Source organism: Nerophis ophidion, linkage group LG08 (genome assembly GCF_033978795.1).
Source record: "Nerophis ophidion isolate RoL-2023_Sa linkage group LG08, RoL_Noph_v1.0, whole genome shotgun sequence".
Lineage (NCBI taxonomy): Eukaryota > Metazoa > Chordata > Actinopteri > Syngnathiformes > Syngnathidae > Nerophis > Nerophis ophidion.
In genome coordinates, this window is record NC_084618.1 from 924,704 (window position 1) to 996,792 (window position 72,089).

Consider the following 72,089-nt stretch of genomic DNA (forward strand, 5'->3'; position numbering starts at 1 on the left):
ATCAATAATAATAATCACCATAGAGCTCCTGTATGAGACGCTGGCCTCCTTCATGACAGGAACTGACAAGTAACCACAGGGAATGAGAAGAAATGAGAGGAAATTAGAAGATCCATCCATCCATCCATTTTCTACCGTTTATTCCCTTTGGGGTCGCTGGCGCCTATCTCAGCTACAATCGGGCGGAAGGCGGGGTACACCCTGGACAAGTCGCCACCTCATCGCCGGGCCAACACAGATAGACAACATTCACACACTAGGGACCATTTAGTGTTGCCAATCAAGCTATCCCCAGGTGCATGTCTTTGGAGGTGGGAGGGGCCTATCCCCAGGTGCATGTCTTTGGAGGTGGGAGGGGCCTATCCCCAGGTCCATGTCTTTGGAGGTGGGAGGGGCCTATCCCCAGGTGCATGTCTTTGGAGGTGGGAGGGGCCTATCCCCAGGTCCATGTCTTTGGAGGTGGGAGGGGCCTATCCCCAGGTCCATGTCTTTGGAGGTGGGAGGGGCCTATCCCCAGGTGCATGTCTTTGGAGGTGGGAGGGGCCTATCCCCAGGTGCATGTCTTTGGAGGTGGGAGGGGCCTATCCCTAGGTGCATGTCTTTGGAGGTGGGACATGAGACAAAATGAATGGAAGTGAGAAGAAATGAGAGGAAACGAGTGGATATGACACTAAATTAGAAAAAAATAGAATAAATTAAACAGACATGAGAAGAAATGAGAAGAAACTAGAAGAAATGAGAATAACTGAGAAGAAACAGAAGGAATGTGAATACATGAGGAAAAACATGAAAAATAAAAGAGGAAATAAGAATAAATGAAAAAAAGACAACTAAATGAGAAAAACATCTGAAATAAATGAGAGGCAATGAGGAATAAATTAGAATAGATGAGAAAGAAATAACAGGATATTAAGAAGAATGACAAAGAAATTAGAAAATAAATGAGAAGAAATGAGTAGAAATGAGAGTAAATTAAAATATTTCAAAAAGAGAATAAATTATAACAAGGAAGGAAAAAAGAAAGAAATAAGGAAGAAAAAAGATGAGTGTGGTGATGTTGGCACCAACAAAGTGGGTGTGGTGATGTTGACACCAACAAAGTGGGTGTGGTGATCTTGACACCAACAAAGTGGGTGTGGTGATCTTGACACCAACAAAGTGGGTGTGGTGATGTTGACACCAACAAAGTGGGTGTGGTGATGTTGACACCAATAAAGTGGGTGTGGTGATGTTGACACCAACAAAGTGGGTGTGGTGATGTTGACACCAACAAAGTGGGTGTGGTGATGTTGACACCAACAAAGTGGGTGTGGTGATGTTGACACCAACAAAGTGGGTGTGGTGATCTTGACACAAACAAAGTGGGTGTGGTGATGTTGACACCAACAAAGTGGGTGTGGTGATGTTGACACCAACAAAGTGGGTGTGGTGTTGTTGACACCAACAAAGTGGGTGTGGTGATCTTGACACCAACAAAGTGGGTGTGGTGATCTTGACACCAACAAAGTGGGTGTGGTGATGTTGACACCAACAAAGTGGGTGTGGTGATCTTGACACCAATAAAGTGGGTGTGGTGATCTTGACACCAACAAAGTGGGTGTGGTGATGTTGACACCAACAAAGTGGGTGTGGTGATGTTGACACCAACAAAGTGGGTGTGGTGATGTTGACACCAACACAGTGGCTGTGGTGATGTTGACACCAACAAAGTGGGTGTGGTGATGTTGACACCGACAAAGTGGGTGTGGTGATGTTGACACCGACAAAGTGGGTGTGGTGATGTTGACACCAACAAAGTGGGTGTGGTGATGTTGACACCAACAAAGTGGGTGTGGTGATGTTGACACCAACAAAGTGGGTGTGGTGATGTTGACACCAACAAAGTGGGTGTGGTGATGTTGACACCAACACAGTGGGTGTGGTGATGTTGACACCAACAAAGTGGGTGTGGTGATCTTGACACCAACAAAGTGGGTGTGGTGATGTTGACACCAACAAAGTGGGTGTGGTGATGTTGACACCAACAAAGTGGGTGTGGTGATGTTGACACCAACAAAGTGGGTGTGGTGATCTTGACACCAACACAGTGGGTGTGGTGATGTTGACACCAACAAAGTGGGTGTGGTGATGTTGACACCAACAAAGTGGGTGTGGTGATGTTGACACCAACAAAGTGGGTGTGGTGATGTTGAGACCAACAAAGTGGGTGTGGTGATGTTGACACCAACACAGTGGGTGTGGTGATGTTGACACCAACAAAGTGGGTGTGGTGATGTTGACACCGACAAAGTGGGTGTGGTGATGTTGACACCGACAAAGTGGGTGTGGTGATGTTGACACCAACAAAGTGGGTGTGGTGATGTTGACACCAACAAAGTGGGTGTGGTGATGTTGACACCAACACAGTGGGTGTGGTGATGTTGACACCAACAAAGTGGGTGTGGTGATGTTGACACCAACAAAGTGGGTGTGGTGATGTTGACACCAACAAAGTCGGTGTGGTGATGTTGACACCAACAAAGTGGGTGTGGTGATGAGGACACCAACAAAGTGGGTGTGGTGATGTTGACACCAACACAGTGGGTGTGGTGATGTTGAAACCAACAGAGTGGGTGTGGTGATGAGGACACCAACAAAGTGGGTGTGGTGATGTTGACACCAACACAGTGGGTGTGGTGATGTTGACATCAGCAAAGTGGGTGTGGTGATGAGGACACCAACACAGTGGGTGTGGTGATGTTGACACCAACAAAGTGGGTGTGGTGATGTTGACACCAACAAAGTGGGTGTGGTGATGTTGACACCAACAAAGTGAGTGTGGTGATGTTGACGCCAACAAAGTGGGCATTGTGATGTTGACACCAGCAAAGTGGGTGTGGTGATGAGGACACCAACACAGTGGGTGTGGTGATGAGGACAGGAAGAAAGTGGGTGTGGTAATGAGGACACCCACAAAGTGGGTGTGGCGATGAGGACAGAAAGAAAGTTGGTGATGTTGATATCCTCAAAGTGGGTGTGGTGATGAGGACACCAACAAAGTGGGTGTGGCGATGAGGACAGGAAGAAAGTTGGTGATGTTGACATCAACAAAGTAGGTGTGGTGATGGGGACACCAACAAAGTGGGTGTGGTGATGAGGACAGGAAGAAAGTGGGTGTGGTGATGTTGACATCAACAAAGTGGGTGTGGTGACAAGGACAGGAAGAAAGTGGGTGTGGTGATGAGGAAACCAACAAAGTGGGTGTGGCGATGAGGACAGGAAGAAAGTGGGTGTGGTGATGTTGACATCAACAAAGTGGGTGTGGTGACGAGGACAGGAAGAAAGTGGGTGTGGTGATGAGGACAGGAAGAAAGTGGGTGTGGTGATGTTGACATCAACAAAGTGGGTGTGGTGACGAGGACAGGAAGAAAGTGGGTGTGGTGATGAGGACAGGAAGAAAGTGGGTGTGGTGATGAGGACAGGAAGAAAGTGGGTGTGGTGATGTTGACATCAACAAAGTGGGTGTGGTGATGAGGACAGGAAGAAAGTGGGTGTGGTGGTGTTGACATCAACAAAGTGGATGTGGTGATTTTGACATCAACAAAGTAGGTGTGGTGACGAGGACAGGAAGAAAGTGGGTGCGGTGATGAGGACACCAACAAAGTGGGTGTGGCGATGAGGACAGGAAGAAAGTTGGTGTGGTGATGTTGACATCAACAAAGTGGGTGTGGTGACTAGGACAGGAAGAAAGTGGGTGTGGTGATGTTGACATCAACAAAGTGGGTGTGGCGATGAGGACAGGAAGAAAGTGGGTGTGGTGATGTTGACACCAACACAGTGGGTGTGGTGATGTTGACACCAACAAAGTGGGTGTGGTGATGTTGACACCAACAAAGTGGGTGTGGTGATGTTGACACCAACAAAGTCGGTGTGGTGATGTTGACACCAACAAAGTGGGTGTGGTGATGAGGACACCAACAAAGTGGGTGTGGTGATGTTGACACCAACACAGTGGGTGTGGTGATGTTGAAACCAACAGAGTGGGTGTGGTGATGAGGACACCAACAAAGTGGGTGTGGTGATGTTGACACCAACACAGTGGGTGTGGTGATGTTGACATCAGCAAAGTGGGTGTGGTGATGAGGACACCAACACAGTGGGTGTGGTGATGTTGACACCAACAAAGTGGGTGTGGTGATGTTGACACCAACAAAGTGGGTGTGGTGATGTTGACACCAACAAAGTGAGTGTGGTGATGTTGACGCCAACAAAGTGGGCATTGTGATGTTGACACCAGCAAAGTGGGTGTGGTGATGAGGACACCAACACAGTGGGTGTGGCGATGAGGACAGAAAGAAAGTTGGTGATGTTGATATCCTCAGAGTGGGTGTGGTGATGAGGACACCAACAAAGTGGGTGTGGCGATGAGGACAGGAAGAAAGTTGGTGATGTTGACATCAACAAAGTAGGTGTGGTGATGGGGACACCAACAAAGTGGGTGTGGTGATGAGGACAGGAAGAAAGTGGGTGTGGTGATGTTGACATCAACAAAGTGGGTGTGGTGACAAGGACAGGAAGAAAGTGGGTGTGGTGATGAGGAAACCAACAAAGTGGGTGTGGCGATGAGGACAGGAAGAAAGTGGGTGTGGTGATGTTGACATCAACAAAGTGGGTGTGGTGACGAGGACAGGAAGAAAGTGGGTGTGGTGATGAGGACAGGAAGAAAGTGGGTGTGGTGATGTTGACATCAACAAAGTGGGTGTGGTGACGAGGACAGGAAGAAAGTGGGTGTGGTGACGAGGACAGGAAGAAAGTGGGTGTGGTGATGAGGACAGGAAGAAAGTGGGTGTGGTGATGTTGACATCAACAAAGTGGGTGTGGTGATGAGGACAGGAAGAAAGTGGGTGTGGTGGTGTTGACATCAACAAAGTGGGTGTGGTGATTTTGACATCAACAAAGTAGGTGTGGTGACGAGGACAGGAAGAAAGTGGGTGCGGTGATGAGGACACCAACAAAGTGGGTGTGGCGATGAGGACAGGAAGAAAGTTGGTGTGGTGATGTTGACATCAACAAAGTGGGTGTGGTGACTAGGACAGGAAGAAAGTGGGTGTGGTGATGTTGACATCAACAAAGTGGGTGTGGCGATGAGGACAGGAAGAAAGTGGGTGTGGTGATGTTGACACCAACACAGTGGGTGTGGTGATGTTGACACCAACAAAGTGGGTGTGGTGATGTTGACACCAACAAAGTGGGTGTGGTGATGTTGACACCAACAAAGTCGGTGTGGTGATGTTGACACCAACAAAGTGGGTGTGGTGATGAGGACACCAACAAAGTGGGTGTGGTGATGTTGACACCAACACAGTGGGTGTGGTGATGTTGAAACCAACAGAGTGGGTGTGGTGATGAGGACACCAACAAAGTGGGTGTGGTGATGTTGACACCAACACAGTGGGTGTGGTGATGTTGACATCAGCAAAGTGGGTGTGGTGATGAGGACACCAACACAGTGGGTGTGGTGATGTTGACACCAACAAAGTGGGTGTGGTGATGTTGACACCAACAAAGTGGGTGTGGTGATGTTGACACCAACAAAGTGAGTGTGGTGATGTTGACGCCAACAAAGTGGGCATTGTGATGTTGACACCAGCAAAGTGGGTGTGGTGATGAGGACACCAACACAGTGGGTGTGGTGATGAGGACAGGAAGAAAGTGGGTGTGGTAATGAGGACACCCACAAAGTGGGTGTGGCGATGAGGACAGAAAGAAAGTTGGTGATGTTGATATCCTCAAAGTGGGTGAGGTGATGAGGACACCAACAAAGTGGGTGTGGCGATGAGGACAGGAAGAAAGTTGGTGATGTTGACATCAACAAAGTAGGTGTGGTGATGGGGACACCAACAAAGTGGGTGTGGTGATGAGGACAGGAAGAAAGTGGGTGTGGTGATGTTGACATCAACAAAGTGGGTGTGGTGACAAGGACAGGAAGAAAGTGGGTGTGGTGATGAGGAAACCAACAAAGTGGGTGTGGCGATGAGGACAGGAAGAAAGTGGGTGTGGTGATGTTGACATCAACAAAGTGGGTGTGGTGACGAGGACAGGAAGAAAGTGGGTGTGGTGATGAGGACAGGAAGAAAGTGGGTGTGGTGATGTTGACATCAACAAAGTGGGTGTGGTGACGAGGACAGGAAGAAAGTGGGTGTGGTGACGAGGACAGGAAGAAAGTGGGTGTGGTGATGAGGACAGGAAGAAAGTGGGTGTGGTGATGTTGACATCAACAAAGTGGGTGTGGTGATGAGGACAGGAAGAAAGTGGGTGTGGTGGTGTTGACATCAACAAAGTGGGTGTGGTGATTTTGACATCAACAAAGTAGGTGTGGTGACGAGGACAGGAAGAAAGTGGGTGCGGTGATGAGGACACCAACAAAGTGGGTGTGGCGATGAGGACAGGAAGAAAGTTGGTGTGGTGATGTTGACATCAACAAAGTGGGTGTGGTGACTAGGACAGGAAGAAAGTGGGTGTGGTGATGTTGACATCAACAAAGTGAGTGTGGCGATGAGGACAGGAAGAAAGTGGGTGTGGTGATGTTGACACCAACACAGTGGGTGTGGTGATGTTGACACCAACACAGTGGGTGTAGTGATGTTGACACCAACAAAGTGGGTGTGGTGATGTTGACACCAACAAAGTGGGTGTGGTGATGTTGACATCAACAAAGTGGGTGTGGTGATGTTGACACCAACAAAGTGGGTGTGGTGATGTTGACACCAACAAAGTGGGTGTGGTGATGTTGACATCAACAAAGTGGGTGTGGCGATGAGGACAGGAAGAAAGTGGGTGTGGTTATGGATGAGAAGAAGATTTGTGTCACAATCCATTTTGGGTCACATGACGCTCAGCGTGAGGCCACGCCCCCACACGCCCTAAAGTTCGTCCCTGTAGGCGGCCGACATGACCTCTGGCGGGGACACCGCCCCCTTCAGGGTCTTGTGGGAGCCGCGCCAGTCGGTGCGAACGTCGTCGTCGTCCCACAGCGTCGACGTCTCGGTGTCGCTCACCCACTGGGCGTCGCCGGCGTAGTGGGCGGGCTGCACCAGCAGGGGGCGTGTGCTGAAGGCCTGCAGGTTCCTGTTGGGGAAGTGCGCCTTGTAGTCCTCGCTGGGGGCGGGGACGCAAGAAGATGGCCCGTTAGCATTAGCATCTTTAGCACAGAAAAAGTCTGGTTGGCGTTAGCCTCTTAATAGAGATGTTGTGTTTGCATTAGCATTGTTAGCTTCTCCATTAACTAGCATGGATAAACTCGTATTAGCTTTAGCATCTTTAGCTTCTGGACGAACTAACACAAGAAAAGTTGCGTAAGCGTTAGCATCTGCAAAAAAAATCAAGTTATTGTAGGCAACTTTAGCCTCTTGATGATATTAACGCAGAAAAAGTCATAATATTGTTAGCATCTTTAGCTTATTCATCATTTTCACAAGTTTTATTGTGGAAAAATATTCATCGTAATATTGCAACCAAACCACATTTTTTTCAAAGCTTTTCTCAATGAAATTTTTACTTTTCGTAAGAAAAAAAAATCTTCATATAATTCTGATGTATACTTTATTATTATTATTATATTGAATTTTAACAACTTATTGCTGGTCAAATTTCAACCATAATATTGAAAAAACATTTTTTACCATAATATAAAATTTTTCTGACTGAAAAACTTTTGGTAATATGATATAATTATCATATGTGATTTCCTTTTCTTCTAGTAAAAATAATCCTTGTAAAATTGTAACGTTTTTTTATAAAATTGAAAAAAAAAACATCAAATATTTTCCTTGTATCACATTTTTTTCCCCAAAATATTAAAACTTTTCTGAATGAAAAAAAACTACTTTCTGTAAAAAAAAATGTTGTAATATATTTTTTATTTATTCCTTACACAATTAAATCGCAACAAAAATATATAAAAATGTTCTCAATACATAAAATATTGTAAAACAATTAACTGTAAATGTTTTTTAATAATATTGAAAAAACATTTTCCTCACCATCACATTTGTCCTTCTAAAATAAAAATGATTGAAAAAGAGATTTATTTTGAAAATATATTTTTCTCATTCATCATTTTACTCTTCATTCTTTTAAAATAACGACTTTTTCTTGCTGACAAAATACACCTCGTAAAAATAACATTCCACATATCTCAAACACATTTACTGAAAATGTATGACATTTTTTTATACTTAACATATATATATGTATACAAAAATGTGTGTGTGTGTGTGTGTGTGTGTGTGTGTGTGTACCTACTTGGGGTGTTTGTCGTACATGATGGGCAGGAATTCGTCGACAGGCAGCATCTTGGCGAGCGGCTGGGCGTTGATGAGTTTCTGGGCGCCCTGCAGCGAGATGGCGTAGGACAAGGTCCAGTAGGAGTAGTCCACCGTCACCAAGTTCTTCACGTGGTCCAGCGCCTCCTCCTTGGCGGGGTTCACCTGCTTCCTGCCAAAGTATCTGTGGGACAAGTCCATTACTGCCAGCCCTCCTTCTCCTTCCAGCTCTGCTACAGCGCCGTTTGTGCCTGGCAACACCGCTCTCACTCGTGTGACAGCTGCTGCCACCTTCTGGTGGGACTCGACATAACCACAGCAGGGGGTTGCCTACAGCCACTTCTCACTATGCTCACACTGACCGGGAATAAATCACTTTGCTGCTTTTCTGGAGAGGTTGTGTCTGACGTAAAGTCCTTGTTGCTAGGCAGAATAAGTGAGGTGCTGCCGGCTTGCCTTGGCACAGGTAAATGACAACGAGAATAAGAATCAGAATAACAATACTGATAAAATAGTAATAAAAACATTAACAATGACAGCAGTATTACAATAATTAAAAATATAAATAATAGCAATTATCAAAAAAATAATAACAATAATACAATATTAGAAATAATGATAACATTAACAATAATGGTAATACAAATAATAACAACAATATTAATTATAGTGATAGGAATAATAACAATAGTAATGATAGTAATAATAACAATAATAATAATAAAATTATAACAACAATAATAATATACTTATTAATAATCACAATAATCATGAAAATAATAACAATAACAATAATGATATTAAATAATAATGACAAAAATAATACAAATAATAACATAATAATATAAGAAATAATAATAACCATAATAATAATAATATAAATAATATTTACAAAAACATTTATAATAATTTCAGTAATAATATTAACAAAAGGGAATAATATTAATGAAAGCAATAGTAATGATTCATAAAAAATGATGAAACCAAAAATATGATAACAATAACAAATATATGATCATATTAATAGTAATGGTAATATAATGATATGAATATTAATAGTGATATAATAAAAGAATAGAAGTAATAGTAATTGTCCAGTAAAGAGAATAAAGTGTGTCTCACATGAGGTCCCAGTCCAGCTCCACCTGCTCCACCTCCTCCATCAGTCTCAGCACTCGCCGCTTGAAGTTGGCCTGAAAGCGAACGTCGTCCTCAAACACCAACGCTTTGTCCAGCTGCATGTCCACCATCTGTACACACACACACACACACACTATTATACATCATATACACACCATCTCTACACACACTTTTATTATACACACACACCATTATAGACATTATATATACACACACAAACTATTATACATTATATACACACATCATCTGTACACACACACCATATTATACATTATATACACACACAAACACACACACTGTTATACATTATATACACACCATCGCTACACACACTTTTATTAGATACACACACCATAATAGACATCATATATACACACACAAACTATTATACATTATATACACACATCGTCTGTACACACACACCATATTATACACACACCATATTATACATTATATACACACACAAACACACACACTGTTATACATTATATACACACCATCGCTACACACACTTTTATTAGATACACACACCATAATAGACATCATATATACACACACAAACTATTATACATTATATACACACATCGTCTGTACACACACACCATATTATACACACACCATATTATACATTATATACACACACAAACACACACACTGTTATACATTATATACACACCATCGCTACACACACTTTTATTAGATACACACACCATAATAGACATCATATATACACACACATTCTATTATACATTATATACACACATCCTCTGTACACACACACTTTTATTATACACACACCATATTATACATTATATACACACACAAACACACACACACTATTATACATTATATACACACCATTGCTACACACACTTTTATTATACACACACACTATTATACATTATATACACACACACACTATTATACATTATATACACACACACACTATTATACATTATATACACACACACACTATTATACATTATATACACACACCATCTCTACACACACTTTTATTATACGTACACTATTATACACACACACACACACACACACCATCTGTACGTACACTATATACATTGTACACACACACACACACACACACACACACTATTATACATTATACACACACACAATATTATACATTATACACACACACAATATTATACATTATACACACCATCTGTACACACACTATTATACATTATACACACACACACACACACACACACTATTCTACATTACACACACGCACCATCTGTACGTACACAATTACACATTATATACACACACTATTATACACACACACACACACACACACACAACATCTGTACGGACACATTATACATTATACACACACACTATTATACCTTATACACACACACACCATCTGTACGTACACAATTACACATTATATACACACTATTATACACACAAACACACACACACACACCATCTGTACGGACACATTATACACACACACACTATTATACCTTATACACACACACACCATCTGTAAGTACACGATTCTACATTATACACACACACACACACACACACACACACACTATTCTACATTACACACACGCACCATCTGTACGTACACAATTACACATTATATACACACACACACACCATCTGTAAGGACACATTACACATTATACACACACACACTATTATACCTTATACACACACACACACACCATCTGTACATACACGATTGTACATTATACACACACACAATATTATACATTTTACACACCATCTGTACATACACTTTTATACATTATACACACACACTAATATACATTATACACACACACCATCTGTACGTACACATTATACATTATACACACACACACCATCTGTACATACACTATCATACATTATACACACACACAATATTATACATTATACACACACACATACTATTATACATTATACACACACACACAATATTATACATTATACACACCATCTGTACACACACTATTATACATTATACACACACACACACTATTATACATTATACCCACACACACTATTATACATTATACACACCATCAGTACGTAGAGTATAATACACAGACAGACAGACAGACAGAGTTGTTGTTGTTGTTGTTGTTGTTGTTCCTGACCTCCTTCCAGATGTAGAAGTGACTGAGGAAACATCCCACCTCCCCTTTGGTCAGCGTGCGTCCAGAGAAGGGATCGTAGTAACCTGGCAGCAAGTCCACGCCCAGGATCTTGATGGCACTGCTGTTTAATGCACTGTACACACACACACACACACACACACACACACTTGTAATTAGATGACATATTTCATGGGGGCAGGAAGTATTAGTGTAGTAGTGCTGTAGTAGTACTATTAGCAATGTAGCACCAGTGTAGCACTAGTAGTTGTGACTTAGACTTGGTCTCAGTCTTAGACTTAGACAGACTTTATTGATCCACAAGGGAAATAGTTCCACACAGTAGGTGAGTTACAAAGGATGAAAAGGATCAGGCAGGTATAATAAAGTAGATTACAAATGTAGAATAGTAGTAATATACACAAATGTAATATCCATCCATCTATTTTCTACCGCTTATTCCCTTCAGGGGCGCTGGGGCCTATCTCAGCTACAATCAGGCGGAAGGCGGCGTACACCCTGGACAAGTCGCCACCTCATCTCAGATATGTACTATTTACATCTTATATATACAGTATTATAAAATACATCCAATGTAATAATATGCAGGCTTAAATGTCCTCCTCTTCTCCATCTTTGTGCCGGCACACTTTTGACTTCATTCCACGGCTCCCCGGCTGCCTCAAGTACTATTAGTAACAATGTGTAGAAGTAGTGGAGTACTATTAATACTACACTAGTACTAGAGCTGCTACTACTAAGTTAGCAGTCGTACTACTAGTATTACACTACTAATATCACTATGACCAGTAATTGTTACAATACTAGTACTACACTACTAATGGTACTATAACTGGCACAACTAACAATAGTAGTACTACACTAGTACAACTGCTAATACTACTACTAATAGTAGCAGAACCAGTAGGAGTATCGGTAGTAGTACTAGCAGTAGTACTAATAATAGTTTTAGTCGTGGTACTAGTATTACTGTAGCACTAACAGTTGTACCGTTAGTACTACTACTATGTAGTTTGAGTGGTAGTACTAGTACTACTAGCTGTAGCAACAGTACCACTAAGAGTTGTAGTACTATTATTACACTACTAGAAGTAATGTAGTATTAGTAGTAATACTAGCATTAATACTACACTACTGCTAGTACAACTACTGGTATTATGACTGGAAATACCAGTGGTATTGTAGTAATACTAGCAGAAGTACACATAGTATTGTCGTACAACTAGTAGTACAGCTAGTCGTAGAACTAATAGTTCTACAAGTAGGATGACCATTTTAGTACAAGTACAGGTACTACTAGTAGTAGTAATGTAGTACGAGTAGTAGTACTAGTTGTAGTGTATCACTAGTAGTCGTGCCAATAGTACTACTAAACCTAGTAGTAGTAGTATCAGTAGTACTTTGTAATAATAGTAGTTTTAGTATTGTAGTACTCCCAATATTACACTAGTACTAGTACTACACTGGTGGCAGTGGTACTATTAGTACTACACTACTAACAGTAATAATTCAAGTACTACAGTACTATTACTACTAAGACTTGTACTAGTAATATTAGTATAACTATACTACTACTAATAGTACTACAACTGGAAATAGTAATAACACCAGTACTAAGGCTGGTCGTACTAACAGTAGTATCACCAGAAGTACTGTAGTAGTACTAATGTCATTGTAGTAGTACTATTCCTTACTTCCTGTACACAGAAGTACTGTAGTAGTAATACAATTAGTATAGTGGTACCACAAGTAGAAGTATTCCTTACTTCCTGACTACAGAACTACTGTATTAGTACTACTATCAGTGTAGTAGTATTAGTATTCCTTACTACCCGTCTATGGAACTACTGTATTAGTACTACTATCAAGTGTAGTAGTACTAGTATTCCTTACTTGCTGTCTCCAGATGCACTATGGTAGTACTACTATCATTGTAGTAGAGGTAGTATTCCTTACTTGACCATCCACAGAAGTACTGTAGTAGTACTACTATCAGTGTAGTAGTAGTATTCCTTACTTGCTGTCTCCAGACGGACTATGGTAGTACTACTATCATTTTAGTAATCATAGTATTCCTTACTTGCCATCCACAGAAGTACTGTAGTAGTACTATTACCAGTGTAGTAATAGTATTCCTTACCTGCGTCGACAGAAGTACTGTAGTAGTACCACTATCAATATTGTAGTAGTACTAGTAGTAATACTTACTTGCCGTCCACAGCATCTACCACTTTGACGTCCACTTCCAGTTCGTTAAGAGACAACAGCATTAGTAGTACGACTATCAGTGTAGTAGTAGTAGTAGTAGTCCTCCTTACAGTATTGTAATAGTACTAGTAGTAATACTTACTTGCCGTCCACAGCATCTACCACTTTGACGTCCACTTCCAGTTCGTTAAGAGACAACAACATTAGTAGTACGACTATCAGTGTAGTAGTAGTAGTAGTAGTAGTAGTAGTCCTCCTTACAGTATTGTAGTAGTACTAGTAGTTATACTTACTTGCCGTCCACAGCATCTACCACTTTGACGTCCACTTCCAGTTCGTTAAGAGACAACAACATTAGTAGTACTACTATCAGTGTAGTCGTACTACTATCAGTGTAGTAGTAGTACTATTAGTGTAGTAGTAGTCTTCCTTACAGTATTGTAGTAGTACTAGTAGTAATACTTACTTGCCGTCCACAGCATCTACCACTTTGACGTCCACTTCCAGTTCGTTAAGAGACAACAACATTAGTAGTACTACTATCAGTGTAGTAGTAGTAGTAGTAGTCCTCCTTACAGTATTGTAGTAGTACTAGTAGTTATACTTACTTGCCGTCCACAGCATCTACCACTTTGACGTCCACTTCCAGTTCGTTAAGAGACAACAACATTAGTAGTACTACTATCAGTGTAGTCGTACTACTATCAGTGTAGTAAATAAATAAATGATAAATGGGTTGTACTTGTATGGCGCTTTTCTACCTTCAAGGTACTCAAAGCGCTTTGACACTACTTCCACATTCACACACTGATGGAGGGAGCTGCCATGCAAGGCACCAACCAGCACCCATCAGGAGCAAGGGTGAAGTGTCTTGCTCAGGACACAACGGACGTGACGAGGTTGGTTCTAGGTGGGATTTGAACCAGTCACCCTCGGGTTGCGCACGGCCACTATCCCACTGCGCCACGCCGTCCCTACTAGTAGTAGTAGTAGTAGTAGTATTAGTAGTCTTCCTTACAGTATTGAAGTAGTACTAGTAGTAATACTTACTTGCCGTCCACAGCATCTACCACTTTGACGTCCACTTCCAGTTCGTTAAGAGACAACAACAATAGTAGTACGACTATCAGTGTAGTAGTAGTAGTAGTAGTAGTCTTCCTTACAGTATTGTAGTAGTACTAGTAGTAATACTTACTTGCCGTCCACAGCATCTACCACTTTGACGTCCACTTCCAGTTCGTTAAGAGACAACAACATTAGTAGTACGACTATCAGTGTAGTAGTAGTAGTAGTAGTAGTCTTCCTTACAGTATTGAAGTAGTACTAGTAGTAATACTTACTTGCCGTCCACAGCATCTACCACTTTGACGTCCACTTCCAGTTCGTTAAGAGACAACAACAATAGTAGTACGACTATCAGTGTAGTAGTAGTAGTAGTAGTAGTCTTCCTTACAGTATTGTAGTAGTACTAGTAGTAATACTTACTTGCCGTCCACAGCATCTACCACTTTGACGTCCACTTCCAGTTCGTTAAGAGACAACAACATTAGTAGTACGACTATCAGTGTAGTAGTAGTAGTAGTAGTAGTCTTCCTTACAGTATTGTAGTAGTACTAGTAGTAATACTTACTTGCCGTCCACAGCATCTACCACTTTGACGTCCACTTCCAGTTCGTTAAGAGACAACAACATTAGTAGTACGACTATCAGTGTAGTAGTAGTAGTAGTAGTAGTCTTCCTTACAGTATTGAAGTAGTACTAGTAGTAATACTTACTTGCCGTCCACAGCATCTACCACTTTGACGTCCACTTCCAGTTCGTTAAGAGACAACAACATTAGTAGTACTACTATCAGTGTAGTAGTACTATTATCAGTGTAGTAGTAGTACTATTAGTGTAGTAGTAGTACTACTGTCAGTGTGGTAGTAGTAGTAGTCTTCCTTACAGTGTTGTAGTAGTACTAGTAATAGTACTTACTTGCCGTCCACAGCATCTACCACTTTGACGTCCACTTCCAGTTCGTTAAGAGACAACAACATTAGTAGTACGACTATCAGTGTAGTCGTACTACAATCAGTGTAGTCGTACTACTATCAGTGTAGTAGTACTACTATAAGTTTAGTATTAGTAGTATTCCTTCCAGTATTGTAGTAGTAGTACTAGAAGTAGTACTTACTTGCCGTCCACAGCATCTACCACTTTGACGTCCACTTCCAGTTGGTTGAGAGACATCAACATCCTGTTTCTGCGGTCAGGGCGTCGCCGTAAGTTGATCAAGTAAATCTGAAGACACAAAATGATTATTTTAGTAAACAATTTGATGACCATCCATCCATCCATTTTGTACCGCTTATTCCCTTTCGGGGTCGCGGGGGGGCGCTGGCGCCTATCTCAGCTACAATCGGGCGGAAGGCGGGGTACACCCTGGACAAGTCGCCCCCTCATCGCAGGGCCAACACAGATAGACAGACAACATTCACACTCACATTCACACACTAGGGCCAATTTAGTGTTGCCAATCAAACTATCCCCAGGTGCATGTCTTTGGAGGTGGGAGGAAGCCGGAGTACCCGGAGGGAACCCACGCATTCACGGGGAGAACATGCAAACTCCACACAGGAAGATCCCGAACATGGATTTGAACCCAGGACTGCAGGAACTTGGTATTGTGAGGCAGACGCACTAACCCCTCTCCCACCGTGAAGCCCCAATTTGATGACCGTTTCTAAGAAATACTCTTGGTGTCCAGTAGGATATTAAACTCATCTATTATTGTTATTATTATTATTATTAGCAACGCACTATATACATGTAATCCGTTATTATTATTATTATAAACGTGCTATACAAGTCTCATTATTTATTATTATTATTATTATTATTATTAGCCATGCACTATATACATCTAGTCCATTATTATTATTATCATTAGAAGCCTGTTATATAAATATCAGCCATAAATATTATCATAATTATTATTAGTTTTATTATTAGCAATGCACTAAATACATCTAATCCATTATTATTATTATTACTCGGAACATGTGATATAAATCTCATCCATTATTATTATTATAATCATGCTATATATTTATAACCCATTATTATCACTGTCATTATTAGTATTATTAGAATTGTTCAATATCATCAATTTCATTACTATTATTATTATTATTAAAAATATTATTATTTATATTGGGCAGCACGGTGGTAGAGGGGTTAGTGCATCTGCCTCACAAGGTCCGATTAGTCCTGGGTTCAATCCCGGGCTCGGGATATTTCTGTGTGGAGTTTGCATGTTCTCCCGTGACTGCGTGGGTTTTACTCCGGCTTCCTCCCACCTCCAAAGACATGCACCTGGGGATAGGCCCCTCCCACCTCCAAAGACATGCACCTGGGGATAGGTTGATTGGCAACACTAAATGGTCCCTAGTGTGTGAATGTTGTCTGTCTATCTGTGTTGGCCCTGCGATGAGGTGGCGACTTGTCCAGGGTGTACCCCGCCTTCCGCCCGATTGTAGCTGAGATAGGCACCAGCGACTCCAAAGGGAATAAGCGGTTAATAATGGATGGATGGATATTATTTATATTTATATTACTGCACTATAAAAATCTCATCCATTATTAAAAATATTATTGCTATTAGAAATATGTTGTACAATCTAATCCATTATTATTATTATTATTAGAAATATGTAATGTAAATCTAGTCCATTATTATTATTATTAAAGAAAAAGTGTAGAAAAAGTTTAGAAAAAAGTGTAGAAAACTTTAGAAAAATCTAATCCATCATTATTATTATTATTAATATAAACACACTATATAAATATAACCATTATTATTATCATTAATATTAACACACTATAAATATCGAACCAATTTGTATTATTATTATTGTTATTGTTATTATTATTGTTGTTAGAAACGTGCTGACCTCGTCAAAGCCCATCAGGTCTCGGTGCTTGGGGGACAGGTGGACGTAGCGTGAAGGCATCATGGGAGGACCGTCGACTGTTGGACGTACAGTAAGACTATGAAGACATCATGTCACCTACTGTATATCTGGACATTCTTACTCAGGGACTATTATATAGAACTATGAAGACATCATGTCACCTACTGTATATCTGGACATTCTTACTCAGGGACTATTATATAGAACTATGAAGACATCATGTCACCTACTGTATATCTGGACATTCTTACTCAGGGACTATTATATAGAACTATGAAGACATCATGTCACCTACTGTATATCTGGACATTCTTACTCAGGGACTATTATATAGAACTATGAAGACATCATGGCACCTACTGTATATCTGGACATTCTTACTCAGGGACTATTATATAGAACTATGAAGACATCATGTCACCTACTGTATATCTGGACATTCTTACTCAGGGACTATTATATAGAACTATCAAGACATCATGTCACCTACTGTATATCTGGACATTCTTACTCAGGGACTATTATATAGAACTATGAAGACATCATGTCACCTACTGTATATCTGGACATTCTTACTCAGGGACTATTATATAGAACTATCAAGACATCATGTCACCTACTGTATATCTGGACATTCTTACTCAGGGACTATTATATAGAACTATGAAGACATCATGTCACCTACTGTATATCTGGACATTCTTACTCAGGGACTATTATATAGAACTACGAAGACATCATGTCACCTACTGTATATCTGGACATTCTTACTCAGGGACTATTATATAGAACTATGAAGACATCATGTCACCTACTGTATATCTGGACATTCTTACTCAGGGACTATTATATAGAACTATGAAGACATCATGTCACCTACTTCATATCTGGACATTCTTACTCAGGGACTATTATATAGAACTATGAAGACATCATGTCACCTACTGTATATCTGGACATTCTTACTCAGGGACTATTATATAGAACTATGAAGACATCATGTCACCTACTGTATATCTGGACATTCTTACTCAGGGACTATTATATAGAACTATGAAGACATCATGTCACCTACTGTATATCTGGACATTCTTACTCAGGGACTATTATATAGAACTATGAAGACATCATGTCACCTACTTCATATCTGGACATTCTTACTCAGGGAGTCCAGTTGCAGGTGTAGAGTCAGACCCGGGAGTATGAATATGTCATGTCTTACTGAGGGAGTCCAGGTGCAGGTGTAGAGTCAGACCCGGGAGTATGAATATGTCATGTCTTACTGAGGGAGTCCAGGTGCAGGTGTACAAAGTTGAGGCGGTCGTCCTCCAGCGTGTGCTGAGGTTTAGCGGGCACGTTGAGGTAGCCGTAGCGCTCCTTGTTGCACAGGAACATCTGGACGGCTGCAAAACAAGGGCCGGGGATCAGACTACTTGCTGGAAAGGTGCGCCAAAAGGTGCGGCGCCGAGCCGACACCCACCTGCGGCGCGGCAGGAGAAGGCAAAGACGATGATGTCGTCGTAGGGCCAGGAGTACTCCTTGTGAGGCGGGTAGAAGGCCAGCTTCTTCATGCCCTCCTTCCTCAGGTCCAGCAGCATGGTGGAGTGCACCATGGGCACGGGGAGGCAGCCCAGGCGCTGGCGGTGGCGGGTGGGGAAATACTCCGCCGTCCTCCGGTAATAACCCTGTAGAAGGACACCTTAGGTCCGTCCTCCGGTAATAACCCTGAAGAAGGACACCTTAGGTCCGTCCTTCTGTAATAACCCTGTAGAAGGACACCTTAGGTCCGTCCTCCAGTAATAACCCTGAAGAAGGACACCTTAAGCCCGTCCTCCGGTAATAACCCTGTAGAAGGACACCTTAGGTCTGTCCTGTGGTAATAACCCTGTAGAAGGACACCTTAGGTCCGTCCTCCGGTAATAACCCTGAAGAAGGACACCTTAGGTCCGTCCTTCTGTAATAACCCTGTAGAAGGACACCTTAGGTCCGTCCTCCAGTAATAACCCTGAAGAAGGACACCTTAAGCCCGTCCTCCGGTAATAACCCTGTAGAAGGACACCTTAGGTCTGTCCTCCGGTAATAACCCTGTAGAAGGACACCTTAGGTCCGTCCTCCGGTAATAACCCTGAAGAAGGACACCTTAGGTCCGTCCTTCTGTAACAACCCTGTAGAAGGACACCTTAGGTCCGTCCTCCGGTAATAACCCTGTAGAAGGACACCTTAGGTCCGTCCTCCGGTAATAACCCTGTAGAAGGACACCTTAGGTCCGTCCTCCGGTAATAACCCTGAAGAAGGACACCTTAGGTCCGTCCTCCGGTAATAACCCTGTAGAAGGACACCTTAAGCCCGTCCTCCGGTAATAACCCTGAAGGACACCTTAGGTCCGTCCTTCTGTAAAAACCCTGTAGAAGGACACCTTAGGTCCGTCCTCCGGTAATAACCCTGAAGAAGGACACCTTAGGTCCGTCCTCCGGTAATAACCCTGTAGAAGGACACCTTAAGCCCGTCCTCCGGTAATAACCCTGAAGAAGGACACCTTAGGTCCGTCCTTCTGTAAAAACCCTGTAGAAGGACACCTTAGGTCCGTCCTCCGGTAATAACCCTGAAGAAGGACGGAAAGACACCTTGTGGTGACTCACCTGTGGGGTTATGCCACACCAGTAGTTGGAGTAAGCGCCCTGAGAGTCCAACATGGGCGCCGTGATGGACTTGTTCTCGGCTACGAGCAGGTTGAGGGTGTCGGGGTTGGTCAGGATGTTGTCGGCGTCTGCGTACTGGAAGACAAACACCAAGAACACCTGCTTCAAAACTTGTGCCAGCTTTCTGCAACCAGCAACTAGAATTGACACCAAAGACCTCAACACGGACATCAAACACTTGGAAGGTGAGGTAAAATGTTTGGACCATACCATTTTGTTTTTAAATTGGAGGTGAGGAATGATTGAATTGTGCCCCAGAAAAGAAACTAACAATGGCGGGGAGAAAAACTGTGTCTGTTTGTGAGCTAGCTAGCAGTTTACTTCCTGCTGTATAGAGAATAACATAGTGCTAGCTACCAGGGACGTACAAGGACGTAGTCGGCTCTAAAAGCCCAGAAGAGAAGGGTGACGTACCAGGACGTAGTCGGCCCTAAAAGCCCAGAAGAGAAGGGTGACATACCAGGACGTAGTCGCCCCTAAAAGCCCAGAAGAGAAGGGTGACGTACCAGGATGTAGGTCAACCCTAAAAGCCCAGAAGAGAAGGGTGACGTACCAGGACGTAGTCACCCCTAAAAGCCCAGAAGAGAAGGGTGACGTACCAGGATGTAGTTGGCCCTAAAAGCCTGGAAGAGAAGGGTGACGTACCAGGACGTAGTCGCCCCTAAAAGCCCAGAAGAGAAGGGTGACGTACCAGGACGTAGTCGGCCCTATAAGCCCGGAAGAGAAGGGTGACGTACCAGGACGTAGTCGGCCCTAAAAGCCCGGAAGAGAAGGGTGACGTACCAGGATGTAGTCAGCCCTAAAAGCCCAGAAGAGAAGGGTGACGTACCAGGACGTAGTCGGCCCTAAAAGCCCAGAAGAGAAGGGTGACGTACCAGGACGTAGTCGCCCCTAAAAGCCCAGAAGAGAAGGGTGACGTAACCAGGACGTAGTCAACCCTAAAAGCCCAGAAGAGAAGGGTGACGTACCAGGATGTAGTCGGCCCTAAAGCCCGGAAGAGAAGGGTGACGTACCAGGATGTAGACGGCCCTAAAAGCCCGGAAGAGAAGGGTGATCGTACCAGGACGTAGTCGGCCCTAAAAGCCCAGAAGAGAAGGGTGACGTACCAGGCCGTAGTCGGCCCTAAAAGCTTGGAAGAGAAAGGTGACGTACCAGGACGTAGTCGGCCCTAAAAGCCCAGAAGAGAACGGTGACGTACCAGGATGTAGTCGGCCCTAAAAGCCCAGAAGAGAAGGTGACGTACCAGGATGTAGTCGGCCCTCAAAGCCCGGAAGAGAAGGGTGACGTACCAGGACGTAGTCGGCCCTCAAAGCCCGGAAGAGAAGGGTGACGTACCAGGATGTAGTCGGCCCTCAAAGCCCAGAAGAGAACGGTGGCGTACCAGGATGTATTCGGCCCTAAAAGCCCAGAAGAGAAGGGTGACGTACCAGGATGTAGTCGGCCCTAAAAGCCCGGAAGAGAAGGGTGACGTACCAGGATGTAGTCCGGCCCTAAAAGCCCGGAAGAGAAGGGTGACGTACCAGGACGTAGTCGGCCCTCAAAGCCCGGAAGAGAAGGATGACGTACCAGGATGTAGTCGGCCCTAAAAGCCCAGAAGAGAAGGGTGACGTACCAGGATGTAGTCGGCCCTAAAAGCCCAGAAGAGAAGGGTGACGTACCAGGATGTAGTCGGCCCTAAAAGCCCAGAAGAGAAGGGTGACGTACCAGGATGTAGTCGGCCCTAAAAGCCCGGAAGAGAAGGGTGACGCACCAGGACGTAGTCGGCCCTCAAAGCCCGGAAGAGAAGGGTGACGTACCAGGATGTAGTCGGCCCTAAAAGCCCAGAAGAGAAGGGCGACGTACCAGGATGTAGTCGGCCCTAAAAGCCCGGAAGAGAAGGGTGACGTACCAGGATGTAGTCGGCCCTAAAAGCCCGGAAGAGAAGGGTGACGTACCAGGATGTAGACGGCCCTAAAAGCCGGAAGAGAAGGGTGACGTACCAGGACGTAGCCGGCCCTAAAAGCCCGGAAGAGAAGGGTGACGTACCAGGATGTAGTCGGCCCTAAAAGCCCGGAAGAGAAGGGTGACGTACCAGGACGTAGTCGGCCCTCAAAGCCCGGAAGAGAAGGGTGACGTACCAGGACGTAGTCGGCCCTAAAAGCCCGGAAGAGAAGGGTGACGTACCAGGATGTAGTCGGCCCTAAAAGCCCGGAAGAGAAGGGTGACGTACCAGGATGTAGTCGGCCCTAAAAGCCCGGAAGAGAAGGGTGACGTACCAGGATGTAGTCGGCCCTAAAAGCCCGGAAGAGAAGGGTGACGTACCAGGATGTAGTCGGCCCTAAAAGCCCGGAAGAGAAGGGTGACGTACCAGGATGTAGTCGGCCCTAAAAGCCCGGAAGAGAAGGGTGACGTACCAGGATGTAGTCGCCCTAAAAGCCCGGAAGAGAAGGGTGACGTACCAGGATGTAGTCGGCCCCTAAAAGCCCGGAAGAGAAGGGTGACGTACCAGGATGTAGTCGGCCTAAAAGCCCGGAAGAGAAGGGTGACGTACCAGGATGTAGTCGGCCCTAAAAGCCCGGAAGAGAAGGGTGACGTACCAGGACGTAGTCGGCCCTCAAAGCCCGGAAGAGACATCGGTGACGTACCAGGATGTAGTCGGCCCTAAAAGCCCAGAAGAGAAGGGTGACGTACCAGGATGTAGTCGGCCCTAAAAGCCCGGAAGAGAAGGGTGACGTACCAGGATGTAGTCGGCCCTAAAAGCCCGGAAGAGAAGGGTGACGTACCAGGATGTAGTCGGCCCTAAAAGCCCGGAAGAGAAGGGTGACGTACCAGGATGTAGTCGGCCCTAAAAGCCCGGAAGAGAAGGGTGACGTACCAGGATGTAGTCGGCCCTAAAAGCCCGGAAGAGAAGGGTGACGTACCAGGATGTAGTCGGCCCTAAAAGCCCGGAAAAGAAGGGTGACGTACCAGGATGTAGTCGGCCCTAAAGCCCGGAGAGAAGGGTGACGTACCAGGATGTAGTCGGCCCTAAAAGCCCGGAAGAGAAGGGTGACGTACCAGGACGTAGTCGGCCCTAAAAGCCCGGAAGAGAAGGGTGACGTACCAGGATGTAGTCGGCCCTAAAAGCCCGGAAGAGAAGGGTGACGTACCAGGATGTAGTCGGCCCTAAAAGCCCGGAAGAGAAGGGTGACGTACCAGGATGTAGTCGGCCCTAAAAGCCCGGAAGAGAAGGGTGACGTACCAGGATGTAGTCGGCCCTAAAAGCCCGGAAGAGAAGGGTGACGTACCAGGACGTAGTCGGCCCTCAAAGCCCGGAAGAGAAGGGTGACGTACCAGGATGTAGTCGGCCTTAAAAGCCCAGAAGACAAGAGGGTGACGTACCAGGATGTAGTCGGCCCTAAAAGCCCGGAAGAGAAGGGTGACGTACCAGGATGTAGTCGGCCCTAAAAGCCCGGAAGAGAAGGGTGACGTACCAGGATGTAGTCGGCCCTAAAAGCCCGGAAGAGAAGGGTGACGTACCAGGATGTAGTCGGCCCTAAAAGCCCGGAAGAGAAGGGTGACGTACCAGGATGTAGTCGGCCCTAAAAGCCCGGAAGAGAAGGGTGACGTACCAGGACGTAGTCGGCCCTAAAAGCCCGGAAGAGAAGGGTGACGTACCAGGATGTAGTCGCCCCTAAAAGCCCAGAAGAGAAGGGTGACGTACCAGGATGTAGTCGGCCCAGCGCTTCCTGGCAAAGTTGAGCGCCGCCTGCTTGAGCTTCATCACGTACTCGTAGCGACTGTTGGGCCAGTGCTTTGGCCCCAGCTCTCCTGCGTAGGACCTGCAGGTGTGGGACAGACAGCGTCAGGTGGAGTTCACCTGAGGGTGGAGTTCACCTGAGGGTGAAGACCAAGGTTCTTACACGGGTCGCTCCGAGGGTCTCCATTCCACGTAGTGGTAGAACTTCTGCATGACCGTCAGCCACTCCTTCAGCACGGCTGTGGTGTTGTCGGCATTGTGATCTGTGGCTGCCCTGGGAGACACACACAGTCAAGTTCTGGTGGGCGCTCTCTTCTAGGAGTGTTATTGCGGCTGGGACTAATTTGTTTTTGTTGCAAATGTTGAGAGAAGGACTGCGTGCATGCACTCTTGGTGGGTCGTATGGAAACAGGAAACAAGGTGAGCAACTTCTGGTGGTGTCTGTCCATGGAGTTTAATTGCAGCTGGAACTAGTTCGCTTTTATTGCAAATTATAAGAGAAGGCGTATGTGAAGGCGGGCGGGATGCACCCTAGATGAGTCGTATGGAAAAAGAAAAATGGTGAGCAAATTCTAGTAGTCTCTGTTCATGGAGTGTGATCGCAGCTGGAACTAATTCACTTTTATTACACATGTTGAGCGTGAAGGTGGGCGGCATGCATTCTGAATGAGTCTCATACTGAAATAGGAAACTCAGTGAGCAACGTCTGGTAGTCCATCTCAAAGGAGTGCTATTGCGGCTGGAACTAATTCACTTTTATTGCAAATGTTCAGAGAAGGCGTACCTGAAGACAGGCGACATGCACTCTGGATAAGTCGTATAGAAACAGGAAACAAGGTGAGCAACTTCTGGTGGTCTCCGTTCATGGAGTGTTATCACAGCTGGAACTAATTCACTGTGATTGTAAATGTTGAGTGAAGGCGTACGTAAAGGTGGGCGGCATGCACTCTTAATGAGTCGTATAAAAACAGCAAACTTAGTGATAATTTTCTGGTGGTCTCTCCTCAAGCAGTGCTATTGCAGCTGGAACTAATTTGGCTGTATTGCAAATGTTGAGAGAAGGCATAAGGCATACACTCTGAATGAGTCGTATAAAAACAGAAAGTTCAGTGAGCAACGTCTTGTGGACTTTTTTCAAGGAGTTTTTTGCAGCTGGAACGTCTTCACTGCACATGCAAGGGTAGTCAAAGAGAGACATGGAGTGTTGTTGCAGCTGGAACCAATCCAAAGTCTGGAACAAATATTGAGAGGAAGGCATGAGTTTGCAAAGGTAACAACAAACAGTTTGAAGGGGGAAGCCGCGAACTTTACTTTCACATGGAGTGTTATTGCAGCGGGAACTAAGCAAAGTGTGTCATCAAATGTGAGTTTGCAACGGTAAAAACAACCGACACTGTGATGCACTTTAGGTTGTTTTTTTAAGGTGTACACTACAGAGCTTGTAGGGGGACGCCACAAGGTGTGAGCTGTACACTTCCATGGAGAGATGTGGAGTGTTATTGCAGCTGGAACTACTCAAAGTGTGACAAGAAAGGTTGAGAGGGAGGCCAGAGTTCACCAAGTTAATTTGCTGTGACGTCAGGTTAGATTTCTTTGGAAGGTTGACACAACAAACAGAGTTTGTAAGAGAAGGCGTGAGCTTTACTCTTGCAGGGAAAGACTTGGGAGTGTTATTGCAGTTGGAACTAATCAAAGAGTGACAACAAATGTTGTGACTTTGTAAAGGTAATAACAAACTCTGCAAGTTTGTTTTTTTTGGAAGGTTGACACAACAAACAGAAAATTTGTTGGGGGAGCTGTGAGCTTTACTCTTACAGGGAGTGTTATTGCAGTTGGAACTAATCAAAGAGTGACAACAAATGTTGTGACTTTGTAAAGGTAACAACAAACTCTGCAAGTTTGTTTTTTTTGGAAGGTTGACACAACAAACAGAACATTTGTTGGAGGAGCTGTGAGCTTTACTCTTACAGGGAGTGTTATTGCAGCAGAAAACTATTCAAAGTGTGACAACAAAAGTTGTGGGTTTGAAAAGGTAACAAAAAACTTCGCTGTGTTGCAAGTTTAGGTTTTTTTTTGGAAGGTGGGAGGGAGTGTTGTATCAGCTGGAACGAATCAAAGTGTGACACTAAATGTTGTTGTGAGTTTGTAAAGGTAAACATCTTCACTGTGAGGCAAGCCTAGGTGTTTTTGAAAGGTTGACACCAAAAACACAGCTTGTAGGGAAAGGTGTGAGCTTTACTCTTACAGGGGGATAACTGGAGTGTTGTAGTAGCTGGAACTAACAAAAGCCTGACACTAAATGTTGTTGTGACTTTGTAAAGGTAATTACAAACTTCAATGTGACTCAACTGTAAGTTTTTTTCTTGGAAACTTGGCCCTACAAACAGAGAACTTGTAGAGTGAGCTGTGAGCTTTTACTCTCACGGGAGTGTTATTGCAGCTGGAAGTAATCAAAGTGTGAAAAGAAATAAGCGTAAAAGCAACATTGCCTCGAGGCAAGTCTAGGTTGGCACTACAAACATAACATTTTTAGGGGGAGCTGTGAGCTTTTACGCTTACGGGGGTGTTGTTGCAGCTGGAACTAATCAAAGTGTGACAAATAAATAAGTGTAAAAACAACCTTTGCTGTGAGGCAAGTCTAGGTTGGCACTACAAACCTAACGTTTTTAGGGGGAGCTGTGAGCTTTTACGCTTATGAGGAGTAACAAATAAATATGTGTAAAAACAACCTTTGCTTTGCTGGTTGGCAGAACAAACATTAAGTTTGTAGAGGGAGGCGTCAAGGTTAGCCGGATGGTGACGCCTGGTACTCGCTGCAGTTGAGTGCCAGCAGAGCTCCATGAAAAAGGGATGAAGACACTGACATACCACACACAGATGGCCCCCGTACTCGCTGCAGTTGAGTGCATAGATGATGGTAGTGAAGACACTGACATACCACACACACAGATGGCCCCCGTACTCGCTGCAGTTGAGTGCATAGATGATGGTAGTGAAGACACTGACATACCACACACACAGATGGCCCCCGTACTCGCTGCAGTTGAGTGCATAGATGATGGTAGTGAAGACACTGACATACCACACACAGATGGCCCCCGTACTCGCTGCAGTTGAGTGCATAGATGATGGTAGTGAAGACACTGACATACCACACACAGATGGCCCCCGTACTCGCTGCAGTTGAGAGCATAGATGATGGTAGTGAAGACACTGACATACCACACACACAGATGGCCCCCGTACTCGCTGCAGTTGAGTGCATAGATGATGGTAGTGAAGACACTGACATACCACACACACAGATGGCCCCCGTACTCGCTGCAGTTGAGTGCATAGATGATGGTAGTGAAGACACTGACATACCACACACAGATGGCCCCGTACTCGCTGCAGTTGAGTGCATAGATGATGGTAGTGAAGACACTGACATACCACACACACAGATGGCCCCCGTACTCGCTGCAGTTGAGTGCATAGATGATGGTAGTGAAGACACTGACATACCACACACACAGATGGCCCCCGTACTCGCTGCAGTTGAGTGCATAGATGATGGTAGTGAAGACACTGACATACCACACACACAGATGGCCCCCGTACTCGCTGCAGTTGAGTGCATAGATGATGGTAGTGAAGACACTGACATACCACACACAGATGGCCCCCGTACTCGCTGCAGTTGAGTGCATAGATGATGGTAGTGAAGACACTGACATACCACACACAGATGGCCCCCGTACTCGCTGCAGTTGAGTGCATAGATGATGGTAGTGAAGACACTGACATACCACACACAGATGGCCCCCGTACTCGCTGCAGTTGAGTGCATAGATGATGGTAGTGAAGACACTGACATACCACACACACAGATGGCCCCCGTACTCGCTGCAGTTGAGTGCATAGATGATGGTAGTGAAGACACTGACATACCACACACAGATGGCCCCCGTACTCGCTGCAGTTGAGTGCATAGATGATGGTAGTGAAGACACTGACATACCACACACACAGATGGCCCCGTACTCGCTGCAGTTGAGTGCATAGATGATGGTAGTGAAGACACTGACATACCACACACAGATGGCCCCCGTACTCGCTGCAGTTGAGTGCATAGATGATGGTAGTGAAGACACTGACATACCACACACACAGATGGCCCCCGTACTCGCTGCAGTTGAGTGCATAGATGATGGTAGTGAAGACACTGACATACCACACACACAGATGGCCCCCGTACTCGCTGCAGTTGAGTGCATAGATGATGGTAGTGAAGACACTGACATACCACACACACAGATGGCCCCCGTACTCGCTGCAGTTGAGTGCATAGATGATGGTAGTGAAGACACTGACATACCACACACAGATGGCCCCCGTACTCGCTGCAGTTGAGTGCATAGATGATGGTAGTGAAGACACTGACATACCACACACAGATGGCCCCCGTACTCGCTGCAGTTGAGTGCATAGATGATGGTAGTGAAGACACTGACATACCACACACACAGATGGCCCCCGTACTCGCTGCAGTTGAGTGCATAGATGATGGTAGTGAAGACACTGACATACCACACACACAGATGGCCCCCGTACTCGCTGCAGTTGAGTGCATAGATGATGGTAGTGAAGACACTGACATACCACACACACAGATGGCCCCCGTACTCGCTGCAGTTGAGTGCATAGATGATGGTAGTGAAGACACTGACATACCACACACAGATGGCCCCCGTACTCGCTGCAGTTGAGTGCATAGATGATGGTAGTGAAGACACTGACATACCACACACACAGATGGCCCCCGTACTCGCTGCAGTTGAGTGCATAGATGATGGTAGTGAAGACACTGACATACCACACACACAGATGGCCCCGTACTCGCTGCAGTTGAGTGCATAGATGATGGTAGTGAAGACACTGACATACACACACACAGATGGCCCCCGTACTCGCTGCAGTTGAGTGCATAGATGATGGTAGTGAAGACACTGACATACCACACACACAGATGGCCCCGTACTCGCTGCAGTTGAGTGCATAGATGATGGTAGTGAAGACACTGACATACCACACACAGATGGCCCCCGTACTCGCTGCAGTTGAGTGCATATATGAAGGTAGTGAAGACACTGACATACCACACACACAGATGGCCCCCGTACTCGCTGCAGTTGAGTGCATAGATGATGGTAGTGAAGACACTGACATACCACACACAGATGGCCCCGTACTCGCTGCAGTTGAGTGCATAGATGATGGTAGTGAAGACACTGACATACCACACACAGATGGCCCCCGTACTCGCTGCAGTTGAGTGCATAGATGATGGTAGTGAAGACACTGACATACCACACACAGATGGCCCCCGTACTCGCTGCAGTTGAGTGCATAGATGATGGTAGTGAAGACACTGACATACCACACACACAGATGGCCCCCGTACTCGCTGCAGTTGAGTGCATAGATGATGGTAGTGAAGACACTGACATACCACACACACAGATGGCCCCCGTACTCGCTGCAGTTGAGTGCATAGATGATGGTAGTGAAGACACTGACATACCACACACACAGATGGCCCCCGTACTCGCTGCAGTTGAGTGCATAGATGATGGTAGTGAAGACACTGACATACCACACACACAGATGGCCCCCGTACTCGCTGCAGTTGAGTGCATAGATGATGGTAGTGAAGACACTGACATACCACACACAGATGGCCCCCGTACTCGCTGCAGTTGAGTGCATAGATGATGGTAGTGAAGACACTGACATACCACACACAGATGGTCCCCGTACTCGCTGCAGTTGAGTGCATAGATGATGGTAGTGAAGACACTGACATACCACACACACAGATGGCCCCCGTACTCGCTGCAGTTGAGTGCATAGATGATGGTAGTGAAGACACTGACATACCACACACACAGATGGCCCCGTACTCGCTGCAGTTGAGTGCATAGATGATGGTAGTGAAGACACTGACATATTTCACACACAGATGGCCCCCGTACTCGCTGCAGTTGAGTGCATAGATGATGGTAGTGAAGACACTGACATACCACACACACAGATGGCCCCCGTACTCGCTGCAGTTGAGTGCATAGATGATGGTAGTGAAGACACTGACATATTTCACACACAGATGGCCCCCGTACTCGCTGCAGTTGAGTGCATAGATGATGGTAGTGAAGACACTGACATACCACACACACAGATGGCCCCCGTACTCGCTGCAGTTGAGTGCATAGATGATGGTAGTGAAGACACTGACATACCACACACAGATGGCCCCCGTACTCGCTGCAGTTGAGTGCATAGATGATGGTAGTGAAGACACTGACATACCACACACACAGATGGCCCCCGTACTCGCTGCAGTTGAGTGCATAGATGATGGTAGTGAAGACACTGACATACCACACACAGATGGCCCCCGTACTCGCTGCAGTTGAGTGCATAGATGATGGTAGTGAAGACACTGACATACCACACACAGATGGCCCCCGTACTCGCTGCAGTTGAGTGCATAGATGATGGTAGTGAAGACACTGACATACCACACACACAGATGGCCCCCGTACTCGCTGCAGTTGAGTGCATAGATGATGGTAGTGAAGACACTGACATACCACACACACAGATGGCCCCCGTACTCGCTGCAGTTGAGTGCATAGATGATGGTAGTGAAGACACTGACATACCACACACACAGATGGCCCCCGTACTCGCTGCAGTTGAGTGCATAGATGATGGTAGTGAAGACACTGACATACCACACACAGATGGCCCCCGTACTCGCTGCAGTTGAGTGCATAGATGATGGTAGTGAAGACACTGACATACCACACACAGATGGCCCCCGTACTCGCTGCAGTTGAGTGCATAGATGATGGTAGTGAAGACACTGACATACCACACACAGATGGCCCCCGTACTCGCTGCAGTTGAGTGCATAGATGATGGTAGTGAAGACACTGACATACCACACACACAGATGGCCCCCGTACTCGCTGCAGTTGAGTGCATAGATGATGGTAGTGAAGACACTGACATACCACACACACAGATGGCCCCCGTACTCGCTGCAGTTGAGTGCATAGATGATGGTAGTGAAGACACTGACATACCACACACACAGATGGCCCCCGTACTCGCTGCAGTTGAGTGCATAGATGATGGTAGTGAAGACACTGACATACCACACACACAGATGGCCCCCGTACTCGCTGCAGTTGAGTGCATAGATGATGGTAGTGAAGACACTGACATACCACACACACAGATGGCCCCCGTACTCGCTGCAGTTGAGTGCATAGATGATGGTAGTGAAGACACTGACATACCACACACAGATGGCCCCCGTACTCGCTGCAGTTGAGTGCATATATGAAGGTAGTGAAGACACTGACATACCACACACACAGATGGCCCCCGTACTCGCTGCAGTTGAGTGCATAGATGATGGTAGTGAAGACACTGACATACCACACACAGATGGCCCCCGTACTCGCTGCAGTTGAGTGCATAGATGATGGTAGTGAAGACACTGACATACCACACACAGATGGCCCCCGTACTCGCTGCAGTTGAGTGCATAGATGATGGTAGTGAAGACACTGACATACCACACACAGATGGCCCCCGTACTCGCTGCAGTTGAGTGCATAGATGATGGTAGTGAAGACACTGACATACCACACACACAGATGGCCCCCGTACTCGCTGCAGTTGAGTGCATAGATGATGGTAGTGAAGACACTGACATACCACACACACAGATGGCCCCCGTACTCGCTGCAGTTGAGTGCATAGATGATGGTAGTGAAGACACTGACATACCACACACACAGATGGCCCCCGTACTCGCTGCAGTTGAGTGCATAGATGATGGTAGTGAAGACACTGACATACCACACACACAGATGGCCCCCGTACTCGCTGCAGTTGAGTGCATAGATGATGGTAGTGAAGACACTGACATACCACACACAGATGGCCCCCGTACTCGCTGCAGTTGAGTGCATAGATGATGGTAGTGAAGACACTGACATACCACACACAGATGGCCCCCGTACTCGCTGCAGTTGAGTGCATAGATGATGGTAGTGAAGACACTGACATACCACACACACAGATGGCCCCCGTACTCGCTGCAGTTGAGTGCATAGATGATGGTAGTGAAGACACTGACATACCACACACACAGATGGCCCCCGTACTCGCTGCAGTTGAGTGCATAGATGATGGTAGTGAAGACACTGACATATTTCACACACAGATGGCCCCCGTACTCGCTGCAGTTGAGTGCATAGATGATGGTAGTGAAGACACTGACATACCACACACACAGATGGCCCCCGTACTCGCTGCAGTTGAGTGCATAGATGATGGTAGTGAAGACACTGACATACCACACACAGATGGCCCCCGTACTCGCTGCAGTTGAGTGCATAGATGATGGTAGTGAAGACACTGACATACCACACACACAGATGGCCCCCGTACTCGCTGCAGTTGAGTGCATAGATGATGGTAGTGAAGACACTGACATACCACACACACAGATGGCCCCCGTACTCGCTGCAGTTGAGTGCATAGATGATGGTAGTGAAGACACTGACATACCACACACAGATGGCCCCCGTACTCGCTGCAGTTGAGTGCATAGATGATGGTAGTGAAGACACTGACATACCACACACAGATGGCCCCCGTACTCGCTGCAGTTGAGTGCATAGATGATGGTAGTGAAGACACTGACATACCACACACACAGATGGCCCCCGTACTCGCTGCAGTTGAGTGCATAGATGATGGTAGTGAAGACACTGACATACCACACACACAGATGGCCCCCGTACTCGCTGCAGTTGAGTGCATAGATGATGGTAGTGAAGACACTGACATACCACACACACAGATGGCCCCCGTACTCGCTGCAGTTGAGTGCATAGATGATGGTAGTGAAGACACTGACATACCACACACACAGATGGCCCCCGTACTCGCTGCAGTTGAGTGCATAGATGATGGTAGTGAAGACACTGACATACCACACACAGATGGCCCCCGTACTCGCTGCAGTTGAGTGCATAGATGATGGTAGTGAAGACACTGACATACCACACACAGATGGCCCCCGTACTCGCTGCAGTTGAGTGCATAGATGATGGTAGTGAAGACACTGACATACCACACACAGATGGCCCCCGTACTCGCTGCAGTTGAGTGCATAGATGATGGTAGTGAAGACACTGACATACCACACACACAGATGGCCCCCGTACTCGCTGCAGTTGAGTGCATAGATGATGGTAGTGAAGACACTGACATACCACACACACAGATGGCCCCCGTACTCGCTGCAGTTGAGTGCATAGATGATGGTAGTGAAGACACTGACATACCACACACACAGATGGCCCCCGTACTCGCTGCAGTTGAGTGCATAGATGATGGTAGTGAAGACACTGACATACCACACACACAGATGGCCCCCGTACTCGCTGCAGTTGAGTGCATAGATGATGGTAGTGAAGACACTGACATACCACACACAGATGGCCCCCGTACTCGCTGCAGTTGAGTGCATAGATGATGGTAGTGAAGACACTGACATACCACACACACAGATGGCCCCCGTACTCGCTGCAGTTGAGTGCATATATGAAGGTAGTGAAGACACTGACATACCACACACACAGATGGCCCCCGTACTCGCTGCAGTTGAGTGCATAGATGAAGGTAGTGAAGACACTGACATACCACACACAGATGGCCCCCGTACTCGCTGCAGTTGAGTGCATATATGAAGGTAGTGAAGACACTGACATACCACACACAGATGGCCCCCGTACTCGCTGCAGTTGAGTGCATATATGAAGGTAGTGAAGACACTGACATACCACACACAGATGGCCCCCGTACTCGCTGCAGTTGAGTGCATATATGAAGGTAGTGAAGACACTGACATACCACACACAGATGGCCCCCGTACTCGCTGCAGTTGAGTGCATATATGAAGGTAGTGAAGACACTGACATACCACACGGAGATGCGCTCTTTGGGGTAATGCAGCCTCTCCAGGGCCCCCAGGAAGTAGGGCAGGGAGTGGGCAGCGTTCCTGGCGATGATGGCGATCACCACGGTGGGAGGCTGCATCCTGGACTCCTCCGGGGATCTTTCCTCGGAGAAGTAGCCGCGGGTCGGCGACAGGAAGACGGCCAAGAGCAGCGCCAAGTGACGGCGGAGGAACATCCTCGTGGCGGAGGAACACATCTCCTCCCGCGGACACCAAACAAGCTGCAGGACGCCTCACAACTACAACTTTCACAACTACAACTTTCACAACTACAACATTCACAACTACAACTTTCACAACTACAACTTTCACAACTACAACATTCACAACTACAACTTTCACAACTACAACTTTCACAACTACAACTTTCACAACTACAACATTCACAACTACAACTTTCACAACTACAACTTTCACAACTACAACATTCACAACTACAACTTTCACAACTACAACATGGAGAAGTCCAAGATGCAGAAGTCCAAGATGCAGAAGTCCAACATTCAAGTCCAAGAAGCTGCAGGACGCGTGAAAAGTCCAACATTAATAGAACTTTTTCCAAATTCCCCAGCCCCTTTTTTTCCCTTCTGCCAAGTTGGACACTTTCCTTCTCAGCTTACAACTTCCGCCCATGCAGCCAACACATCCGGCCAGGAGACTCGTCGTGCCGCGCAAACATAAATAGTCAATAAACAGAAAGTATTGCAACAACAACAGCGAAAGATTGCAGTGAAAAAAGTGAGAAAAAATGAAAAGGTTTTTATGGTGACGTCATTGCTCAGCAAGGCAGCACTTGCACATTTTCACCACTGCGAGGCGCAGTTTGACCAACTTCAAGCCATCACTACTACTACTAATACTAATATTACTACTACTACTACTACTACTACTAATACTAATATTACTACTACTACTACTACTACTAATATTACTATTATTACAGTGAGTAGTGTACTACTACTAATAATAATACTATTATTACTATTATTACAGTCAGTAATGTACTACTACTACTACTAATATTACTATTATTACAGTGAGTAGTGTACAACTACTAATAATAATACTATTATTACTATTATTACAGTCAGTAATGTACTCCTACTACTACTAATATTACTAGTATTACTGTGACTAGTGTACAGGGTGTACCCCGCCTTCTGCCCGATTGTAGCTGAGATAGGCGCCAGCACCCCCCGCGACCCCGAAAGGGAATAAGCGGTAGGAAATGGATGGATGGATGGATAGTCTACTACTAATAATATTACTAGTATTACAGTGAGTAGTGTACTACTACTACTACTATTACTTTTATTACAGTGAGTAGTGTACTACTAATACTAATATTACTATTATTACACTGAGTAGTGTACTACTATTACTACTACTACTAATAATATTACTATTATTACAGTAAGTAGTGTACTACTACTAATAATAATGAATATATTATTACAGTGAGTAATGTACTACTACTTCTACTACTACTAATATTACTATTATTACAGCAAGTAGTGTACTACTACTACTACTAATATTACTATTATTACAGTGACTAGTGTAATACTAATATTATTATTATTACAGTAAGTGGTGTACTACTACTATTAATGTTATAGTAAGTAGGGTACTAATAATAATAATATTATTACGGTAAGTAGTGTACTACTACTAATAGTAATAATATTACTATTATTACAGTAAGTAGTGTACTACTACTACTAACATTACTATTATTACAGTAAGTAGTGTACTACTACTACTACCACTACTAATATTACTATTATTACAGTAAGTAGTATACTTCTACTACTACCACAACTATTAAAACAGTAAGTAGTGTACTAATACAACTAATATTACTACTATTACAGTAGTGTACTACTACTACTACTATTATTACAGTAAGTTGTGTACTAGTACTACAACTACTACTAATATTACTAGTATTACAGTAAGTAATGTACTACTACAACTACTATTACTACAGTAAGTAGTGTACTACTACTGTTACTATTATTACAGTAAGTAGTGTACTACTACTACTACTAATATTACTATTATTACAGTGTGTAGTGTACTACTACTAATATTACTGTTATTACAGTAAGTAGTGTACTAGTACTACAACTACTACTAATATCACTAGTATTACAGTGAGTAATGTACTACTACAACTACTATTACTACAGTAAGTAGTGTACTACTACTATTAATATTATTACAGTAAGTAGTGTACTACTACTACTACTACTACTACTACTACTACTAATATTACTACAGTAAGTAGTGTACTACTACTACTAATATTACTATTAATACAGTAAGTAGTGTACTACTACTACTACTATTATTACAGTAAGTAGTGTACTACTACTACTAATATTACTATTAATACAGTAAGTAGTGTACTACTACTACTATTATTACAGTAAGTAGTGTACTACTACTACTACTATTATTACAGTAAGTAGTGTACTAGTACTACAACTACTACTAATATTACTAGTATTACAGTAAGTAATGTACTACTACAACTATTACTACAGTAAGTAGTGTACTACTGCTATTACTATTATGACCGTAAGTAGTGTACTACTACTACTAATATTACTATTAATACAGTAAGTAGTGTACTACTACTACTACTATTATTACAGTAAGTAGTGTACTAGTACTACAACCACTACTAATATTACTAGTATTACAGTGAGTAATGTACTACTACAACTACTATTACTACAGTAAGTAGTGTACTACTACTATTACTATTATTACAGTAAGTAGTGTACTACTACTAATAATAATATTACTATTATTACAGTAAGTAGTGTACTACTACTAATAATAATATTACTACAGTAAGTAGTGTACTACTACTACTACTAATATTACTATTATTACAGTAAGTAGTGTACTACTACTGCTAATAATACTACAGTAAGTAGTGTACTACTACTGCTAATAATACTACAGTAAGTAGTGTACTACTACTACTAACATTACTATTAATACAGTAAGTAGTGTACTAGTACTACAACTACTACTAATATTACTAGTATTACAGTGAGTAATGTACTACTACAACTACTATTACTACAGTAAGTAGTGTACTACTACTATTACTATTATTACAGTAAGTAGTGTACTAATAATAATAATAATATTACTACAGTAAGTAGTGTACTACTACTACTACTAATATTACTATTATTACAGTAAGTAGTGTACTACTACTACTACTAATATTACTACTATTACAGTAAGTAGTGTATTACTACTAATATTACTATTATTACAGTAAGTAGTGTACTAATACTAAAACTACTACTAATATTACTAGTATTACAGTGAGTAATGTACTACTACAACTACTATTACTACATGGATCCGCTTTGGACTGGACTCTCGCGACTGTGTTGGATCCGTTGTGGATTGAACTTTCACAGTATCATGTTAGACCCGCTCCACATCCATTGCTTTCCTCCTCCCCAAGGTTCTCATAGTCATTATTGTCACCGACGTCCCACTGGGTCATTATTGTCACCGACGTCCCACTGGGTGTGAGTTTTCCTTGCCCTTATGTGGGCCTACCGAGGATGTCGTAGTGGTTTGTGCAGCCCTTTGAGACACTAGTGATTTAGGGCTATATAAGTAAACATTGATTGATTGATTGATACAGTAAGTAGTGTACTTCTACTATTACTATTATTACAGTAAGTAGTGTACTACTACTAATAATAATATTACTACAGTAAGTAGTGTACTACTACCACTAATAATATTACAGTAAGTAGTGTACTACTACTACTAATATTACTATTATTACAGTAAGTAGTGTACTACTACTAATATTACTATTATTACAGTAAGTAGTGTACTACTACTAATATTACTATTATTACAGTAAGTAGTGTACTAGTACTACAACTACTACTAATATTACTAGTATTACAGTGAGTAATGTACTACTACAACTACTAATATTACTATTATTACAGTAAGTAGTGGACTACTACTAATATTACTATTATTACAGTAAGTAGTGTACTAGTACTACAACTACTACTAATATTACTAGTATTACAGTGAGTAATGTACTACTACAACTACTATTACTACAGTAAGTAGTGTACTACTACTATTATTACAGTAAGTAGTGTACTACTACTACTTCTAATATTACTACAGTGAGTAGTGTACTACTACTACTAATATTACTATTAATACAGTAAGTAGTGTACTACTACTACTACTACTATTACAGTAAGTATTGTACTAGTACTACAACTACTACTAATATTACTAGTATTACATTAAGTAATGTACTACTACAACTACTATTACTACAGTAAGTAGTGTACTACTACTATTACTATTATTACAGTAAGTAGTGTACTAATACTACTAATATTACTATTAATACAGTAAGTAGTGTACTACTACTACTACTACTATTACAGTAAGTATTGTACTAGTACTACAACTACTACTAATATTACATTAAGTAATGTACTACTACAACTACTATTACTACAGTAAGTAGTGTACTACTACTATTACTATTATGACCTTAAGTAGTGTACTAATACTACTAATATTACAGTAGTGTACTACTACTACTACTACTACTATTATTACAGTAAGCAATGTACTAGTACTACAACTACTACTACTAGTATTACACTAAGTAATGTACTACTACAACTACTAATAGTATTACTATTATTACAATAAGTAGTGTACTACTACTAATAATAATATTACAGTATGCAGTGTACTACTACTACTACTACTACTATTACAGTAAGTAGTGTACTACTAGTACAACTACTACTATTAATAATAATATTATTCTGTTACAGGCCTCGCACTGAGTAGTTTGTTCCCAGTGTTAGTAATGTTGTGTCCTGTTTTATTGGAATAAAAGAAGACAGGAAGTACTTGATTGCGTTCTCATCACAGGATGTGGCCTGACTCTTTTATTAAACATTTCTTGATTTCTTTACTCTCATTTACATTTCTATTGTGCTTTTAATCACATCCAAATGGTTTTGACAATGTAATTTCAATTCCACATTTGTTCATTCACATCGTTAAACAATTACATCTTTACTTTTGAAATGATAAAACAAATCCACAAAAACATGGAGGATGGATCGTTTCATATCCCAACACTTTTGTTGTGAAATAAGCATCACTGTTGCTTTAATAAACCTCTTCATTGGACATCTTTGCACTGGATTCTGACATTGCCTCCTTTTAATATTGTTGCTTTCTTGAACACTCTTTTCTATATTGTCAATGTCATTATAAATCAATTACATAACACATTTTCTTACCTGACTATATCTATTAAACTTCAGTTTATCTTCAACAAGTCCACTGACGTCAGAGTTTATCTTCAACAAGTCCACCGACATCAGAGTTTATCTTCAACAAGTCCACTGACGTCAGAGTTTATCTTCAACAAGTCCACTGACGTCAGAGTTTATCTTCAACAAGTCCACCGACATCAGAGTTTATCTTCAACAAGTCCACTGACGTCAGAGTTTATCTTCAACAAGTCCACCGACGTCAGAGTTTATCTTCAACAAGTCCACTGACGTCAGAGTTTATCTTCAACAAGTCCACCGACGTCAGAGTTTATCTTCAACAAGTCCACTGACGTCAGAGTTTATCTTCAACAAGTCCACTGAGGTCAGAGTTTATCTTCAACAAGTCCACCGACGTCAGAGTTTATCTTCAACAAGTCCACTGACGTCAGAGTTTATCTTCAACAAGTCCACTGACGTCAGAGTTTATCTTCAACAAGTCCACTGAGGTCAGAGTTTATCTTCAACAAGTCCACCGACGTCAGAGTTTATCTTCAACAAGTCCACTGACGTCAGAGTTTATCTTCAACAAGTCCACCGACATCAGAGTTTATCTTCAACAAGTCCACTGAGGTCAGAGTTTATCTTCAACAAGTCCACCGACGTCAGAGTTTATCTTCAACAAGTCCACTGACGTCAGAGTTTATCTTCAACAAGTCCACTGAGGTCAGAGTTTATCTTCAACAAGTCCACCGACGTCAGAGTTTATCTTCAACAAGTCCACTGACGTCAGAGTTTATCTTCAACAAGTCCACTGACGTCAGAGTTTATCTTCAACAAGTCCACTGAGGTCAGAGTTTATCTTCAACAAGTCCACCGACGTCAGAGTTTATCTTCAACAAGTCCACTGACGTCAGAGTTTATCTTCAACAAGTCCACTGACGTCAGAGTTTATCTTCAACAAGTCCACTGAGGTCAGAGTTTATCTTCAACAAGTCCACCGACGTCAGAGTTTATCTTCAACAAGTCCACTGACGTCAGAGTTTATCTTCAACAAGTCCACTGACGTCAGAGTTTATCTTCAACAAGTCCACCGACGTCAGAGTTTATCTTCAACAAGTCCACCGACGTCAGAGTTTATCTTCAACAAGTCCACTGAGGTCAGAGTTTATCTTCAACAAGTCCACCGACATCAGAGTTTATCTTCAACAAGTCCACTGACGTCAGAGTTTATCTTCAACAAGTCCACCGACATCAGAGTTTATCTTCAACAAGTCCACCGACGTCAGAGTTTATCTTCAACAAGTCCACTGAGGTCAGAGTTTATCTTCAACAAGTCCACCGACATCAGAGTTTATCTTCAACAAGTCCACTGACGTCAGAGTTTATCTTCAACAAGTCCACCGACGTCAGAGTTTATCTTCAACAAGTCCACTGACGTCAGAGTTTATCTTCAACAAGTCCACTGAGGTCAGAGTTTATCTTCAACAAGTCCACCGACGTCAGAGTTTATCTTCAACAAGTCCACTGACGTCAGAGTTTATCTTCAACAAGTCCACTGACGTCAGAGTTTATCTTCAACAAGTCCACTGACGTCAGAGTTTATCTTCAACAAGTCCACTGAGGTCAGAGTTTATCTTCAACAAGTCCACCGACGTCAGAGTTTATCTTCAACAAGTCCACCGACGTCAGAGTTTATCTTCAACAAGTCCACCGACGTCAGAGTTTATCTTCAACAAGTCCACTGAGGTCAGAGTTTATCTTCAACAAGTCCACCGACGTCAGAGTTTATCTTCAACAAGTCCACTGACGTCAGAGTTTATCTTCAACAAGTCCACTGACGTCAGAGTTTATCTTCAACAAGTCCACTGACGTCAGAGTTTATTTTCAACAAGTCCACTGACGTCATCATTCCCGCCCTCACACACAAAGGCAGAAGTCGCCTATTGAATGTTACAGATGTCGTCACAAATACACACTTTTAAAAAACATACTTGGATAGTTCTATATTGAGAAACGCTTATAATTGCTTGGAGACAAATGTGTTAATATTATCAAACTTTACCGACCTGTTTGTTCGGAATAAAAAGAAGACAGGAAGTGCTTGATTGCATTGTCATCGCAGGGCGTGGCCTGACTGAGACACGGAAGCAAAGCACTAATGAGCACCTCCCATTTCCCTCCTTTCCTGTACGAGTGCTCCCTCTGCTGGCGTGGCGGAATAACATGTCCGTGGCATTCAGCTTGGAACCTAACACTAACTGTGACTTTAGATATGAAAATACCTTGAACTAAATTAGGATACTCTATGTACACATTAATTTTACAAAACAATTGTGACTAATTATAAGTGTCACAATTACAGTAAGAAGTGTACTACTACTACTACTAAAACTACTACTTACTAATATCACTAATATTACACTACTAATATTACTAACATTACATAACTAAAATTCAATCAATCAATGTTTACTTATATAGCCCTAAATCACAAGTGTCTCAAAGGGCTGCACAAACCACTACCACATCCTCGGAAGAACCCACATAAGGGCAAGGAGAACTCACATCCAGTGGGACGTCGGTGACGATGATGACTATGAGAACCTTGGAGAGGACCACATATGTGGGCAACCCCCCCCCCCGCCCCCCCTCTAGGGGACCGAAAGCAATGGATGTCGAGCGGGTCTAACATGATAATGTGAAAGTTCAATCCATAGTGGATCCAACACAGACGCGAGAGTTCAGTTCAAAGCGGATCCAAGAAATCAGCGAGAGTCCCGTCCAGAGGAAACCATCCCAAGCGGAGTCGGATCAGCATCGTAGAGATGTCCCCAAGCAGTCCATCCTGGGTCCCGACGAGCGGTCCATCCTGGGTCCCGACTCTGGACAGCCAGTACTTCATCCATGGCCATCGGACCGGACCCCCTCCACAAGGGAGGGGGGGGACAGAGTAGAAAAAGAAAAGAAGCGGCAGATCAACTGGTCTAAAACGGTGGTCTATTTAAAGGCTAGAGTATACAAATGAGTTTTAAGGTGAGACTTAAATGCTCCTACTGAGGTAGCATCTCGAACTGTTACCGGTAGGACATTCCAGAGTACTGGAGCCTGAACGGAAAACGCTCTATAGCCCGCAGACTTTTTTTGGGCTTTAGGAATCACTAATAAGCCGGAGTCCTTTGAAGGCAGATTTCTTGCCGGGACATATGGTACAATACAATCGGCAAGATAGGATGGAGCTAGACCGTGTAGTATTTTATACCTAAGTAGTAAAACCTTAAAGTCACATCTTAAGTGCACAGGAAGCCAGTGCAGGTGAGCCAGTATAGGTATATATGTATGTATATATATGTATATAAATGTATATACAGTATAGGTATATATGTATGTATATAAAGGTATATACAGTATAGGTATAAATGTATGTATATATGTATATATACATATATATATGTGTATATATATATATATATATATATATATATATATATATATATATATATATATATATATATATATATATATATATATATATATATATATATATATATATATAGGGACGGCGTGGCGCAGTGGGAGAGTGGCCGTGCGCAACCCGAGGGTCACTGGTTCAAATCCCACCTAGAACCAACCTCGTCATGTCCGTTGTGTCCTGAGCAAGACACTTCACCCTTGCTCCTGATGGGTGCTGGTTGGCGCCTTGCATGGCAGCTCCCTCCATCAGTGTGTGAATGTGGAAGTAGTGTCAAAGCGCTTTGACTACCTTGAAGGTAGAAAAGCGCTATACAAGTACAACCCATTTATTTATTATATACAGTATAGGTATATATATATGTATATAAAGGTATATACAGTACAGGCGTAATATGATCAAACTTTCTTGTTCTTGTCAAAAGTCTAGCAGCCGCATTTTGTACCAACTGTAATCTTTTAATGCTAGACATGGGGAGACCCCAAAATAATACGTTACAGTAATCGAGACGAGACGTAACAAACGCATGGATAATGATCTCAGCGTCTTTAGTGGACAAAATGGAGCGAATTTTAGCGATGTTACGGAGATGAAAGAAGGCCGTTTTAGTAACGCTTTTAATGTGTGCCTCAAAGGAGAGAGTTGGGTGGAAGATAATACCCAGATTCTTTACCGTGTCGCCTTGATTAATTGTTTGGTTGTCAAATGTTAGAGTTGTATTATTAAATAGAGTTCGGTGTCTAGCAGGACCGATAATCAGCATTTCCGTTTTTTTGGGCGTTGAGTTGCAAAAAGTTAGCGGACGGTACAATTTTATTTTTGGTAGACTTCAACTTTTTTTCATTTTTAAACATTTTATTTTATTCTTGTAAAATCTAAAAAAAAAAAAATGATAACGATGAAATAAAATAAAGAATTTATCTGACAATATTAAAATGTAATTCCCGTACCTTTGTGGTTAATTTATGTCATAAAAAGAATACCTAATTTTCATAAAAGATTACGAAAAATATGTCCTTTATTTGACAATTACTTTATCTTTGAATACGACCAATATTTTCCAGAGAAAATGAGGTTTTATTTCTAAAATATTGCACTATGACCTCTTGATTCCCCTCACTGTATGATTGATTATAAATGTTTTAGATATCATATTAAAAAATTGCTTCAAAATTGACATTTTACTGTACCATATTTATGTTTTGTTATCATTTCTCGGCTACGAAAATACAACTCATTTCCTGGTTATATGTTGACATTTTTCTTGAGAATATTATTCATTAATTCTTTTCTTAGTAAAATATGATTACTCCAAACATATTTAGTTGTGCAACCTTTGGATTATTTTCACAATATTCTGACTTCATTTCCGTAAAGAGATACTTTTTGCTCTTATATTTTTTTGCAATTTATCATTATTTTATTTACCTCCTAAAAATCGGATTTAATTCCTGTAAAATAAACAAAAAATGATAATTCTTGTAAAATAAAAGAAAAAATATGATCATAATAATAAAACATTTTTTTATCCAATCTAAACATGAAATATATTTATTAAGTAATATTAAGACTTTATTTTCTTACTTGTATGGTTTATTTCTGTCATAAAAAGAACACTCTGCGTTGATGAAAACGTCTCATTTTTTGGGCCGGTGATATAACTTCTTTTTTACTTTCAATAGAGAAAAGGAGGTTTTATTGCCAGAATATTCCACTTTTATTTTGGATTGTGCTGACTTTATGATTGATCATTTGTGGGCTGCGTTGGCGGGCCCCCCAATGACAATGGCTATTATCAAAAGGGCCATTTGTGTGGACAGGTCAGGGGTGAAGGGTCAACAGCGGGCTTTTCATGGCTGACAGGAGGGGGGTGACTTTCCCAGCGTTGTGTGGGAGCGCTGCAGCGAGGTCAAGGGTGGACGTGGCGTTTGTGTGCCACAGAAAGGAAGGAAATAAATGTTTTGTTGTTCACCTCACTTCTTCTGCATCTCACATTCCACCAGCAGCTTCTCAAATATACTCTTAAAGGACGTCTTCAATCACTTCAAAGTAGCCCACAAAACTCACATTTTCCCGTCTGCTGCGTGAAATAAGTTCTTTTTTTTGTCCAACTAAATATCATCTAAAATATACTTTTAAAGAACATCCTAAGTGACTTGTTAGGTGACAGAAGTCAAACAATCCAAAGCCAAATGCACTTGGATGAGTTTGTTGTCATGCTGCCGCTAGGTGACGTCTTACGCAAATACGGTATTAGCTTTCACTGTTATGCTGATGACACCCAACTCTACATGCCCCTAAAGCTGACCAACACGCCGGACTGTAGTCAGTTGGAAGCGTGTCTTAATGAAATTAAACAATGGATGTCCGCTAACTTTTTGCAACTTAATGCCAAAAAAACGGAAATGCTGATTATCGGTCCTGCTAGACACCGACCTCTATTTAATAATACAACTTTAACATTTGACAACCAAATAATAAAACAAGGTGACTCTGTAAAAAATCTGGGTATTATCTTCGACCCAACTCTCTCCTTTGAGTCACACATTAAAAGCGTTACTAAAACGGCCTTCTTTCATCTCCGTAATATCGCTAAAATTCGCTCCATTTTGTCCACTAAAGACGCCGAGATCATTATCCATGCGTTTGTTACGTCTCGTCTCGATTACTGTAACGTATTATTTTCGGGTCTCCCAATGTCTAGCATTAAAAGATTACAGTTGGTACAAAATGCGGCTGCTAGACTTTTGACAAGAACAAGAAAGTTTGATCATATTACGCCTGTACTGGCTCACCTGCACTGGCTTCCTGTGCACTTAAGATGTGACTTTAAGGTTTTATTACTTACGTATAAAATACTACACGGTCTAGCTCCAGCCTATCTTGCCGATTGTATTGTACCGTATGTCCCGGCAAGAAATCTGCGTTCAAAAGACTCCGGCTTATTAGTGATTCCTAGAGCTCAAAAAAAAGTCTGCGGGCTATAGAGCGTTTTCCGTTCGGGCTCCAGTACTCTGGAATGCCCTCCCGGTAACAGTTCGAGATGCTACCTCAGTAGAAGCATTTAAGTCTTATCTTAAAACTCATTTGTATACTCTAGCCTTTAAATAGACCTCCTTTTTAGACCAGTTGATCTGCCGCTTCTTTTCTTTCTCCTATGTCCCCCCCTCCCTTGTGGAGGGGGTCCGGTCCGATGACCATGGATGAAGTACTGACTGTCCAGAGTCGAGACCCAGGATGGACCGCTCGTCGGGACCCAGGATGGACCGCTCGCCTGTATCGGTTGGGGACATCTCTACGCTGCTGATCCGCTTGAGATGGTTTCCTGTGGACGGGACTCTCACTGCTGTCTTGGAGCCACTATGGATTGAACTTTCACAGTATCATGTTAGACCCGCTCGACATCCATTGCTTTCGGTCCCCTAGAGGGGGGGGGTTGCCCACATCTGAGGTCCTCTCCAAGGTTTCTCATAGTCAGCATTGTCGCTGGCGTCCCACTGAATGTGAATTCTCCCTGCCCACTGGGTGTGAGTTTTCCTTGCCCTTTTGTGGGTTCTTCCGAGGATGTTGTAGTCGTAATGATTTGTGCAGTCCTTTGAGACATTTGTGATTTGGGGCTATATAAATAAACATTGATTGATTGATTGATTAATGTTTCAGAAAATGCTGAAGATTTTGGGACAAATTGATGACACAACTCAAATATTCCAAAGCAGAATTCAGTTTGTAGGGTTAAATATTTGCATCCTTTTCCCAATCTGATGCATTTATCAGTTGAAATTTCTCTAAAAGCCTCTAAAATATTCAGTTAAAAGCATCTTTTGGGCCATATCAATGACACACCTGAAATATCCCCCATTAAATATCTACAATCTTTTCATATTCTGACATATTTACCATCTTACATTTCACCAAAAGCCTCTAAAATGTTCTGTTAAAGAGCAACTTGTTTATTGTAAAGGTCTTCATACATACAGTTGGTGTAAATATCAAAGACAAAACATAAACATCCCAAAACAAAATCTCGTCTGCAAAGTTTTAAATAAGTACAATATTTTCATATTCTGAAAATATATTTATATTTCACCAAAAGCCTGTAAAATATACGGTTAAAGAGCAGCTTGTTATGACATAATAATTAGATTAGATAGTACTTTATTTGAATAATGATGTACAGCAAATATTCCAAAGCAGAATTCAGTTTGCAGGGTTAAATATTGACATCATTTTCCCATTCTGATACATTCATCAGTTGAAATGTCACCAAAAGCCTCTGAAATGTTCTGTTAAAGAGCAGCTTTTGGGCCAAATCAATGACAAAACTTAAAAATCCCAAAACAAAATTTAATACCTACAATATTTTCATATTCTGACGTATTTACAACTTTATATTTCACCCAAAACCTCTAAAATATACTGTTAAAGAGCACTTGCTAAGACAAAATAATGATGTAAAGCAAATATTACAAACCAAAATCCCATCTTCAGGATTAAATATTTACATCATTTTATATTTTGATATTTTTGATCATCTTTTATTTCACTAAAAGCCTGTAAAATAGACTTTTACAGAGCAAGTTCCGCAGGTTCCCTTTTACATTTGAACATCGCTATCTTGGCTGGGTGGTCTGGGTTCACCTCAAGTGGTCTGGGTTCACCTCAAGTGGTCTGGGTTCACCTCAAGTGGTCTGGGTTCACCTCAAGTGGTCTGGGTTCACCTCAAGTGGTCTGGGTTGACTTCAAGTGGTCTGGGTTCACCTCAAGTGGTCTGGGTTCACCTCAAGTGGTCTGGGTTCACCTCAAGTGGTCTGGGTTCACCTCAAGTGGTCTGGGTTCACCTCAAGTAGTCTGGGTTCACCTCAAGTGGTCTGGGTTGACTTCAAGTGGTCTGGGTTCACCTCAAGTGGTCTGGGTTCACCTCAAGTGGTCTGGGTTGACTTCAAGTGGTCTGTGTTGACTTCAAGTGGTCTGGGTTGACTTCAAGTGGTCTGGGTTGACTTCAAATGGTCTGGGTTGACTTCAAGTGGTCTGGGTTGACTTCAAGTGGTCTGGGTTCACCTCAAGTGGTCTGGGTTCACCTCAAGTGGTCTGGGTTGACTTCAAGTGGTCTGGGTTCACCTCAAGTGGTCTGGGTTCACCTCAAGTGGTCTGGGTTCACCTCAAGTGGTCTGGGTTCACCTCAAGTGGTCTGGGTTCACCTCAAGTAGTCTGGGTTCACCTCAAGTGGTCTGGGTTGACTTCAAGTGGTCTGGGTTCACCTCAAGTGGTCTGGGTTCACCTCAAGTGGTCTGGGTTCACCTCAAGTGGTCTAGGTTCACCTCAAGTGGTCTGGGTTCACCTCAAGTGGTCTGGGTTGACTTCAAGTGGTCTGGGTTCACCTCAAGTGGTCTGGGTTCACCTCAAGTGGTCTGGGTTCACCTCAAGTGGTCTGGGTTCACCTCAAGTGGTCTGGGTTCACCTCAAGTAGTCTGGGTTCACCTCAAGTGGTCTGGGTTGACTTCAAGTGGTCTGGGTTCACCTCAAGTGGTCTGGGTTCACCTCAAGTGGTCTGGGTTGACTTCAAGTGGTCTGGGTTCACCTCAAGTGGTCTGGGTTCACCTCAAGTGGTCTGGGTTCACCTCAAGTGGTCTGGGTTGACTTCAAGTGGTCTGGGTTGACTTCAAATGGTCTGGGTTCACCTCAAGTGGTCTGGGTTGACTTCAAGTGGTCTGGGTTCACCTCAAGTGGTCTGGGTTCACCTCAAGTGGTCTGGGTTCACCTCAAGTGGTCTGGGTTCACCTCAAGTGGTCTGGGTTCACCTCAAGTGGTCTGGGTTGACTTCAAGTGGTCTGGGTTCACCTCAAGTGGTCTGGGTTCACCTCAAGTGGTCTGGGTTGACTTCAAGTGGTCTGTGTTGACTTCAAGTGGTCTGGGTTGACTTCAAGTGGTCTGGGTTGACTTCAAATGGTCTGGGTTGACTTCAAGTGGTCTGGGTTGACTTCAAGTGGTCTGGGTTCACCTCAAGTGGTCTGGGTTCACCTCAAGTGGTCTGGGTTGACTTCAAGTGGTCTGGGTTGACTTCAAGTGGTCTGGGTTGACTTCAAGTGGTCTGGGTTCACCTCAAGTGGTCTGGGTTGACTTCAAGTGGTCTGGGTTGACTTCAAGTGGTCTGGGTTGACTTCACGTGGTCTGGGTTGACTTCAAATGGTCTGGGTTGACTTCAAGTGGTCTGGGTTGACTTCAAGTGGTCTGGGTTCACCTCAAGTGGTTTGGGTTGACTTCAAGCGGTCTGGGTTGACTTCAAGCGGTCTGGGTTGACTTCACGTGGTCTGGGTTGACCTCAAGTGGTCTGGGTTGACTTCAAGCGGTCTGGGTTGACTTCACGTGGTCTGGGTTGACCTCAAGTGGTCTGGGTTCACCTCAAACGGTCTGGGTTGACTTCAAGCGGTCTGGGTTGACTTCACGTGGTCTGGGTTGACCTCAAGTGGTCTGGGTTGACTTCAAGTGGTCTGGGTTGACTTCAAGTGGTCTGTGTTGACTTCAAGTGGTTTGGGTTCACCTCAAGTGGTCTGGGTTCACCTCAAGTGGTCTGGGTTGACTTCAAGTGGTCTGGGTTGACTTCAAGTGGTCTGGGTTGACTTCAAGTGGTCTGGGTTCACCTCAAGTGGTCTGGGTTCACCTCAAGTGGTTTGGGTTGACTTCAAGCGGTCTGGGTTGACTTCAAGCGGTCTGGGTTGACTTCACGTGGTCTGGGTTGACCTCAAGTGGTCTGGGTTGACTTCAAGCGGTCTGGGTTGACTTCAAGCGGTCTGGGTTGACTTCAAGTGGTCTGGGTTGACCTCAAGTGGTCTGGGTTGACTTCAAGCGGTCTGGGTTGACTTCACGTGGTCTGGGTTGACCTCAAGTGGTCTGAGTTGACTTGTGTGCGCTACGCTAGCAGAGCAAAGGCAGCAGAATTCCTTTGGCGATTGTGAAGTTAGCCTTAAAGGGCCAGTCCACCTAAATGTCAGCTTTCTTTGTCTGCACAACCATAACAATTGATAAAGATTGAAGATGATTAGTGTACTTATTTTATGACCATGACTGGTCGATTACTTAGATCAAGTGCTTTTTTTCATCACAAACATTTCAAAAAAATGTCAAAAAGAATTGCCTGCTGTGTGTTGTTGTCGTCTTGCCAGATTGTGTCTTTTGTGGGAATACAGAATTTGCATTTCCGCTGCAGGACAACTTGCATTGAGAGGAGAGGAGCTACACTTCCATCTTTGGATAGCAGTTTCACACATTAATAACACAAAATGTGTCACCATCACCACAAAGCTTTTCATGTATACATTTACAATATTTATACATTTCTTTAACACACCAACATAAGAGGGACTAATGTTTTATGATATTTACCATATTATTATTATCATTGTCATACATGTCATTGTATTATTGTATTGTACATCAGAATAACAATATTCTTTATTATTTTGTTAAATCAATTCAATCAACAACTGATGTTTTGTAGTACGTTGGTGACTTGTCAGATTTTGTAGGAATACAGTATTTGTATTCCTGCTGTAGGAGCACTTGCATTGAGAGGAGAGGAGCTACACTGGCATGTTTACATTGCAGTTTCACACATTAACAACACAAAATGTGGATTGTTCGATCATCCTTTGATTGTCAAAGATGTTTGGTATTGTAATCTGTAATATTTCTACCTAAATACATATTTTGCACATTACATCTTATACAAGTTCACGGTGTTTGTATCTCTGGACGACAATGTATTAACCTTCTCTATTTATTCATTCCATGTAATATTCAGCCCGCTAAACATTCTATCATTTTATAAAAGAATGGATACTTTGCTTCAATCTGCCAAAAAATGTCCAGTATATTCCTCAGCAAACAATAGAAGTATCACAGACTGCATGACAACATTGTGAGCATGATGGGCATAAAAGACATGTTTGATGTTATTAATGCTCACAACTGTAATGAAGACATGTTTGATGTCATTAATGCTCACAACTGTAATGAAGACATGTTTGATGTCATTAATGCTCACAACTGTAATGAAGACATGTTTGATGTTATTAATGCTCACAACTGTAATGAAGACATGTTTGATGTCATTAATGCTCACAACTGTAATGAAGACATGTTTGATGTTATTAATGCTCACAACTGTAATGAAGACATGTTTGATGTCATTAATGCTCACAACACGTACGTGAAGCTCCTCCTCCTCCTCTTCCTCCTCCTCCTCCTCCTCCTCCTCCTCCTCTTCCTCCTCCTCCTCCTCTCTACAATGTCAGAGCCATGGAAGAGGAAATAGTGGGGAGAAGCCCTTGTCATAGTTTTGGATCTGACATTTCCATAATGTACCTTTTCTTTCTGCCTTTCTGCTGGCTATTTATAGTTCCTGCGCAGCATTTTGTTTTCCCACGCTACGGGACGGAGCGAGGGTCAAAAAGGAATCATGCGCGTTAAAAAGATGGCGGTGAAAGCAGTTTACAGTATTCACTTGGTTACAAACGTGGTTACTGTACTTACTGGTGTTTGACGTCTTTCTTTTAAGTTCATCTTTTGTGTGTTCTAGAGAGATCCGTCACATTCTCCCAAGCTTCTGAGAAACCTTCATTGCCGCGTAATAATCAATAGTGTTTCCATGGAGACGTCTTTTGGCCGGCAGGTTCAATATCTGTCACTCACAGGAGGAACCCAGCACTCAAACCTTCTGACTCAACACTTCTTGTCCACCATCATCACACCTCGTGGAGGACCTCCACCACCATCACCACCAATGGAGGACCTCCACCACCATCACCACCAATGGAGGACCTCCACCACCATCACCACCAATGGAGGACCTCCACCACCATCACCACCAATGGAGGACCTCCACCACCATCACCACCAATGGAGGACCTCCACCACCATCACCACCAATGGAGGACCTCCACCACCATCACCACCAATGGAGGACCTCCACCACCACCACCATCATCACCACCATCACCACCAATGGAGGACCACATCACCATCATCACCATTATCACACCAGGTGGAGGACCACCAACATCTTCACCACCAATGGAGGACCTCCACCACCATCACCACCAATGGAGGACCTCCACCACCATCATCACCACCATCACCACCAATGGAGGACCTCCACCACCATCATCACCACCATCACCACCAATGGAGGACCACATCACCATCATCACCATTATCACACCAGGTGGAGGACCACCAACATCTTCACCACCAACGGAGGACCTCCACCACCATCACCACCAATGGAGGACCTCCACCACCATCACCACCAATGGAGGACCTCCACCACCATCACCACCACCACCACCATCACCACCAATGGAGGACCACATCACCATCATCACCATTATCACACCAGGTGGAGGACCACCAACATCTTCACCACCATCACCATCACCACCAATGGAGAACCACCATCACCATCACCATCACCATCATCACCAATGGAGGACCAACATCACCATCACCACCAATGGCGAACCACCATCACCATCACCATCACCATCACCACCAATGGAGGACCACCATCATCATCACCATCACCATCATCACCAATGGATGACCACCATCACCTTCACCACCATCACCATCACCACCAAAGGAGAACCACCATCACCATCACAATCATCACCAATGGAGGACCACCATCACCTTCACCACCATCACCATCACCACCAAAGGAGAACCACCATCACCATCACCATCATCACCAATGGAGGACCACCATCACCTTCACCACCATCACCATCACCACCAATGGAGGACCACCATCATCATCACCATCACCACCAATGGAGGACCACCATCACCTTCACCACCATCACCAATGGAGAACTACCATCACCTTCACCACCATCACCATCACCACCAAAGGAGAACCACCATCACCATCACCATCATCACCAATGGAGGACCACCATCACCTTCACCACCATCACCATCACCACAAATGGAGAACCACCATCACCATCACCATCATCACCAATGGAGGACCACCATCACCTTCACCACCATCACCATCACCACAAATGGAGAACCACCATCACCATCACCATCATCACCAATGGAGGACCACCATCACCTTCACCACCATCACCATCACCACCAATGGAGAACCACCATCACCATCACCATCACCACCAATGGAGAACTACCATCACCATCACCATCACCACCAATGGAGGACCACCATCACCATCACCATCACCACCAATGGAGGACCACCATCACCATCACCATCACCACCAATGGAGAACCACCATCACCATCACCACCAATGGAGAACTACCATCACCATCACCATCACCATCACCATCACCACCAATGGAGAACCACCATCACCATCACCATCACCACCAATGGAGAACTACCATCACCATCACCATCACCATCATCACCAATGGAGGACCACCATCACCATCACCACCAATGGAGAACCACCATCACCATTACCATCACCATCACCACCAATGGAGGACCACCATCATCATCACCATCACCATCATCACCAATGGAGGACCACCATCACCATCACCACCAATGGAGAACCACCATCACCATCACCATCACCATCACCACCAATGGAGAACCACCATCACCATCACCATCACCATCACCACCAATGGAGGACCACCATCATCATCATCACCATCACCATCACCACCAATGGAGAACCACCATCACCATCACCATCACCACCAATGGAGAACTACCATCACCATCACCATCACCATCACCATCACCATCACCACCAATGGAGAACCACCATCACCATCACCATCACCACCAATGGAGAACTACCATCACCATCACCATCACCATCATCACCAATGGAGGACCACCATCACCATCACCACCAATGGAGAACCACCATCACCATCACCATCACCATCACCACCAATGGAGGACCACCATCATCATCACCATCACCATCATCACCAATGGAGGACCACCATCACCATCACCACCAATGGAGAACCACCATCACCATCACCATCACACATCACCACCAATGGAGAACCACCATCACCATCACCATCACCACCAATGGAGGACCACCATCATCATCACCATCACCATCACCACCAATGGAGAACCACCATCACCATCACCATCACCACCAATGGAGGACCACCATCATCATCACCATCACCATCACCACCAATGGAGAACCACCATCACCATCACCATCACCACCAATGGAGGACCACCATCATCATCACCATCACCATCACCACCAATGGCGAACCACCATCACCATCACCATCACCATCACCACCAATGGAGGACCACCATCATCATCACCATCACCATCATCACCAATGGATGACCACCATCACCTTCACCACCATCACCATCACCACCAAAGGAGAACCACCATCACCATCACCATCATCACCAATGGAGGACCACCATCACCTTCACCACCATCACCATCACCACCAAAGGAGAACCACCATCACCATCACCATCATCACCAACGGAGGACCACCATCACCTTCACCACCATCACCATCACCACCAATGGAGGACCACCATCATCATCACCATCACCACCAATGGAGGACCACCATCACCTTCACCACCATCACCAATGGAGAACTACCATCACCTTCACCACCATCACCATCACCACCAAAGGAGAACCACCATCACCATCACCATCATCACCAATGGAGGACCACCATCACCTTCACCACCATCACCATCACCACAAATGGAGAACCACCATCACCATCACCATCATCACCAATGGAGGACCACCATCACCTTCACCACCATCACCATCACCACAAATGGAGAACCACCATCACCATCACCATCATCACCAATGGAGGACCACCATCACCTTCACCACCATCACCATCACCACCAATGGAGAACCACCATCACCATCACCATCACCACCAATGGAGAACTACCATCACCATCACCATCACCACCAATGGAGGACCACCATCACCATCACCATCACCACCAATGGAGGACCACCATCACCATCACCATCACCACCAATGGAGAACCACCATCACCATCACCACCAATGGAGAACTACCATCACCATCACCATCACCATCACCATCACCACCAATGGAGAACCACCATCACCATCACCATCACCACCAATGGAGAACTACCATCACCATCACCATCACCATCATCACCAATGGAGGACCACCATCACCATCACCACCAATGGAGAACCACCATCACCATTACCATCACCATCACCACCAATGGAGGACCACCATCATCATCACCATCACCATCATCACCAATGGAGGACCACCATCACCATCACCACCAATGGAGAACCACCATCACCATCACCATCACCACCAATGGAGAACCACCATCACCATCACCATCACCATCACCACCAATGGAGGACCACCATCATCATCATCACCATCACCATCACCACCAATGGAGAACCACCATCACCATCACCATCACCACCAATGGAGAACTACCATCACCATCACCATCACCATCACCATCACCACCAATGGAGAACCACCATCACCATCACCATCACCACCAATGGAGAACTACCATCACCATCACCATCACCATCATCACCAATGGAGGACCACCATCACCATCACCACCAATGGAGAACCACCATCACCATCACCATCACCATCACCATCACCACCAATGGAGGACCACCATCATCATCACCATCACCATCATCACCAATGGAGGACCACCATCACCATCACCACCAATGGAGAACCACCATCACCATCACCATCACCATCACCACCAATGGAGAACCACCATCACCATCACCATCACCACCAATGGAGGACCACCATCATCATCACCATCACCATCACCACCAATGGAGAACCACCATCACCATCACCATCACCACCAATGGAGGACCACCATCATCATCACCATCACCATCACCACCAATGGAGAACCACCATCACCATCACCATCATCATCACCATCACCACCAATGGAGGACCACCATCATCATCACCATCACCATCATCACCAATGGAGGACCACCATCACCATCACCATCACCATCATCACCAATGGAGGACCACCATCATCATCACCATCACCATCACCACCAATGGAGGACCACCATCATCATCACCATCACCATCATCACCAATGGAGGACCACCATCATCATCACCATCACCATCATCACCAATGGAGGACCACCATCATCATCACCATCACCACCAATGGAGGACCACCATCATCATCACCATCACCATCATCACCAATGGAGGACCACCATCACCACCACCACCAATGGAGGACCACCATCACCATCACCACCAATGGAGGACCACCATCACCATCACCATCACCACCAATGGAGGACCACCATCATCATCACCATCACCATCATCACCAATGGAGGACCACCATCACCATCACCACCAATGGAGGACCACCATCATCATCACCATCACCATCATCACCGATGGAGGACCACCATCACCTTCACCACCATCACCATCACCACCAAAGGAGGACCACCATCACCATCACCATCATCACCAATGGAGGACCACCATCACCTTCACCACCATCACCATCACCACCAATGGAGGACCACCATCATCATCACCATCACCATCATCACCAATGGAGGACCACCATCACCATCACCATCATCATCACCATCACCACCAATGGAGGACCACCATCATCATCACCATCACCATCATCCCCAATGGAGGACCACCATCACCATCACCATCACCACCAATGGAGGACCACCATCATCATCACCATCACCATCACCACCAATGGAGGACCACCATCACCATCACCACCAATGGAGGACCACCATCATCATCACCATCACCATCACCACCAATGGAGGACCACCATCATCATCACCATCACCATCACCACCAATGGAGGACCACCATCATCATCACCATCACCATCACCACCAATGGAGGACCACCATCATCATCACCATCACCATCATCACCGATGGAGGACCACCATCACCTTCACCACCATCACCATCACCACCAAAGGAGAACCACCATCACCATCACCATCATCACCAATGGAGGACCACCATCACCTTCACCACCATCACCATCACCACCAATGGAGGACCACCATCATCATCACCATCACCATCATCACCAATGGAGGACCACCATCACCATCACCATCATCATCACCATCACCACCAATGGAGGACCACCATCATCATCACCATCACCATCATCCCCAATGGAGAACCACCATCACCATCACCATCACCACCAATGGAGGACCACCATCATCATCACCATCACCATCACCACCAATGGAGGACCACCATCACCATCACCACCAATGGAGGACCACCATCATCATCACCATCACCATCACCACCAATGGAGGACCACCATCATCATCACCATCACCATCACCACCAATGGAGGACCACCATCATCATCACCATCACCATCACCACCAATGGAGGACCACCATCATCATCACCATCACCATCACCACCAATGGAGAACCACCATCACCATCACCATCATCATCACCATCACCACCAATGGAGGACCACCATCATCATCACCATCACCATCATCACCAATGGAGGACCACCATCACCATCACCATCACCACCAATGGAGGACCACCATCATCATCACCATCACCATCATCACCAATGGAGGACCACCATCACCATCACCACCAATGGAGGACCACCATCATCATCACCATCACCATCACCACCAATGGAGGACCACCATCATCATCACCATCACCATCATCACCAATGGAGGACCACCATCATCATCACCATCACCATCATCACCAATGGAGGACCACCATCATCATCACCATCACCACCAATGGAGGACCACCATCATCATCACCATCACCATCATCACCAATGGAGGACCACCATCACCATCACCACCAATGGAGGACCACCATCACCATCACCATCACCACCAATGGAGGACCACCATCACCATCACCATCACCACCAATGGAGGACCACCATCATCATCACCATCACCATCATCACCAATGGAGGACCACCATCACCTTCACCACCATCACCATCACCACCAAAGGAGAACCACCATCACCATCACCATCATCACCAATGGAGGACCACCATCACCTTCACCACCATCACCATCACCACCAATGGAGGACCACCATCATCATCACCATCACCATCATCACCAATGGAGGACCACTATCACCTTCACCACCATCACCATCACCACCAATGGAGAACCACCATCACCATCACCATCATCATCACCATCACCACCAATGGAGGACCACCATCATCATCACCATCACCATCATCACCAATGGAGGACCACCATCACCATCACCATCACCACCAATGGAGGACCACCATCATCATCACCATCACCATCACCACCAATGGAGGACCACCATCACCATCACCACCAATGGAGGACCACCATCATCATCACCATCACCATCACCACCAATGGAGGACCACCATCATCATCACCATCACCATCACCACCAATGGAGGACCACCATCATCATCACCATCACCATCACCACCAATGGAGGACCACCATCATCATCACCATCACCATCATCACCAATGGAGGACCACCATCACCATCACCATCACCACCAATGGAGGACCACCATCATCATCACCATCACCATCACCACCAATGGAGGACCACCATCACCACCAATGGAGGACCACCATCATCATCACCATCACCATCACCATCACCACCAATGGAGGACCACCATCATCATCACCATCACCATCACCACCAATGGAGGACCACCATCATCATCACCATCACCATCACCACCAATGGAGGACCACCATCATCATCACCATCACCATCACCACCAATGGAGAACCACCATCACCATCACCATCATCATCACCATCACCACCAATGGAGGACCACCATCATCATCACCATCACCATCATCACCAATGGAGGACCACCATCACCATCACCATCACCACCAATGGAGGACCACCATCATCATCACCATCATCACCAATGGAGGACCACCATCACCATCACCACCAATGGAGGACCACCATCATCATCACCATCACCATCACCACCAATGGAGGACCACCATCATCATCACCATCACCATCATCACCAATGGAGGACCACCATCATCATCACCATCACCATCATCACCAATGGAGGACCACCATCATCATCACCATCACCACCAATGGAGGACCACCATCATCATCACCATCACCATCATCACCAATGGAGGACCACCATCACCATCACCACCAATGGAGGACCACCATCACCATCACCATCACCACCAATGGAGGACCACCATCACCATCACCATCACCACCAATGGAGGACCACCATCATCATCACCATCACCATCATCACCAATGGAGGACCACCATCACCTTCACCACCATCACCATCACCACCAATGGAGAACCACCATCACCATCACCATCATCATCACCATCACCACCAATGGAGGACCACCATCATCATCACCATCACCATCATCACCAATGGAGGACCACCATCACCATCACCATCACCACCAATGGAGGACCACCATCATCATCACCATCACCATCACCACCAATGGAGGACCACCATCATCATCACCATCACCATCACCACCAATGGAGGACCACCATCATCATCACCATCACCATCACCACCAATGGAGGACCACCATCACCATCACCACCAATGGAGGACCACCATCATCATCACCATCACCATCACCACCAATGGAGGACCACCATCATCATCACCATCACCATCACCACCAATGGAGGACCACCATCATCATCACCATCACCATCATCACCAATGGAGGACCACCATCACCATCACCATCACCACCAATGGAGGACCACCATCATCATCACCATCACCATCACCACCAATGGAGGACCACCATCATCATCACCATCACCATCATCACCAATGGAGGACCACCATCACCATCACCATCACCACCAATGGAGGACCACCATCATCATCACCATCACCATCACCACCAATGGAGGACCACCATCACCATCACCACCAATGGAGGACCACCATCATCATCACCATCACCACCAATGGAGGACCACCATCATCATCACCATCACCATCACCACCAATGGAGGACCACCATCATCATCACCATCACCATCACCACCAATGGAGGACCACCATCATCATCACCATCACCATCACCACCAATGGAGAACCACCATCACCATCACCATCATCATCACCATCACCACCAATGGAGGACCACCATCATCATCACCATCACCATCATCACCAATGGAGGACCACCATCACCATCACCATCACCACCAATGGAGGACCACCATCATCATCACCATCACCATCATCACCAATGGAGGACCACCATCACCATCACCACCAATGGAGGACCACCATCATCATCACCATCACCATCACCACCAATGGAGGACCACCATCATCATCACCATCACCATCATCACCAATGGAGGACCACCATCATCATCACCATCACCATCATCACCAATGGAGGACCACCATCATCATCACCATCACCACCAATGGAGGACCACCATCATCATCACCATCACCATCATCACCAATGGAGGACCACCATCACCATCACCCCCAATGGAGGACCACCATCACCATCACCATCACCACCAATGGAGGACCACCATCACCATCACCATCACCACCAATGGAGGACCACCATCATCATCACCATCACCATCATCACCAATGGAGGACCACCATCACCATCACCACCAATGGAGGACCACCATCATCATCACCATCACCATCATCACCAATGGAGGACCACCATCACCTTCACCACCATCACCATCACCACCAAAGGAGAACCACCATCATCATCACCATCATCATCAATGGAGGACCACCATCATCATCACCATCACCATCATCACCAATGGAGGACCACCATCACCATCACCACCAATGGAGGACCACCATCACCATCACCATCACCACCAATGGAGGACCACCATCACCATCACCATCACCACCAATGGAGGACCACCATCATCATCACCATCACCATCATCACCAATGGAGGACCACCATCATCATCACAATCACCATCATCACCAATGGAGGACCACCATCATCATCACCATCACCACCAATGGAGGACCACCATCATCATCACCATCACCATCATCACCAATGGAGGACCACCATCACCATCACCCCCAATGGAGGACCACCATCACCATCACCATCACCACCAATGGAGGACCACCATCACCATCACCATCACCACCAATGGAGGACCACCATCATCATCACCATCACCATCATCACCAATGGAGGACCACCATCACCATCACCACCAATGGAGGACCACCATCATCATCAACATCACCATCATCACCAATGGAGGACCACCATCACCTTCACCACCATCACCATCACCACCAAAGGAGAACCACCATCTCCATCACCATCATCACCAATGGAGGACCACCATCACCTTCACCACCATCACCATCACCACCAATGGAGGACCACCATCATCATCACCATCACCATCATCACCAATGGAGGACCACCATCACCTTCACCACCATCACCATCACCACCAATGGAGAACCACCATCACCATCACCATCATCATCACCATCACCACCAATGGAGGACCACCATCATCATCACCATCACCATCATCACCAATGGAGGACCACCATCACCATCACCATCACCACCAATGGAGGACCACCATCATCATCACCATCACCATCACCACCAATGGAGGACCACCATCACCATCACCACCAATGGAGGACCACCATCATCATCACCATCACCATCACCACCAATGGAGGACCACCATCATCATCACCATCACCATCACCACCAATGGAGGACCACCATCATCATCACCATCACCATCACCACCAATGGAGAACCACCATCACCATCACCATCATCATCACCATCACCACCAATGGAGGACCACCATCATCATCCCCATCACCATCATCACCAATGGAGGACCACCATCACCATCACCATCACCACCAATGGAGGACCACCATCATCATCACCATCACCATCATCACCAATGGAGGACTACCATCACCATCACCACCAATGGAGGACCACCATCATCATCACCATCACCATCACCACCAATGGAGGACCACCATCATCATCACCATCACCATCATCACCAATGGAGGACCACCATCATCATCACCATCACCATCATCACCAATTGAGGACCACCATCATCATCACCATCACCACCAATGGAGGACCACCATCATCATCACCATCACCATCATCACCAATGGAGGACCACCATCACCATCACCACCAATGGAGGACCACCATCACCATCACCACCAATGGAGGACCACCATCACCATCACCATCACCACCAATGGAGGACCACCATCATCATCACCATCACCATCATCACCAATGGAGGACCACCATCACCATCACCACCAATGGAGGACCACCATCATCATCACCATCACCATCATCACCAATGGAGGACCACCATCACCTTCACCACCATCACCATCACCACCAAAGGAGAACCACCATCACCATCACCATCATCACCAATGGAGGACCACCATCACCTTCACCACCATCACCATCACCACCAATGGAGGACCACCATCATCATCACCATCACCATCATCACCAATGGAGGACCACCATCACCTTCACCACCATCACCACCAATGGAGAACCACCATCACCATCACCATCATCATCACCATCACCACCAATGGAGGACCACCATCATCATCACCATCACCATCATCACCAATGGAGGACCACCATCACCATCACCATCACCACCAATGGAGGACCACCATCATCATCACCATCACCATCACCACCAATGGAGGACCACCATCACCATCACCACCAATGGAGGACCACCATCATCATCACCATCACCATCACCACCAATGGAGGACCACCATCATCATCACCATCACCATCACCACCAATGGAGGACCACCATCATCATCACCATCACCATCACCACCAATGGAGGACCACCATCACCATCACCACCAATGGAGGACCACCATCATCATCACCATCACCATCACCACCAATGGAGGACCACCATCATCATCACCATCACCATCACCACCAATGGAGGACCACCATCATCATCACCATCACCATCACCACCAATGGAGGACCACCATCATCATCACCATCACCACCAATGGAGGACCACCATCATCATCACCATCACCATCACCACCAATGGAGGACCACCATCATCATCACCATCACCATCACCACCAATGGAGGACCACCATCATCATCACCATCACCATCACCACCAATGGAGGACCACCATCATCATCACCATCACCATCACCACCAATGGAGGACCACCATCATCATCACCATCACCATCATCACCAATGGAGGACCACCATTACCATCACCATCACCACCAATGGAGGACCACCATCATCATCACCATCACCATCACCACCAATGGAGGACCACCATCATCATCACCATCACCATCACCACCAATGGAGGACCACCATCATCATCACCATCACCATCACCACCAATGGAGGACCACCATCACCATCACCATCACCACCAATGGAGGACCACCATCATCATCACCATCACCATCACCACCAATGGAGGACCACCATCACCATCACCACCAATGGAGGACCACCATCATCATCACCATCACCATCACCACCAATGGAGGACCACCATCATCATCACCATCACCATCACCACCAATGGAGGACCACCATCATCATCACCATCACCACCAATGGAGGACCACCATCACCATCACCACCAATGGAGGACCACCATCATCATCACCATCACCATCACCACCAATGGAGGACCACCATCATCATCACCATCACCATCACCACCAATGGAGGACCACCATCATCATCACCATCACCATCACCACCAATGGAGGACCACCATCACCATCACCACCAATGGAGGACCACCATCATCATCACCATCACCATCACCACCAATGGAGGACCACCATCATCATCACCATCACCATCACCACCAATGGAGGACCACCATCACCATCACCACCAATGGAGGACCACCATCATCATCACCATCACCATCACCACCAATGGAGGACCACCATCATCATCACCATCACCATCACCACCAATGGAGGACCACCATCACCATCACCATCACCACCAGTGGAGGACCACCATCATCATCACCATCACCATCATCACCAATGGAGGACCACCATCACCATCACCATCACCAGCAATGGAGGACCACCATCATCATCACCATCACCATCACCACCAATGGAGGACCACCATCATCATCACCATCACCATCACCACCAATGGAGGACCACCATCATCATCACCATCACTATCATCACCAATGGAGGACCACCATCATCATCACCATCACCATCACCACCAATGGAGGACCACCATCATCATCACCATCACCATCACCACCAATGGAGGACCACCATCATCATCACCATCACCATCACCACCAATGGAGGACCACCATCACCATCACCATCACCACCAATGGAGGACCACCATCATCATCACCATCACCATCACCACCAATGGAGGACCACCATCATCATCACCATCACCATCACCACCAATGGAGGACCACCATCACCATCACCATCACCACCAATGGAGGACCACCATCATCATCATCACCATCACCATCATCACCAATGGAGGACCACCATCATCATCACCATCACCACCAATGGAGGACCACCATCATCATCACCATCACCATCACCACCAATGGAGGACCACCATCATCATCACCATCACCATCACCACCAATGGAGGACCACCATCACCATCACCATCACCACCAATGGAGGACCACCACCATCATCATCACCATCACCATCATCACCAATGGAGGACCACCATCATCATCACCATCACCACCAATGGAGGACCACCATCATCATCACCATCACCATCATCACCAATGGAGGACCACCATCACCATCACCCCCAATGGAGGACCACCATCACCATCACCATCACCACCAATGGAGGACCACCATCACCATCACCATCACCACCAATGGAGGACCACCATCATCATCACCATCACCATCATCACCAATGGAGGACCACCATCACCATCACCACCAATGGAGGACCACCATCATCATCACCATCACCATCATCACCAATGGAGGACCACCATCACCTTCACCACCATCACCATCACCACCAAAGGAGAACCACCATCATCATCACCATCATCATCAATGGAGGACCACCATCATCATCACCATCACCATCATCACCAATGGAGGACCACCATCACCATCACCATCACCACCAATGGAGGACCACCATCACCATCACCATCACCACCAATGGAGGACCACCATCACCATCACCATCACCACCAATGGAGGACCACCATCATCATCACCATCACCATCATCACCAATGGAGGACCACCATCATCATCACCATCACCATCATCACCAATGGAGGACCACCATCATCATCACCATCACCACCAATGGAGGACCACCATCATCATCACCATCACCATCATCACCAATGGAGGACCACCATCACCATCACCCCCAATGGAGGACCACCATCACCATCACCATCACCACCAATGGAGGACCACCATCACCATCACCATCACCACCAATGGAGGACCACCATCATCATCACCATCACCATCATCACCAATGGAGGACCACCATCACCATCACCACCAATGGAGGACCACCATCATCATCACCATCACCATCATCACCAATGGAGGACCACCATCACCTTCACCACCATCACCATCACCACCAAAGGAGAACCACCATCTCCATCACCATCATCACCAATGGAGGACCACCATCACCTTCACCACCATCACCATCACCACCAATGGAGGACCACCATCATCATCACCATCACCATCATCACCAATGGAGGACCACCATCACCTTCACCACCATCACCATCACCACCAATGGAGAACCACCATCACCATCACCATCATCATCACCATCACCACCAATGGAGGACCACCATCATCATCACCATCACCATCATCACCAATGGAGGACCACCATCACCATCACCATCACCACCAATGGAGGACCACCATCATCATCACCATCACCATCACCACCAATGGAGGACCACCATCACCATCACCACCAATGGAGGACCACCATCATCATCACCATCACCATCACCACCAATGGAGGACCACCATCATCATCACCATCACCATCACCACCAATGGAGGACCACCATCATCATCACCATCACCATCACCACCAATGGAGAACCACCATCACCATCACCATCATCATCACCATCACCACCAATGGAGGACCACCATCATCATCCCCATCACCATCATCACCAATGGAGGACCACCATCACCATCACCATCACCACCAATGGAGGACCACCATCATCATCACCATCACCATCATCACCAATGGAGGACCACCATCACCATCACCACCAATGGAGGACCACCATCATCATCACCATCACCATCATCACCAATGGAGGACCACCATCACCTTCACCACCATCACCATCACCACCAAAGGAGAACCACCATCATCATCACCATCATCATCAATGGAGGACCACCATCATCATCACCATCACCATCATCACCAATGGAGGACCACCATCACCATCACCACCAATGGAGGACCACCATCACCATCACCATCACCACCAATGGAGGACCACCATCACCATCACCATCACCACCAATGGAGGACCACCATCATCATCACCATCACCATCATCACCAATGGAGGACCACCATCATCATCACAATCACCATCATCACCAATGGAGGACCACCATCATCATCACCATCACCACCAATGGAGGACCACCATCATCATCACCATCACCATCATCACCAATGGAGGACCACCATCACCATCACCCCCAATGGAGGACCACCATCACCATCACCATCACCACCAATGGAGGACCACCATCACCATCACCATCACCACCAATGGAGGACCACCATCATCATCACCATCACCATCATCACCAATGGAGGACCACCATCACCATCACCACCAATGGAGGACCACCATCATCATCAACATCACCATCATCACCAATGGAGGACCACCATCACCTTCACCACCATCACCATCACCACCAAAGGAGAACCACCATCACCATCACCATCATCACCAATGGAGGACCACCATCACCTTCACCACCATCACCATCACCACCAATGGAGGACCACCATCATCATCACCATCACCATCATCACCAATGGAGGACCACCATCACCTTCACCACCATCACCATCACCACCAATGGAGAACCACCATCACCATCACCATCATCATCACCATCACCACCAATGGAGGACCACCATCATCATCACCATCACCATCATCACCAATGGAGGACCACCATCACCATCACCATCACCACCAATGGAGGACCACCATCATCATCACCATCACCATCACCACCAATGGAGGACCACCATCACCATCACCACCAATGGAGGACCACCATCATCATCACCATCACCATCACCACCAATGGAGGACCACCATCATCATCACCATCACCATCACCACCAATGGAGGACCACCATCATCATCACCATCACCATCACCACCAATGGAGGACCACCATCACCATCACCACCAATGGAGGACCACCATCATCATCACCATCACCATCACCACCAATGGAGGACCACCATCATCATCACCATCACCATCACCACCAATGGAGGACCACCATCATCATCACCATCACCATCACCACCAATGGAGGACCACCATCATCATCACCATCACCACCAATGGAGGACCACCATCATCATCACCATCACCATCACCACCAATGGAGGACCACCATCATCATCACCATCACCATCACCACCAATGGAGGACCACCATCATCATCACCATCACCATCACCACCAATGGAGGACCACCATCATCATCACCATCACCATCACCACCAATGGAGGACCACCATCATCATCACCATCACCATCATCACCAATGGAGGACCACCATTACCATCACCATCACCACCAATGGAGGACCACCATCATCATCACCATCACCATCACCACCAATGGAGGACCACCATCATCATCACCATCACCATCACCACCAATGGAGGACCACCATCATCATCACCATCACCATCACCACCAATGGAGGACCACCATCACCATCACCATCACCACCAATGGAGGACCACCATCATCATCACCATCACCATCACCACCAATGGAGGACCACCATCACCATCACCACCAATGGAGGACCACCATCATCATCACCATCACCATCACCACCAATGGAGGACCACCATCATCATCACCATCACCATCACCACCAATGGAGGACCACCATCATCATCACCATCACCACCAATGGAGGACCACCATCACCATCACCACCAATGGAGGACCACCATCATCATCACCATCACCATCACCACCAATGGAGGACCACCATCATCATCACCATCACCATCACCACCAACGGAGGACCACCATCATCATCACCATCACCATCACCACCAATGGAGGACCACCATCACCATCACCACCAATGGAGGACCACCATCATCATCACCATCACCATCACCACCAATGGAGGACCACCATCATCATCACCATCACCATCACCACCAATGGAGGACCACCATCACCATCACCACCAATGGAGGACCACCATCATCATCACCATCACCATCACCACCAATGGAGGACCACCATCATCATCACCATCACCATCACCACCAATGGAGGACCACCATCACCATCACCATCACCACCAGTGGAGGACCACCATCATCATCACCATCACCATCATCACCAATGGAGGACCACCATCACCATCACCATCACCAGCAATGGAGGACCACCATCATCATCACCATCACCATCACCACCAATGGAGGACCACCATCATCATCACCATCACCATCACCACCAATGGAGGACCACCATCATCATCACCATCACTATCATCACCAATGGAGGACCACCATCATCATCACCATCACCATCACCACCAATGGAGGACCACCATCATCATCACCATCACCATCACCACCAATGGAGGACCACCATCATCATCACCATCACCATCACCACCAATGGAGGACCACCATCACCATCACCATCACCACCAATGGAGGACCACCATCATCATCACCATCACCATCACCACCAATGGAGGACCACCATCATCATCACCATCACCATCACCACCAATGGAGGACCACCATCACCATCACCATCACCACCAATGGAGGACCACCATCATCATCATCACCATCACCATCATCACCAATGGAGGACCACCATCATCATCACCATCACCACCAATGGAGGACCACCATCATCATCACCATCACCATCACCACCAATGGAGGACCACCATCATCATCACCATCACCATCACCACCAATGGAGGACCACCATCACCATCACCATCACCACCAATGGAGGACCACCACCATCATCATCACCATCACCATCATCACCAATGGAGGACCACCATCATCATCACCATCACCACCAATGGAGGACCACCATCATCATCACCATCACCATCATCACCAATGGAGGACCACCATCACCATCACCCCCAATGGAGGACCACCATCACCATCACCATCACCACCAATGGAGGACCACCATCACCATCACCATCACCACCAATGGAGGACCACCATCATCATCACCATCACCATCATCACCAATGGAGGACCACCATCACCATCACCACCAATGGAGGACCACCATCATCATCACCATCACCATCATCACCAATGGAGGACCACCATCACCTTCACCACCATCACCATCACCACCAAAGGAGAACCACCATCATCATCACCATCATCATCAATGGAGGACCACCATCATCATCACCATCACCATCATCACCAATGGAGGACCACCATCACCATCACCATCACCACCAATGGAGGACCACCATCACCATCACCATCACCACCAATGGAGGACCACCATCACCATCACCATCACCACCAATGGAGGACCACCATCATCATCACCATCACCATCATCACCAATGGAGGACCACCATCATCATCACCATCACCATCATCACCAATGGAGGACCACCATCATCATCACCATCACCACCAATGGAGGACCACCATCATCATCACCATCACCATCATCACCAATGGAGGACCACCATCACCATCACCCCCAATGGAGGACCACCATCACCATCACCATCACCACCAATGGAGGACCACCATCACCATCACCATCACCACCAATGGAGGACCACCATCATCATCACCATCACCATCATCACCAATGGAGGACCACCATCACCATCACCACCAATGGAGGACCACCATCATCATCACCATCACCATCATCACCAATGGAGGACCACCATCACCTTCACCACCATCACCATCACCACCAAAGGAGAACCACCATCTCCATCACCATCATCACCAATGGAGGACCACCATCACCTTCACCACCATCACCATCACCACCAATGGAGGACCACCATCATCATCACCATCACCATCATCACCAATGGAGGACCACCATCACCTTCACCACCATCACCATCACCACCAATGGAGAACCACCATCACCATCACCATCATCATCACCATCACCACCAATGGAGGACCACCATCATCATCACCATCACCATCATCACCAATGGAGGACCACCATCACCATCACCATCACCACCAATGGAGGACCACCATCATCATCACCATCACCATCACCACCAATGGAGGACCACCATCACCATCACCACCAATGGAGGACCACCATCATCATCACCATCACCATCACCACCAATGGAGGACCACCATCATCATCACCATCACCATCACCACCAATGGAGGACCACCATCATCATCACCATCACCATCACCACCAATGGAGAACCACCATCACCATCACCATCATCATCACCATCACCACCAATGGAGGACCACCATCATCATCCCCATCACCATCATCACCAATGGAGGACCACCATCACCATCACCATCACCACCAATGGAGGACCACCATCATCATCACCATCACCATCATCACCAATGGAGGACCACCATCACCATCACCACCAATGGAGGACCACCATCATCATCACCATCACCATCATCACCAATGGAGGACCACCATCACCTTCACCACCATCACCATCACCACCAAAGGAGAACCACCATCATCATCACCATCATCATCAATGGAGGACCACCATCATCATCACCATCACCATCATCACCAATGGAGGACCACCATCACCATCACCACCAATGGAGGACCACCATCACCATCACCATCACCACCAATGGAGGACCACCATCACCATCACCATCACCACCAATGGAGGACCACCATCATCATCACCATCACCATCATCACCAATGGAGGACCACCATCATCATCACAATCACCATCATCACCAATGGAGGACCACCATCATCATCACCATCACCACCAATGGAGGACCACCATCATCATCACCATCACCATCATCACCAATGGAGGACCACCATCACCATCACCCCCAATGGAGGACCACCATCACCATCACCATCACCACCAATGGAGGACCACCATCACCATCACCATCACCACCAATGGAGGACCACCATCATCATCACCATCACCATCATCACCAATGGAGGACCACCATCACCATCACCACCAATGGAGGACCACCATCATCATCAACATCACCATCATCACCAATGGAGGACCACCATCACCTTCACCACCATCACCATCACCACCAAAGGAGAACCACCATCTCCATCACCATCATCACCAATGGAGGACCACCATCACCTTCACCACCATCACCATCACCACCAATGGAGGACCACCATCATCATCACCATCACCATCATCACCAATGGAGGACCACCAGCACCTTCACCACCATCACCA

At 45.6% G+C, this 72,089-nt stretch overlaps 1 protein-coding gene across 3 annotated transcripts; it reads right to left on the bottom strand.

The window, feature by feature from the left end:
- Positions 1-6,329: 6,329 nt before the first annotated feature.
- On the bottom strand, positions 6,330-41,711 carry LOC133557167 (procollagen galactosyltransferase 2-like). 3 transcript variants are annotated; one of them, XM_061907418.1, is made up of 12 exons: positions 41,652-41,711; positions 24,344-24,454; positions 24,145-24,262; positions 20,403-20,537; positions 19,244-19,448; positions 19,047-19,166; positions 17,743-17,819; positions 15,984-16,090; positions 11,582-11,714; positions 9,426-9,553; positions 8,284-8,487; positions 6,330-7,137 (listed from the first exon to the last, which is right to left on the bottom strand). In XM_061907418.1, the coding sequence occupies exons 2-12, from the start codon at positions 24,391-24,393 to the stop codon at positions 6,903-6,905; spliced, it is 1,512 nt and encodes a 503-aa protein (XP_061763402.1). In that variant the 5' UTR covers positions 24,394-24,454; positions 41,652-41,711; the 3' UTR covers positions 6,330-6,902. The 3 variants fall into 3 exon arrangements, with proteins under 3 accessions (XP_061763402.1, XP_061763400.1, XP_061763401.1); XM_061907416.1 differs by lacking the exon at positions 41,652-41,711 and adding an exon at positions 34,232-35,047; XM_061907417.1 differs by lacking the exon at positions 41,652-41,711 and adding an exon at positions 34,232-35,044 and having other exon boundaries at positions 24,344-25,411.
- Between the last annotated feature and the right edge of the window lie 30,378 nt (positions 41,712-72,089).

Coding starts and splice junctions, on each gene's coding strand:
- LOC133557167 (XM_061907416.1), bottom strand. CDS start 34,464: ATGTGTTCCTCCGCCACGAGGATGTTCCTCCGCCGTCACTTGGCGCTG. Junction 11,715..15,983: donor GTAGATGCTGTGGACGGCAA/GTAAGTACTACT, acceptor GTGTGTGTACAG/TGCATTAAACAGCAGTGCCA. Junction 9,554..11,581: donor ACTTCTACATCTGGAAGGAG/GTCAGGAACAAC, acceptor GTGTGTGTACAG/ATGGTGGACATGCAGCTGGA.